At 32.6% G+C, this 72,089-nt stretch overlaps 4 protein-coding genes across 5 annotated transcripts in view; 1 reads left to right on the top strand and 3 right to left on the bottom strand.

Annotated features, from left to right (window-relative positions):
* Positions 1–28,762: 28,762 nt before the first annotated feature.
* Positions 28,763–29,905, bottom strand: LOC132721589 (UDP-galactopyranose mutase-like). Its single transcript, XM_060705909.1, has one exon. The coding sequence runs from the start codon at positions 29,903–29,905 to the stop codon at positions 28,763–28,765; it is 1,143 nt and encodes a 380-aa protein (XP_060561892.1).
* A 7,186-nt stretch (positions 29,906–37,091) lies between these two features.
* On the bottom strand, positions 37,092–41,513 carry LOC132721587 (uncharacterized). The gene is made up of 4 exons (XM_060705906.1): positions 41,405–41,513; positions 39,139–39,283; positions 38,434–38,540; positions 37,092–37,490 (listed from the first exon to the last, which is right to left on the bottom strand). Exons 1-4 carry the CDS (start codon positions 41,448–41,450, stop codon positions 37,480–37,482), a joined length of 309 nt encoding a protein of 102 aa, XP_060561889.1. The 5' UTR covers positions 41,451–41,513; the 3' UTR covers positions 37,092–37,479.
* A 21,599-nt stretch (positions 41,514–63,112) lies between these two features.
* LOC132721586 (uncharacterized) lies at positions 63,113–67,458 on the bottom strand. The gene is made up of 4 exons (XM_060705905.1): positions 67,036–67,458; positions 66,052–66,133; positions 64,585–64,710; positions 63,113–63,981 (listed from the first exon to the last, which is right to left on the bottom strand). The coding sequence occupies exons 1-4, from the start codon at positions 67,351–67,353 to the stop codon at positions 63,815–63,817; spliced, it is 693 nt and encodes a 230-aa protein (XP_060561888.1). The 5' UTR covers positions 67,354–67,458; the 3' UTR covers positions 63,113–63,814.
* A 3,905-nt stretch (positions 67,459–71,363) lies between these two features.
* Positions 71,364–72,089, top strand: part of LOC132721588 (mitochondrial uncoupling protein 4-like) — a 14,087-nt gene continuing 13,361 nt past the window's right edge. Inside the window, exon 1 of one of the 2 annotated variants that reach the window (XM_060705907.1) lies at positions 71,364–71,447. The gene's annotated coding sequence lies outside the window, so the exon portion shown is untranslated. Of the gene's footprint in view, positions 71,479–72,089 lie in introns of both variants that reach the window. The other variant, XM_060705908.1, reaches the window with a different exon arrangement.

Here is a 72,089-nt window from a genome sequence, read left to right as displayed (position 1 = left end):
TTCATTTCAAAGTGAAAAATAAACCTTGATCCAGAGGATGCTCGTTTAAAGAAAAATGCATAAGCTTAAACGAAGAAAGTACCATGTTCCAGGGCCTAACTATGTCTGGCATATCGATGGTTGTGACAAATTCAAACCATTTGGTGTATACATCCACAGAGCGTTGGATGGATACAGTAGAAGAGTCATGTTGTAAGAAGTTGGACGTATTTAAAAATAATCAAAAATAGATAGCAAGTTACCTTGATACAAGAGCAAGTCGTGGTTAGTTCCAAGAATTGTGCGAGCGGACAGTGGAACAGAAAATTCCAAAAAAAGTTTTCTACCGCCGTTCTTCAGGAACGATCATACTGATTTCATGTCTGGATTGAAAGGTTTCGTGTACAGTAAAAGGTCCGCAAATCAGCGTATTGACCGAGGAATGAATTGGTGGATGAATACGTTGACGGATATGAGAGCTCGTGGACGAATTTATACGTCAAACCCTATCCATGCAAAATGCTTGCGATTTTGAACACATTGCTATTTACTAGAATTTACACAATGTGCGATCATAGAAAAATGTAGGCACTTGAAATGGAATACCATAAATGTTGTTAAATGTAACAGAACTATCAGGTTCTACTGATTACGGTATTAATTGTGATTTACAGGATGTTAAAATTTGCCAAAAACTATACGCAATACCTAAGCAAATATTTAGTGATGCTTTTCAGGGGTTGGCTTACAATACATAAGCCTAGTAGTGTTGTTAAAGCATTTCAGTCGAATAAAGCATTACTGGTTGCATATGAAGAAATAAATGTTGATTTCTAAATGTATGCAATTTTTTTGTATACCCAGCATTGTTTCACTTACTAAAATTAGTTTAGACAGTTAATCTTAATTTATTGACAGAGGTATTGTTTAATTTAATAGATCTTAATTTATTGACAGAGGTATTGTTTAAATTTAATAGAAATATATATGTCAGGTAACGTGGAAGTTACTTGCCCTATTAAATTATTCATTGTTCCGTTTTGTAGCTCATAATTTTATTATATATTTTTTAACGCTGGTTCGCGTAAAACAATTTCACATATTTGTTAACGATTTTAAAGCATATGGAACTGACCCAGATTGACACTAGATTGAAATTAGACTATATTTTATATACTTTTTAATGAATAAACATTGTGATTTTATGTTATGTTCATGGTTTTCCGAAGTATGCTCTTTTGTATGTTCAACTGCTTATAAAAATTTAAAGTTGAAATGATGATGCACCTGTCAATATTTTGCCCTACCGGTGGGGGGGGGGGGGCGGCGGGCATACATTGTAGCACGGGGCTTTAGACAGAAGACCATTCCTGACAGGCGGAATTTGACAAACTTATGGAATCCGGGTCCCGGGTAATAGACTTTGGCCGGTTTTTAAATCCCGGGACTCGGGAATTTCGACGCCACAAAATAAAAAAGGGGAGTAACTGCGAAAGGGTCAAAAGACGAACGGCGATATTTTTTATTCGTGTTTTTGAAGTTGCAGACATGAAACTTTTCGATTTTTTTCTACGGTAGAGAAAATTGTTGGATAAGGCGAGAAGGTTGCCCCCAGAATTTGGGATTTATTTGCAAAGGTATACAGGGATTGTATTCTTCATTTGTTTTCTACCCAGACACTATGTGGAGCTTAGCGGATTTTATGTTTGTCATCTGTTTTCGCGTATAGACCCATTTATTTTGCGAGTCTGAAAGGCGTTGGAAATCACATGAAACTGACACATATCTCGTATTAATAATAACAAAAATCAACAAAAAAGAACGTTCACTTTGCCTGTAGAATATAAAACGATTACTGCAGAAAATGTCGTATCGATTGAGATAATCCCTTTAACTGCAGTATGAATGAACTGATCAAGTGACACAAAACGGATGTTGAATACATACACACACAGAATTATGTTATTAATTATTCATTTTATAATTATTTTAACACCTATGCTACCAGTGTAGATCCAGATCAGCTTGCACATCCATGCAAAGGGAGTCAAAATCCAAAGGCTGAAGTCACGGGACTCCAAGTCAGTAGTTCCCGTGAGCCTTGTTAGAATCAGAGACATAGAGATAAGCAGCCCTTATATACTCCATTGAAATATCACTCATGCCTATCAAAAAGTGAAAAATTAGGCATTTTGTAGCAAATAAAACTTAATGGATGTACATTTGATCCTTAAATATTAAATACCCTTTCTTTGAAAGGTAAATCTTTCATCTATGACTGCATGTTAAAATATTGGTAACTTTCCATGCCTTTCCCTTAGAAAAACATGGCAGAAACATACCCACTGAGCCATTTTTTTGTCATATGAATAGTTTTGTAACAAAAAATATCAAGAAGTTTCTCTTTAAAAAATGATGTAACATTTATTTTAATGGGAACTGTAAAATATTTTACCTGCAGGCTGCAGCAATAGACAAATGCATAAGTTTTCAGAAAATGTATTATTTTACTGATTTCGATATCTGGTTAATAAGTTTTACTTGCTACAAGTTTTTAGTTTAGCAGGCACGCGTGATATTTTAACTGGCTAGGAAGAAGCCTATCTCTGTTATCTATGTCTCTGTTAGAATATGATTTTTAATAAAGTAAGAAAATGCATTTAAATACAATGTATGTCAAAACAGATCTAAATCAAATAATATCCTTTTTTCAGATGTATTACCATCATTGTTTTTTATCATTTACTGTTTCAACTGCTTGTCATAACAAGGCTTTGAATATTGGCTATCGGTTTCATCTTCATTAGTCTTGTATTGCTTTACGGTCGTGACTTGCTCTAATAAAAAGTAAATTGAATCTGCAGAAACTATGTTAAGGCTTTGTTCTTATCTGATAAATGTGAATGTATTAAAATGTTGATTTATATTTAAACAGGTGAACATTTGGTTGGACCATTTGACGAGTGTTTCTGCCAACAGAAAAAGGGGCAAGGCAAAGGCGTCCGAGACACGGTCTTTGAAAAAGGTATTCAGGCACAATGACATTATGAGTTGAATTTCATAAATGATTGCTTCAACATTAAATGAGTCTGAGGCCAAAAAAACTCTTTTTCAGAAAGCCATACAAAACATATAAGGGGTACTGCACTTCTGTGGTCTAAATATGTGTATTTTATCATTATCATGGTAGGGAATCATTGATATGGTGACCTGTGACGTAACATGGTATCTTAAAGTCCCATTATGCATTTGTAAACTTTATTTGAAATAAAAGAGTATTCAGTTTCACACCAATGACATCAAGTAGAATTCTGATGTAAAAATTTGCATGTCATTTCTTGAAGACATGAAAGAAAATCTCCAAAAATACGCTGTAAATATATTGCGCTTCATGTAGCGCAAATGTAATAATTGGAGGTATGTTGGATGAAAAAAATAATTTCTGAAGAATAGTAATGCGGAAATGAGCCATTTTCTTCAATAAGAGGATAAGTATGATATGTTTATTCAGTAATTGAAATTTTACTCACAAAAGCATTATGTTCCTTTAAACTTAAAAATTCTCCTGAAAAAGCACAATATTGTTTATAATGTCGCTGGGGGCTACTGCAAGTCCTGTCAGTTACGCATACTCCAAAATATTTTCTGTTAAACAAAGATATTGACAAAAATTCTCACATGGACACCAGAATCTGAAAGATTATCAATTGCTGCAATACCATGTCATGTGGTCTCCATATCACGTGATTCCCCACCATAATTGCAATATTAGTTTGATAGACTTAGTACCAGCAGTATTGTTAGAAAATAATGTGTTTTCCAAAAAAAAAAAAAAAAAAATTCAGTACCATATTTGTTCCAATAGAATTTAAAAACAACCTACTGTTTTATCTATCAAAAATATATGTTGGAAATCTTTGTTAAGTTGTGCTACTAAATTATTAATTTTTAAACAATCCAGGTTCAAGCTTCTATCCAGGCCCAAGCTCCTATCAAGGTTCAAGCTCCTATATATCACGACTCAAGCTCCCATCCAGGCTGAGCAAAGTGCACCAGATTGTAATACACCATGCAACTTAGCTTAAGAAAATTATGTCAGTTCTTTTTGTAGCTTTGTGTTGAGCTATAATTGTCGTTTCTCCATAAAACTTGGTCAAAATGTTTGGCTGAAATCTCGGCAAAGTTCAAGGTTGGGTCATGTGGGGTCAAAGACTTTATGTCACTAGGTCAAATCTTAGAAAAAGAATGCAAACACTTTAGAGGCCACATTTTTGGCCCATTTTTCATTAAAGTTAGTGTAAATGTTCAACTCTATGAAATCCAGAACATGTTCAAAATTAAGTCATGATGGGTCAAAAATTAAGTCACTAGGTCCTAGGTCAAATCTTCGAACATTTTTGGTCTAATTTAAATGAAACTTAATAAATTTGAAACCTTAAAGATTATAAAAATGCCCTCTATTTCAGAAAAACAATGTGGAAGTGTCCAGGTTTGGCCGCAGGAGGAGGAAGAATGTCTTTTTTAATGACTTTTTGTGTTAAATGTTAAAATAAAATAAGAAGTTAAATTGTTGTAAGTTTTTAGCTCATCTGAGCTGTGAGCACGAAGCTATTGTGATCATGACCGGTGAATGTCTTCGCAAATCTGGTGTCCTCAACTTTTAGTGTTTTAACACTCTAAGAGGCCACAGATATGGTTCAATTATAATTAAGCTTGGTCAGCATGCTTACCATCCCTACAGAAACTGGGTCATGTGGAGTCAGAAACTAGGTTAGTAGGTTTATTTTGTAGCTAAACTATAAATGTAAAATATTAAAGAGCTTATACGATCGATTGTGTGTCCGTGTCCGCAATGGTTTAAGTTTTTAAAGTCATACATTCTATTTTATGAAAGATATTTAATTGAAACTAGGTACGGTATTTAGTGGGACTACCACTACCATACTAAGAAGGTCTATAACCATGATGCATTATTTTCAGAATTATGCCCCGTTATTACTTGAAAATACCCATTTTTATTAAAAAATATAAGTATCATCAAAGTCTAATTATTTGAATACTATCAAAGTTATTTAACTACAATTGATACATATATACTCATTGGGAGTGACTATACCTACCTTACTTCTTAGGCCCATTAATCTGGATTCATTATTTTCCTAATGATAAGCCTTTGTACTTATATTTTTCATTGTTTTTCTGATAACAGTTTTATTTATTGATTGATCTATTAGATATTTACCCTCTCCCCTACCCCGGGGCATTTGATGCACCAAGCAGGCTCAAGGGTGGGGATTTAGACAAAATTGGTTGTCTCTAGGGTGGGGATTTAGACTTCAAAGATTTTAAGATGTCAAATTCCCCTGGGTCAGCCCGACGCCCCCCCCCCCCCCCGGCGGGCATAATATTGATAGGTGCATGAGTAAGCACGAAAACCTAAATTCATAAACCATTCATAAGATAATAAGTTTAGATATAATTATACTCTACCCATTCCACAGGTTAAGATAATTTCAAGACTCGGTCGCTCCAGTGGCTTTATGTTATGACCATATTTTATCTTCATAGAAATTTGTCAGTATTATCCTCAATTAATTATAGTCCGATCTCGAGTTCGCGTTAGTAATTGTCATAAAGTCAAACGGTAAAAATGAAATAAAATAACAAAAACACGTGACCTCTCTTGACAAAATCTGATACTACATGTTACATTGATGATTGCATGACAATAATCAAATCTGAGTAAACATTACCAGAAATCTAAGTAAATTGTATGTACGCAAATAGAAGAGAAACCTTGTGAGCTCTTTGTAGGCAGGTCTTCTGCGGAACAAGAAATGTTCTCCAGAAGGGGTCAATTAAAATTTTAGGACCAAAAAGCCCGAGCAATCTGCGGAAGGGGTTGTACGAATCGACGCACCGACTATTAGGTTCCACGCTTGAATTCAAACCTATAGTTCGAACGTTGGTAAACATAATATGTCCTCTTGGTAATATACCGAGAAAACCGTTACATGACACTTTGTTATCTTTTTTAAGGATAATTATAACAAACTTTAAGGATTTGACACCTTGACTGCAAAACAGTACCCAAAAGATAAAGGATGAAACATGACTGTGAAGTTTTGTTTGGACTATAGTTCATTAGGTTATTTTCATTAAGTGTGAGGGGTCCAGGAACAAAGACATCAGGCAGTCACAAGATATCATCTTAAGCATTTGGCTCAGATGAGCTATTAAAAACAACAGGGCCATGCTGGCCCTATTTAGCTCACATGAGAAATACAGGAACCAGACCTGAACCCAATCTTTGGGTCATCAAAGACAAAACATTGTGATCAAGTTTCAAATTGTTCCAGTTGAAAAAAAAAAGTCATCTAGAGCGCTAACAAGGTGTTTGACCTTTGATTTGACCTAGTGTTTGACCTTATATGACCCAGATTCAAATGTGACATACATTCCATCAAGGCAAACATTCTCATTAAGTTTGAGGATGTTCCAATTAAAATATGTCTTCGTGTGTTTACACTTTTTCTTTCTTTTATTGAACTTATGATCTACTTTTTAACCCTACATGACCAAGTTTCGGCCTTGATCTACATATTATCCAGACAAACATTATGATAAAGTTTCAAGTTGTTCTACCTCAAAATAAGACCTATTTTGTTCAAAAAATGATTTTCTTTAATTAAACCCTGACCAAGATTCAAACTTGAACTAAAGATTATTCAGAAAAATATTCACATAATCTTTTAAGTTGTTCAAGTTAAAAAATACAGCGTCTAAATTGTTTTCTATGTTTGTCTTTGCTTTGAATAGTGACCTAGTTATTGACCCAACATAGAAATAATAGATAAACATTCTGAATCATTTTTATAAAACTTTGATACAAAATGTGACCTATAATGTGAGCTCAAAACACATGTTTACAAGCACACCGACGCACCGACAGACGACAAACAGCGAACAATAACAGTAACTCACCTTTGAGCTGAGCTAAAAAGGAATCAAGACATATCAGTTTTTCTCTTTATTGAATTTAACGCAGAGCTCTATTCATTTTTAAACAATTTTCAATGCAAATAGTTATGCATCTACAATGTTGTTTTAAAATAAACTGTCAAACAAACTTTTGTATACTACTGTATGGTCCGCTTAGTCTGTGACAAGCTTTTCAACAAACTATCTGTTGTTTATTTTGCGTTAAGACATTCTGAACGAATCAAACAAATCCGATAGTAAACTTAGTCAAAATATAACAAAAATCTAACTAGTGTAAGCTTAAATGGCTGTTAATAACAATGACAAGAAACCCTATCATTTCCGACATTTTTTTAAGAAATTAAGATCTGGTCACAGGTTCCGCGATAGAAATAGTAGTACAGTACTTTGACATCTTTGTTATCATCCCTTATGTAACAGTTTCCAAAGTTACACAAGTCAACTCTTTCCATCAGATAGAAAATGCTCCTTTCCCTGAGCATTAAGCATTTTCACTGATTTTACAGTGAAGTGAGCAGGTGAACCATTCAGTTATGCACTGCTACTGTTAGACAAATGACGACAAGAAAAAGTACATATGATAATATTGTTTCCTTACGGATGTCGTATAGATAGGCTATAGTTGTTTGTTAAAAACTATAATTACCGTCCACTTTAAAAATAAGGCATCAAAGCCAGTGTAACAACTTTCTCTCTCTAACTAACGTTACTAATCAAAGTACAAAATCAAAGGAATATACACTCATAGGTTGAACTTTCAATTGATAACAATCTGGGGTAACTAGCTCCAGCATACAACAACAATATAACAGGGTATACAATCATAAAACCATTGATGTTTTAGGTCGAGTAAAAAAACATGGTAAGTTTTACCATATGAGTGTGAACTGTAGGTTCAACTAAGCAAACAAAATTATTATCTTTATACACTTAAAAAAACATATGCCACAAACGTGCTTTGGTCATTTAGCAAGTACAAAAAAACTAACATTTTACATTGAAAAAAGAGTTTAAGAAGCAAATATAATAATCTATAACTCTCAATTATTCTGTATGTTTATAATCATATAGCATATATGTCAGTTGCCTACAATTTCAGATGAAAACAGAACAGCATCTTAATACATACACAGGTGCCAAACACTTCGTTTTGTTTTAAAGGAGCATAAATCTAAATTATGAAATAACTCTTGCTCTAACTTTGGGCAATCACTCTGCTTTTACTGCTTTTATTTTGGGATTTTACTGACCGGAACACGACACAAACCTAAACAGTGTCCGACATGCCCAAAATTGAAGAATCAACATTGCTTACAACTGTGGTATGGTAGGTTCCTGGTTCAGTTACTTTAACAACACAACGATTGTTACTACTTCTTATTTATGTAATTATGAGCAATTGTGATTGAACAAAGAGCTAAACAATTGCTTTCATCAACTTCAAAACCAAATATTTGATCTGGCCCATTCAATACAAACTGTTGCTGCGATGAGGCTTCTGGAATAAAATAAACATTGTCACCTATTTTGAGGAAGACTGTGTTATGTACATCTATTCTAGAAACCACCTTTCCATCTTCAAACGGATCATCTTTCTTTCTTTGGACTTCCAGACACATCAAAGAACATTAATAAATATTGATTTGCAAATAACTTTTGATCATTCTTTCTTATATAATGAAGCCTTAATTTTGCTGTACTAAGTCACTCTTTTTCTACAGGAAATCCATTTATGATGCAATTTTTGTTTTGTTTTGTTGGATTTTGGTCTACATCAGCAAAAGTATCAATCACTACTTCTGATGTTAAAGCCAATGGGACTCATAGCCTTCCACACTGTCAATATTTTTTTTCTCCATCCGATACATAGTTACTGAGAGCTTGATTTCTTGTTCTGTTTATACAGCCAGACTTTCACCAAATGTGTAATACATCATTCGGGCTTCTCCATCTTTTGCTTTAGTAACAACTCTGTAAAATCCATCTCGGTAATTCTGCCATCCCAGTTGTATTTTATATGTACTTCTTTGTCCTCTGCCTTTCTTCACAGCAGTTGCCTGAAATATATTTAAGCTTTAATCAATTGACAACCAATTTCATATCATTTTGGCCTAACCCTATAAGGACATACCCTAAAACTGATGTCAAACTAAATTAGCTCCAAACGTAAACAAACAGAATCTTTGGAAGTGTTATAACCTTACAGTTTCAGTTATGCATTCCCAATAATTATCGATAAAATCAGCTGTTGAAATATGCTGCAGTACTGTTAACCAGTTAATAATCTATGTAGAGTTGTTGCTGTAAAATAAATCGGTTGATGCAATTTATTTCAGAATGTCTCTAAATTGATCGAGTGTGGAAAATTAGGCATTTTTCAGCTGTGATTCGTCTTTGACATTTTATTCAAATATCATATTACTTTCATTGAACTTAATGTTTCAAGAATATAATCTGCTAAATGTGAGGAGTGCCCCTTTACCTAAAATAGAGATCAATTATAATCCCTAAAGAATATCTAACACAGCAAGATTGACAATGTTGCAGGCTCGGTTTTATTGAGCCTGTTCATGGATGGTACTGGAAAGTGCAAGTTACTGTCCACACCCGCAGGCTTAAGCAGAATTCAACATTTAAACATAAAAATGATTAAATTTTGAATTTAGAAGATCGGCAGATGTGTTCATACGGCGGTTATCATATAACTTTCAATGTTACACGTTAGTGCCATTCCATGAAAATCGACGTATGGTCCAAAAGTAAAGAATACGTGTGCCCTAAAGGAAAAAACGATGGGCGTAACAAAATAAATGGAATTTTGAAATGAAACCTGAGGTTATGAAGCCTGCATATCACAGATAAGACATCAAAAGACAATTTAAAAAAAACAAAAAAAAAAAACAGGCGATTATAAAGTATTCAAGTAGGAGTTCTAGAACAACTGTCTGAAATATGTCAAATAGAAGAAACTTTAATTACCATATAGCATGTATTCACGACAACAATGTCGTGCTGAACGAATATAACATCTTTGATTAAATGTACGGGGATACTTTATACAGCTGTAACACGACATGTATAACACTTATGTAAGCGTTTTGTTTAACAAACCAGTGGCAAGGTTTTTGCAAACTGCAGGCTATAAAGCACACTACTACAACCTATGATACTGATAAATTAAATGTTAATACCCAATGCAAATCAATGTACCATACCAGAAGGGCCATACCAGTAGGATGGTAGTGGCACCATTAAAACACTTGTTTTCTTATCAAGGCTTTCAATTATAGATTTACAAAAACTATTTTCTCAAGCAAACATTTGTTTAAAAAACAAGAGTTAAATTAATTTAAAAATAAAATTTAAAAGTTTAAATTTTACATATTAAATGTTAAAGTTTAAATTATAGATATTTAATGTCAAAGTACGGAAGCCCTGGAGGGACATTTATTATTTAAATTTTATTGCAAATAACCTATTATCTATAACTTATGACTTATTATTAACATACTATCTCTTATATTCAATTACACCGCGCCATTTTTGGCGTAAGGAAACTGATGTTTATATTGAAGCGATGAACAAAAAAGACGGAGGAGAATATCAGGTACAGATGGTATGTATGATACCTTATTTAGAGATTATTGAATCAATACTTAATTGTAACAGCACACTGTGTATAGTGTTTTCTACTTTATTGAATGAAATACCGTTGCCATATGTGTGGATATATTTGTATTGTTCAAAGAAAATGTAGATTAATTTTATGGAAATCAGAGATGTGACATTTAAACAGGTTCCTAGATAACAGAGCGACAGATAAGCTAAGACAGTACTGCTGCATACGTCCATTATCTTCTATTCTTATTATTTTCATTTGTCTACTTAAAAATCATTTTGCATACCGATATTTCCTATCACCTTTACGTATTTAAACTCATCCTCTTTGAGATTTTTATTCATAAATTGATAATCTGCTGTTGATATTTTCTTTTCTCTTGTGACCTCCTACAAAATTACCTTCGGCGTATATTGCCCCGCCTCGGCGGAGCTCTTGTTAATAGAGCTAATTTGGACCTTTTCTAGCAGCATATCTCTGATGTGAGACCAAGGTCATCATGATCCTCTTAGGGTTTTTTTTTGTTTGTTTTTTTAATAAACAAAGTACAATGTAATGCTTTAAGAACTTTACTTAAATGGTTAATTTCAAAAGAACAGGTGTAGATATAAACATGATAATATGTCAGATATATCTTATTTTGAGTAGCTTAAAAAGTTAGATGAAAAAACTTCATGCAAAGAACACCTTGAAATGATACTTGGAATAAGCAAAAATATCACAAGTCATGTTTTGTGCAATAATCAGTGTGTATAAATTCAGTATAAAATATTAGATTGATAGATGATATGTCAACACAAATATCACATTGCAAAATTTTACCAAGTTTGACCTTTGAGCATTATAATGAACTTTGCGTTACAATGGGGCTAATTTCATAACATGGTGGCAGTGTATAACTCTTATTTAGAATCGGACAGACAGGGTTATGAGTCACCTTTAGCGATAGCTTAAGTATATATGTTCAAATTAGTTATAGTTAGTAAAGTATCTTTAACTCTTGGCAGGATCATACAAAGCACATGAAAGTAGACGGATGTAGTATAAGAACATTATAGCATATGCATATCCATAACAATTGCATTATTGATTGTTTTAGTGTGAATCAATGTTTCACTAAATGATGTCATAGAATGTTTTGATATGAGCTATGTTCAGAATTTTGATTGCTTTGGAAAATAAAATGAAAATCTTTAAGAAATGATATTTGCAGAATCAAAAGGCTCAGAGCTTATTACATCAAATGAACTTCAATCTTCATATTTGTTTTGCCCCAAGGCTGGCTTGGTTACTATTAAGTTGTGTATAAAGCAGATCTCTTGCTTCAAATGACAGTTTGTCTGAGCTCTTACATAGTGGATTATACAAGGTTTAAACTTTGACGACTTCGGTAAAGTCTAGGTTAATCAATTAGCTTTACAAACTACAGACAACAAGTATACAGCTTTATACACCTTAAGTAATAAGTCTTCAGTAATAAGTCTTAAGTAATAGGTTTTAGGTAATAGGTTTTAAGGAAAAGGTCTTAAGTAATACGTTTTAAGTTATAAGTTTAAGTTATAAGTATTTAGTAATAGGTAATAAGTGTTGAGTAATAAATCTAAGGATTGGTTAATTAGTTAATAATAAAGAAGTTTTCAGTGATAAATTTCGAGAAATAAGTTGTCTTATAGAAAACTATTAGATAGTTTCAAAATTAAATGGAAAAAACAGCAGAGAAAATATTATGAAAGCTCAGGAGCCCCTGTGACTAATCTAAGAGTATTCTTCAAAAAAAAAAGATTTAAGGGTCATATAATATGTTTTAAGTCTGTGTGACAATATAATTGTAAGTTAGTCTGTATGCTTACTTTGATAAAAATCATGACATGAGTAGCTGACATGACATAATGATAAGCATGTTCGATCATTTCTTAAGAAATGGCTATAAACTTGTTATTTGTTTTATGCCAATAAAATTAGTTGAGTTGAAACATCTGTTCAGGATAGTTTTGACTAGAGTTATGCTTTAAAAAAAATAAATAATGTAATAAATTACTATATATATTCATATTTTGTAACAAATGATTGGATTGCCATTTAATTTAAAGGGTATTCCAGTAAGCCAAGACTGAATTTGACATTTTTTGTCCACTTAAAAAAGATTGCCTAAATTTGCAATGGCGAAAACATGGTTATTAACAATTATACTGAATGTACTGTTATCATATTTGAAGTAAATGATTTAAACTGAACTTAACCTTAACCAGAAAAAAGACTTGGAGTAATTGATCAGGGAATTGAATTTGCTAAAGTTTACTGAAATGTCTGTTTTGAATAGCAATTCATGATCATTATGACAGGCAAATATTAAATAACCGATGTCAAGCATAATCAAATTTAATCAGACTGGTAATATATTGTTGTCGTATGCTTTTATGAACAATGCGTATATCATATAATTGACTTTTGGTCATATGAATTAAGTTGGGGAAAGTTAATGTTTTTTTTAAGACACTTATACTCAATGATTAATGAAGATATAACAAGGAAGACCAAGTTATTTAATATCATGAATCATCATCATGAATTATGAATATAATGAATCATTTGTAAACAGTTCAAGTGAACATTACACACACTCAAAACCTGACTAAAATAGCAGTTTAAGAATAATGTCTGTTCTTCTTATTTGCCGTTGTTGAAATTTACCAATCTAAAATTTAACGTTTTTCAGATAACAATTAAATAACAATAAATAAAAGCTTCTTTCATTTGTAAACTAACTATTATTCTTTTTTAGCACATCGGTCCATATGCAAGAAGTGGTCGTGGGCGGGTGAGAAGATCTGAATTCAAGGTGCCCATATCCTGGCAGCATGTTAATAAAGATAGAATATATAATGGTGATTCAAAGGCATGGAGGAGGAACAAGATATACATGTATATGCAGAAATTATGAAGAAGAAATAACAGTGGATAAATTATTAAAGGAGTAAGAGCATTTTATTCTTTGAGAATGGCAAAAACAAGTTATAAATCAAGTGTAGAATAAAAAGTTTGCAATTTCCATAAGATACCGTGACAAAACAATCGTTAAACTTTCCTCAAAACATTTGTTAAACTTTGAACAAGAAATTGTACTACTAGCATTGATATTTTTTCTGCTTACTATCAAGTTTTGATAAAAAAAATGGATCTATGCATTCTGATGCTTATAGAAAGATCAATTATTTGTCAATACTTACATATTAAAACGGTAATTAAAAACCCAAAATTCGCTTTTCTTTTCATTACCTGTTTACATTTATACTGACACAAAGGGGTGTCTCTTATTCTTATATAAAATCATACACCTGAATCTTGTACAACTTGAAGCATTACTCGTTTATAAACAGTCAGCACTTCAGTGCAGAGGTACATGTGTAGAGTTTCCTTTGTAATTGTAGAGACCCTGGTTCGAATCCCGGCAAAGTGAAATTTATCATTTATAATATGTTTAACTTAAAATATCGCCTTGTTAAAAGAACCACACGTCCAATTTTAATCCAACTTGTTAGGATTGTTTCTTGTGTGAAGGGCATATAAAATTGTTAAATTTGAGTCCTTGCAGAAGTTCGGTTTACATGGCAACCAAAATGAATTATATGGAAAAAATAAAACCATTCGTCTTCTTAAGGCCACAGGACCTAGATCAAAGATATTTTGCATAAGGCATTGGCTGTCGTCGGAGTTCTACAAATATGTCCCAGGTAAAAGCTTGCCTCGCCTCGGTGGAAATGTCTATTCCATATACGTTAAGAGATTGAAATAGTTATAAAACAATAGCTGCCGGTGGAGACAGACACTAGACGTAGTAAAGCTTCACAAAACTATAAAAGAAATCAAGTATGATATGAAAAAATATATATATTTCTGCATCAATAACAAAAAGCTATCAAGATTTTAAACTTATGCACCACATCAAGAAAATGTATGTGACCAGGTCAGACATTTCTATGCGCTACTGGAAAAGACCAAAAAATTTAAATCTTAAATCAATTGCTCTTCAGTAACAATGATAAGAGCAACATGTATATAGAGTTTGTTTTAAAGTAGAATTATAAGTTCATAAAGGAAAATACTATTGAAATGAATGCTAGACTTATGAACCTCGTCTTGTATGATATGAGTAATGGCAAAGAACAATTGCATGAATTGTATTAAGTCTAAACTGGATATCATTTATAATAAAAAGATGATACTTAAAAAAATAACAATTTTCAAGGAGGGGTGTAATTCTGTAAAAAATGTGTGCTAGAATTATGAATCTTGTCACACATCATGTTGGTTTTAAGAATCGTAAATTTGAAGTTTAAAGTTGATACCTTTAGAAATAAATAAGTAATAATAAAAAAGTAACAGTAAACAATTTTTTAAGGAAACTTTTTTGTTCAAGGGAGATAATTCTGAAAATTAGAGTTTTGAACCTTGTCACATAAGATGTTGTTAATGATAAGGAACACATTTTTGGAATTGATCATTTAAGCAATAAAAATATTTTACTGCACAACAACTTTAATCTGAAATAAGGACGCGGTGCCGGAGTTAGCAGGACTGCGCTCCATATATTTTGTATAGTTGAAATCAAGACATGTATCAATAATTTAGTTTTATATAAATGTATGAAACTGGTGCAGTTTTATCTTTTGGCAGACCTTACTTAAAACAATTTCTAGCTAGATGCTTACGGACCCTTTGAAATTTGGTTCTCTTGATTCCAGTGTCAACAGGCAATTGATCATTATCAGTAGTTGTCTTACAAAGGAACACTTATTAACATACAAAAGAATACTTCATAAATAAAATATTTAATATCATTAGTTCGTTAGTGTACAAAAGTATATTCTTATATATCTCAATTATCATTAAAGCAATTGCAAGCATGTTTGAAAACACAAATGTATTTTAGAGGTTGTATGAAAGTAATAAAAGCAAAAAGCACTGTGTCCATGTAACGCTAAAGATGAGTATTTTTTATTTTTATTTACCAAAACACATAAAGGCATTCATTTCTTTAGTTTTATATAAATAATGTTGAGTATGCTACATTTCATGTGCATATGCTTATCACATTGTTGTTGTCAAGACCTATCAGTTTTTCATATAATTTTAAACAATCATTTGCATTACACGGGATCTGTAGGTTTGGTTAAAGAAGGTATGCCAGTTCATGGAATTCTGCACTCTCTTTTTGTTTTGGGGAAGCAAACATTTCTTGACAAAAAATAATTAAATAACGTCAATACATTTCCTCCTTTCGTATGCATCAAATAATTCTGAAACGAAACCTGTTCGACCAGTCTTCAATTCGTTGGTTCAAAGTACTTCTCCCAAACTTCTCCCAAAGACCCTGGACACAGCCAGTGCGTACAATACGAGGGTTATGTTTTAAAGTCTTTATCGATTCAATATAATAATCAGTAATGCATTTTCGATCGTTATTACTTTTCCAACTTCAAACCAGAAGTTTTGCTGCATGGATGCACAATCCAAATTGTTTTAGTTTGTCGTGTCCGTCAACATGCAAATATAATTTCGGCATTGTGCACAATATTTCCATTCATTTAGCCCGTGGGCCTTTCTCAAACCTACCCGTTCAGGATCTTATTCTCTTAATAACCTCATTATATAATGTCTCTTAACTTGTAATTTTTAGTCGTACATTTAAGGACGCCACATAATTCAACAGCCGATACAATTTATCACTGTACTGAATATTTTTCACTTTCAAATCTTTAACGTCTTCTTGTGCCGAAATAATATCTCCTCGGTGGCGTTAATTATTCGTCGTCAATATTCGCTTCAAGTGCCGGATGCTCATTTTAATATTGTGTTGACAAAATAAAAGAAAACCGATTTCAAAGCACTTAAAACCAGTGTGAAAACAAATTTTCACCAAGTTTAGTCTTCACTGTTTATTTTGATAATATTGTGAGGTAACACAGCTTCTGCATGGCTTATCAGAACTGTTGAGAAAGTACAACCCTTGCACTTCAAAGCATTTTCATCTGCCCTGCAATTTACAATAAAAGTTCCTTTTAATCCTCCGATGAATTTATAAACAAAACTACATATTTAAATTATGCATTTTTTTATATTTTCCCTTACCAGTGTGTTTTTACTGTATCAAGCAAAACTAACATAAAGAAATACTTGCGCCGATTTCTTAGTTTTATTTTTTTTCAACTGATTCTATAAATTCATCTCTATTCATAACTAGCTGAGTGGCGTCATTCTTAGCATGCATAAAGGCGTCAGAATGACGTCACATAAAAGTTGCATGACTGGACAATATTGATTTATCTATCGATGTAAATACCATAAAATCTAGATGATATTTCATAAGAATATTACATCTAAAGTAATGTAGTACCAGCAGTGATCTTATTGCTTTACATGTATATATGGTAACATGAGACTTTATAAGATCGATAGGCACAATTGAATTTAAAATATAAAGAAACATTACATACCCTCTGTAACTGGTCGATTGTCTTGTCCTGCCCAACAATACAACTTTTCACAGAAGTGTACTTTTTGACACCAATTTTGTACCCTATGTTTATTATTTCCCGCCACTGGCAGATGATAATTTATAGATACTAGGTAATAATTAATAAGTAATAAATTATAAATAACGGGGTATATGTGCTAAATAATAATTAATAGCTTTTAATTAACCTATAGCTCTTCAGCGCTTCTTATGTAAAATTCTTCCAAGTATAATTTCCAATAACCGTAAATTATACCATACCCAGACTATGGTATAATTTTCAGTTTTGAAGATCGAAGGAGTAAGTGTTTCTGGGCGGAGCTATAGGTTAAAACAGATACACCATTGGTGCGTTGACGATTTCTGGGTTTGCGTAAATTATACCATAATCACGTGACCTTTCTTATGCAACCTCACTCGACTTCGTCTCGTGAGGTTAAGGCATAAGAAAGGTCACGTGATTATGGTATAATTTACGCAAACCCAGAAATCGTCAACGCAGCAATGGTATATCTATTACATATCTAAATGAAATTGCCTCTGTATTAACCTATAGCTCTTCAGCGCTTCTTATGTAAAATTCTTCCAAGTATAATTTCCAATAACCGTAAATTATACCATACCCAGACTATGGTATAATTTTCAGTTTTGAAGATCGAAGGAGTAAGTGTTTCTGGGCGGAGCTATAGGTTAAAACAGATACACCATTGGTGCGTTGACGATTTCTGGGTTTGCGTAAATTATACCATAATCACGTGACCTTTCTTATGCAACCTCACTCGACTTCGTCTCGTGAGGTTAAGGCATAAGAAAGGTCACGTGATTATGGTATAATTTACGCAAACCCAGAAATCGTCAACGCACCAATGGTATATCTATTACATAATAAGTTATAATTTTTAAATAATAAATGTCCCTCCAGGGCTTCCGTAGTTTTGCCGCATAAAGTCTTGCGTTCTTTTTCAAGACGTCATCATATGACGTCACAGTACCAATGTTGAAGTTTAATTCCGTAAAATTTTTCGAATTTGTTACATTTTCACACAATGTATGCAGTCATTTACTTGCTTCTCCTATAGAAGCAAAATTTACGTACATGACAGAATTTATTCCTGTTGATAATTCAATTTAGTGTTGTTTTTTTATTCATCAGAACAGCTCATGCCTTAGATTGGTAAAATAAGAACCATAAGGAATAGAAAATTGACAATATTTTACAAAATCTTTTAGAAATGTGTAATCATATGAAAAAGAAACATTTTAAGTGTGTGTGTTTTTTGTTTTTTTTTAATTCTTATGTACTAAATAGTTGAAATGATTCTGAAAAATCCTTTAAATAAGTTTTAAAAAAGAATTTTCAGGATAAAATTATGAATTTTGGCCAGTTTTTTTTTCATTTATAATAGACCTAAATTTGGCTATTTGAAAACTATATATAGATGCAAAAAAGTAGGAAGAATGTTAATCTTTTAATAACAAGCCATGGTTAGTAAGTTTTAAGCTCTTGTAGTTTAATTGTCAAAATGCCTCTTTATTGTATCACATACATAAGAGGAGTTCTGAGTTCAAATCTCAGCAAGAGTTCTTATTTGCTGATTCATGGTTTGTAAAATTAAAATAGGGCTATGAATTTTTATGTCTATATTAAAGTTTTTGTTTTTATAAGTCATTGTTTTTATTTGACAGTTATTAAAATCAAGGTTTTTTAAACTTGATTAGAACTCTGACAGTATGATTTAAAAAAAAACTATTCTTATTTAATGAAATTTTCCGAGAATCTATCATAGTATAAAGCGACTTGACGAGTAAAATATCACTTGCCACAATGTCCAAGCGTAAATAGTGTTTGACAAATGGTAAAATGTACTAAATTTTCTGTGCGTTTTCTAACTTTGACATCTGCTTACTCAACTGCCGGCATATAATAGGCCTATGTTAATATCTGCTAATCGTGAAATTCGCACATATCTAACACCCGACCGCGGATCGGCAAACTTGTGAGGAATACTAAATGATCAAGGAGTACTATACGAATGCTAAATGCAAGATTTCAAAATGGCCCAAAACATTTCCCATTTCGAATAAGACCAAGCTTGTCTGTCGATTTTCGTGTTGACCGTGTATTTCATACTGTGCATGTTTTTCACGTATTTGACGTGTCTGTTAATGATATTCAATCAATATTTCAAGTTTGAAATGAATATTTGTGATGGTTTTGGGGAAAAATATAAAAAGGGAGAAATACCTTTCAAGATCATCTTAATTCCTTTAGAAATGCATTTTACTTTTATATAAAATAAGTATTATATGTTTTAAGTGAATATGTTTGAATTTTTGAGCAATAAGCCGTAACCAAAAGGTTAATCAAGGCGAAAACATAATCGAAAACATAACCAAAAAGGTTAACCAACGCCGACACGTTTAGCTTTTCATTAATGAAAAAAAAATCATTTTTCGGGAGTAAATAGTTAGCTGTCATTTGGTCACGGAGGCCCCTCATACCTTTTGTAAAAATGCAAATATTGTGTAAAAGTAATGTCATATGATATACAATCATATCAAACATCAAACACATATCATATACCTAATTCCCTTAAGTATGCAAGTCATAAGTGATTGCATTTGGAAACCCGTTGAACATTTCAAAACAAGGCAATGTCAAAACCCAAGTTAACCATTTTTACATCCCCGCCAGGGGTTTGACATTATCGGAAGATAGATAACAACCGCATGTACATTAATTATTAGAGCAACCAGCTCTAATCAGCTCCTAACTAACGATACGCTACAAGTAAACATAAGATTTGAACTTTTATCACGTTGAATTGTAGTCTATTAAATTTAAATGCATTGGCTGCGGTTGTATTAACAAACATATTAGCGAAACAAAGTAACCACAATTAAATGATATCAAGGGGCAGGACGTGAAGTGGTTGCACACTTGGTTCAAGCGAGCGAATTGGTTGCAAACTTGACATAATGGCGAACACGGCGTGATTTTTTTAAACGGGTGAACGAATTTTTGCCAGGCAAGTGGGTTTCTTTGTTATTTTGAAGTTCATTAGTATGTCTATTCCATAATGCAATATATATGCCACACTCGGTTAAAGGATTCAGCATCTTAGATTCTGTTTTGACGAAGTTATTGAAGATATAAACTGATCATGTAGATATTTTGAAATTTGACATGTGACTGTTCTGGTCGGTTTTTCTCCTAATTTATTCGAATTTGTAAGTTTTGAACTGCATTTAACAATAACAAAATATGTTTCTGTCAATGCTGTACAAATGGTTTAGTTCGAAAGTCCGAAGATAACGTTCAATACACAAAAATATCTTGTTCAAGCACATTTTGGTTACAGACTTATACTTCAAGCATTTTTTGTTGCAAACTTTTGTGCCAATAATGTGGTATGCATATTTAAGCGAGGAATAACTTATCTTTTTTTTTTAAATAATTAGCAATATTAATGCCATTATACCCGTTCATCTAATAAGAAATAATAGATACAATTTGTGCATGCGTGCAGATATATCCTTACACAGGGTCTTTCAAATAGATATATAACTCAATATGCTAAATTGAAGTTCAATTGTGTTTATCTTCATCATTTTTTCTTCTCGATATACTTCTTTTCTTTTTACAAAGTCTTAGGACTTTTTTTATATCTTGGCATGACTAACTGTAAAGGAAAAGAAGAAAAAATAGCAATAAACAACTTTCATTATTGTTCTTTTTTGAGATTTGAAATTAATTTGATTATAAAAACTATATTAACATTGACACACATGTTTCTTTAACTTGTTCTTTATTATTGACCAATCGAAACATCTTCCAAATTCCCTAACTCGAACAATGACTTTAAGTAGTGTTGTCACGTATCAGTCAATGTAAATAACCAATCGTATATCATTTATATTATGATTTGATAATCAAAATCATCTTTAGAAGACCAATTGACATAATTTATGATGTTCATCAAATCCGAAATATTGTGAACAAGCATGTCATTTTAACTTTTGGTTTGTAAAAATATTTAAAGTACATTTACATAATTTATGTCTTAAGGAACTGCTGATCTTTACGTATAGGTTAGTGTTTAATAATATGCATTAACAAAAATAATTGGTCAAGCCTGCCGCAGGCAGGCGACCAATTATTTTTGTTAATGCATATTATTAAACATTAACCTATTTAATGATCAACATTATTTTTTTCAACTAACAACAAGGCATTTCTCTAAATCACCTATTGCTCCGCCCTTTCGCTCTACAAGATGTCTACACTTTGTCAAGTTTCTAACATGTCACATTTAGATAAGCTAAATAAATGGCCCTTTCGACATAAAATCAGGCATGTTTTACTGAAATGTCACAGAATTTATACCTTTATCTACAGTAAGACTATCATGTTTCTATCTGGAAAAAAATAGCGAGGAAAACCAGGTAAAAACAATGGAGTTAATGAAATGTGTACATCCTTTTGAAATAAATGGAAAATGTGAGAAAAAAATACATTAGAGATTATTCATTGATACAAATTCGTTATTAGCTTCAAGTTATTCACTAACATTTAAAATCCCTATTGATTTGTTCATTTGAAAAACAGTTAATTTTTTCTGTGTGAAGGGGGTCCATTTTCAATGAGTTTTCCAGCCAAAAAATGTAATTCTTAATATCAATAATTGTTAATGCAGTTTATTCCTATCAAGTGAAAGAAAATAATGTTTTGGTTACTTTTTCTATAAAATATAAAGTTTAAAACAGTCAGCAATTTATAACAGTCATTTTTCTTAGAGTTCAAAGGATATAAAAAAGTTAATATGCAATCATTTGTCTCTGCGTACCCAACATGTATTATCTATGTAATAAATCAGTTGATTGTACCCTCACATTTAGAAACACCTGACCTCGACTAATTTTTTCTATGTTGGCATTGTTTTGCTAACCTTTACATTTTACAAATCAGAGTGTTAACCATACCTCTAACTCCTCCCTAATATAATGCATCATTAAAATTTGTTAGACTGCGGTTAGACGACAGATTAAGTGAATTTTTTTAGTTAGTACACATTAACCAAAGTTAGACAAAGCAGAAATTTGAAAAATACTACAATGTGATTGGACAAAAAATAATGTTGATCATTAAATACGAAACAAACAAATTAACATTTCTTGTGGTTTTGATAAACTTTGGAAATTTTGCCGAGTAGCATTGTATGTGTGCACATGTCCTTATGTTTATGATGAAAATAATTCACTTACATACAACAGTACTCTCACATACGTTTGTTTTGTATGTAGTTTTCATTTGCATTTTACATATGATGACATATTTTAGAATTGAAGTAACAATAAATATCTTTCTATATGCTATTATTTGTTTGCATGCATTTACTGATAATTATAGTATTGAACTGAGAACCATGTAATTTGAAACATAAAATGCATAATTGTTGTAAAAGAAGAAAGTATAAATAACATTTATAACAAAAAACAAGTAACAAAACATAAATGTCAATAATTGCCATTGAAAATAGGTTAATAAATATAAACTTCTACACCCCTTTTGCAAAGTTTTACTATGGATTTCAATAGAATAAGAATAAGTTTGCAACCAAAAATGCTTGAAGTATAAGTCTGCAACCAAAATGTGATTGAACAAGATATTTTTGTGTATTGAACGTTATCTTTGGACTTGCGAACTAAACCATTTGTACAGCATTGACAGAAACATATTTTGTTATTGTTAAATGCAGTTCAAAACTTACAAATTCGAATAAATTAGGAGAAAAACCGACCAGAACAGTCACATGTCAAATTTTAAAATATCTACATGATCAGTTTATATCTTCAATAACTTCATCAAAACAGAATCTAGGATGCTGAAACCTTTAACCGAGTGTGGCATATATATTGCATTATGGAATAGACATACTAATGAACTTCAAAATAACAAAGAAACCCACTTTCCTTACAAAAACTCGTTCACCCGTTTCAAAAAATCACGCCGTGTTCGCCATTTTGTCAAGTTTGCAACCAATTCGCTCGCTTGAACCAAGTGTGCAACCACTTCACGTCCTGCCCCTTGGATATCATATTCAACATTTAAGTATAATCTTTCATAAGCATCAGCTTAATTGTCATGTCACTGGTTTACTGGATGAAAATTGTTTGGTCTTTGGGCCCCGGATCAGTGGGTTTGAGTGCTATATTTTCCTTGAATACTTAAGTTGTTCAGATGTGTGTTGAGGAACATCAGTCATTGATAAAATAGAGAAAAAAGAACCCCTAAAGAAAGTCCAAAACGGCAAAATTGAAAATGTTGCAGGTTCCGTTTGATAAAACCCAAATTAACACTGTCCCGGTAATGGCCACGATATCGCTACTGTGTCGTAAGCTGGTGAACCGAGGTGTTCCGTGGTGTTTTTCTGAGAAATCAAATTGCGTTTACATCCGCGACAAAGCCCAGGTGTATTCCCGGTTCAGAACCCGATATAGCACCGGATATATACGATAATCGGTGTATTCCCCCTTGATTCCGGTGGACTAGACACGGTTTCATCACGGTCCATCCCGACCATCGCCGTTTTTGCCACGGTAATGCTATTGGGGATGTCGGTACTGTGCCGGTGACGCCCTGGTAATGCACCGATGCTTCCTTTTCAAGTTTATGAGAATAAAACTGACTGACCACGTTGACTTCAGTCAGTTGGTAAAAAGACAGCAGAGATGCCATCCGAAGGAAAGGGGATGGAAGTTAGAAAAAAACTGTGTCTACAACACCTTCAGAGGTTGAGGTATCTGAAGCTGAAAATGCACCAGCTGAAGAATTTTTCCTTCTCTCATTTAACAAATTGTCCATGCTCGTGTTCCTTCTCTAAACAAAATGATCCAAAGTAGCACTTCAAGTTTATATATTCCTGTTCTTTAAATTTCCTGTATCGGCATGAGGTCGTTACACCACCGTCTATCATCGTTGTATAACCGTACTTGTCTGCAATATCCGGGACATTACCGGCTCCAACCGGAGCGTTGTTGCCAGTGACCTCAATGTACCCTGGCTCTACCGTAGCTCTGCCTGTTTTACCGTGGCAACATCGTGTCATCACCGGGACTTTGCCGTTTGGACATTGATTGACACGCATCCCGGTTTACTACGATTTGTCACGGTATGGATGCAGTATAGATACGGTGGTTTCCCGGCAATTCCCTGTTCCAAGCCGATAGAACACGGATTTGGGCTTCCTCTCGGTGAGTGCCGGTGAGCCCCGGTTGTATTAAACATTTGAAGACAACCGTGGTGATCTCTCAGTTTGTTCCGGTTCACCATGGTTTGTCCCTTTACTTCACGGAATTTCAACGACCCAACGCCGGTTTACCACGGTTGATCATGGTTGACTAAACCGTGGCAAACCGGGACACCAAACCGGGACTGTGTAAATGGGGCTTAAACCGCCCTAGTATGACTGTATTACTATTAGTACTAGCAAGGAAAAAAGTCTTCAAATCAATGAAATTACTTAAAACGAATTCTGATCGCGACAATATCATAATACTTTTAAGATGTTGTCAATCAGGGTTATAAATGAAAAAGGGAGACAAAAGAAAAATACTTATCTATTGAGACTTGAATTTCAATTGTATCTTTCTAGAATACGCTTTCTAGCGTCAATATTACATTTTATTATATACCTATAAATTTTCTCCCTAAAATACACGCAAATATTGAAGCGCAAATACGCTTCAACGGATAGAAATTTCCGTATTATGTTAGTGACAAATACGGTACCATATATGGAAGTGCCGGACTATTTTTGACGTTGGCTCCGATCTTAGCTTTGTATAACGTTGCATTTGAAAACGGGAACCAAAATTATTAAAGGCGTGGCCGGTTTGCAAGAATTACGTATTCATCCGTCAGTCATGAATTTATTTCTTGACAACTACATTTCATTTTCTGAATAAAACGAAAAGGTTTATAATAAAAGGAAAATTATGTTATAATAGCTTTCTGAGACTATGTATTTTTTCTACTCGCAACGTTGGAAAATTGATATCCTGCTCGACCTTCGGTCTCGCGAGATATCAATTTTCCACCGCTGCTCGTAGAAAAATACAAAAGCCTCAGAAAGCTACTACAACATAATATTCCGTATATATTTTTTTTTTTTTTTTTATATATTCTTTTTATATTTTTTTTATTATTGTGTTAGACATGAAACCTTACTAAGTGCAGTATCAATAACATTGATAGGATAATTTCTTTCTTTAAAGTATGTACGTAAATTCTGTAAAGAATCGTTTTGAAAACATTATCGTCAGAAATGATACGGCGCGATAACGTTTTCCTTGACTGTACGGAATATCATTTTTTACAAGACACTGGGTGACAGGAAGAGTATTCTAAGTATATATATATATATATATAATATATATATATATATATATATATATATATATATATATATATATATATATATATATATATATATATATATATATATATATATATATATATATATATTTAGCGTTTTAAATTAAAATACTACTACTTTTAAATCATGATTTTAACATGAATTTATATCTTGCGACATTTAACGGTAGTGTTGCGACATTTAACGGTAGCAGAAATTCGTGCGACATTTAACGGCAAATGATTTTGCGACATTTAGCGGCAGTTGCGACATTTAGCGGTATTGGTGCGACATTTAGCGGCGTTGCGACATATAACGGCGCCACACCGATCTAGGAATAAGTTGCTTACACAAGTTTGATACGGAAATGTATGTAGGTATTCCTGTGTCTATCAAATATGATACACAAGATCAACAAGACTGTTATTTTATCCTTTAAGTTTGCTACAACACTCTGTATAAATAGTTTTGAAGAACATTTTTTATCCAGTAAACGTTTACTGTGTTATAGTTATCTACTAGACTATTCTATTTGTTATTTTAATAGATTTTTGAATAAGAGTATAATATCATCATTGCAGATATTAGTTCATCCATATTAGTTCATCCTAATTTATCTTTTTTTTTAATTTACAATATTTCAATGACTAAATATTTAAGGCGCGTTTTAAGTCAGAGATTAGCAAGGATGACATACCTTTTATGATGTTGATGTAAATAGTGTAAGACAAAGCGACACAAATGTATCCTGCTTTAACTTGGAAGATATACTAATGCTGTACAAAACTTCTAAGACAAATGAAACAGAAACCAGTAAGCTTACACAAATGTGATCATATATAACTGTCTTTTGGACACGAAGCAAGCGTTTTGATCACACTTGCATTTCCTAACTTTTACTAAAGTTATATGAAAGTGGCATTGATACATATCTTTCTTTATTCCAAATATTTAAATCGTTCTTCGAAAACTGTTGCAGGTGTGTGAAATCGAACGGATTTGTCTCCGCTTCTGGTTCCTCTTGCTACAAGGGACAAGATTATTTGAGCCGTGTCACGACAAAACCAACATAATGGGTTTGCGACCATCCGCGCAGTCTGATCAGGATCGATGCTGTTCGCTATCAGATTCTCTACTTGTTATAGGGTTTGTAAGCGAACAGCATGGATCCTGATCAGACTGCGCGGATGCGCAGGCTTGTCTGGATCCATGCTGGTCGCAAACCCTTTATGTTGGTTTTGTCATGACGCGGCTCATTTACATGTGCTATATTTTCGTCCTTATTAATTTATGATTTTAAACACTTTTAATTATTCTGGTTTGTTCTGAAACAAAAGACCAGTCCATTTTAACATGTTAACACTATTACTAGTTTTACAGAAGAATTTCCTTCTTTTTGTGGAGCACTCTAAACCCATGTCCCGTTTAAGAGCTTGGTGACTAACCTATCAACTAACTCTTAAACGTTTTCTATGGTTATTTGGTTGAACAAAAAACCTAGACTAAATCAAGTAACAATTTTAATTTAGACTGTTTTTGGCATTCTATAAGGATTCTGTATATCTCTTTTGAACATATTATGATACAAACATTTCCTTAAGTGCTTGTGTTTGACAACATGATGTTTTACGTGCCGCAGTAAAGGGACACATAGAAAACAATTGCAAAATGTATATGAGCCGCGTCACGACAAAACCAACATAATGGGTTTGCGACCAGCATGGATCCAGACCAGCCTGCGCATCCGCGCAGTCTGATCAGGATCCATGCTGTTCGCTTACAAACCCTTTACTGATAGCGAACAGCATGGATCCTGATCAGACTGCGCGGAGGCGCAGGCGGGTCCGGATCCATGCTGGTCGCAAACCATTATGTTGGTTTTGTCGTGACACGGCTCATATCTTTTTACGATTTCTGAAGCTATAGTAAAAAGTGTTGTGACAAGTGTTTAGATTATCAGGCAAATTCTGTAAGTTGAAGAAGATGTTTTTCAGTATCAAATGCATTGCGACCCACAACGTTATCCAGATAGCATTGACTCAATGCATGTGACAATGTCTGTGACAATATCAACGAGTTTGCACCAACCAAATCAACATAAGTAAGTTTCTTTATCAATGCCAGCCATTTTAACATCGATTATAAATGTTTGTTTGATTGGAAAAAAAATTGCACGAAAATGACGTCAAAATATAGCTTAAAGGCCAGATTGATATTTTCTGAAATTTTAATAATTTTAACAGCAATGCCATTAATTTACTTACAATTACATGTGTTTATTATTGATTTTGAAATTTCTTTACCTTCTATTTATTTATTTTTACTTTATACTTCGTAACATAAGTCAATAAGTCATAAAATTGCTAAATAACTTATACAAAAAGTAATTAATTACTTTTATTTATTTATTGATAAACATATGTACGAGATTTTTAAGATTAATAGAGAAAAAATACTGACTGAAAACATCTGATAAAAGCTAATCAATAACGCATTCTATTGACATATGAAACATGACAGCTTCAATGATTAACAGGACCACGTGTTGTAAGGCATATGGAATAAAGAAACAAAAACGATTTTGTATTAATGAATATTTTATAAGAGAGAAGTTGTATTAGATGTGTATGCTAATTGAATATTATTTATACTGTCACAGATTTACACCTCGGCCAGCAATCAGCTCAAGATACGAGACGTAATTGTTAATTAGTATGATTGCGCCTGTTCATTCTGTTTCATTTTTATTAAATTCACCCCATGTGCCCTGTCCTGTATTGTTTGGTGTTCCGCAGGGCTCCTTGCCGGTGGTCATGTATTGCTGGGTCGTATGGGGGTTGCGTTCATTGAACGCTTCCTTACCTTGACGATCTTGTTTTTCTACCACGGGGAGATGAGATGACATGTCATACAAAAGATATCAGTCATATTTAAATTATTAAAATGTTTTGTTTTTTTCTGAACAAATAATTTCTTAAATCTCTTTGTGTTTTAATGATAGGGTATTGAAATAATTAATTTGGCACAAATGTTTATAATGTTGAAACAATATGCTGTCTATAAGAAACTATATGTAATGCTCAAACAGAAAAAAATGTAATGTCCATTCCTTTATTTTATTGTCAAACAGCTCATCTTGATGAATATTATCATTAATCCTTTATTTCTTTAAAAATATTAAAACACCTGGCATAAATATCAATGATTGTATTTCCAGTATATTGTTTTTTTTCAAGTAATTTTATAATTGTTATTAACTGTTTGATTAAAAAGTAGAAGAGCATTCATAATTGTTTCATCCATATTAAAGTATTTATAATTTGCTAAGCGTCCAACAAAATAAATATCAGGATCCGAGTTGGCGAAATTCTTATATCGTTTGTATAAATTTTGGTTTCGCGCATTAGGCACGGGATAATATGGTTCTCCGTCGGCTGTCGATCTCTCATAGAATACAATTGTGTCATTAGATTCAAATTGTTGATTAGGTAGCCATTTATACTCAACAATACGTGTAAAGTTATCTTTTAGACTTGGATGGTTAACAACACTGCCTGGCTGAAAATGATTCATATTCTTAAATACCTTTCGTTCAAATGACAAAGACCTGTATTCTAATGCCGGTAGTCCCTTTTCAGCGTAATATCTATCCACCGGACCGGAGAAATATGTTTTACCACATTTTATTCTTTTGCGAATATCAAAATAATCGGTGTTCAAACGTATGGTTATCTGGGATGACTTGAACATGTTATCTATCAAATTTGTATAACCTCGCTTTGGCAAAGCCTGGTACTGGTCTGAGAAATATCGATTATCCCAATTATTCCGCACCGGAATACGAGCCAAAACCGTCGGTCCTAGCTCGGCAGGCGTTTTATTCCACTGTTTTATTGTATATGGTTTGAACAATACTTCGTAGAGTTTCTTCCCAACACGTGACAATGCTACTTCTTCCGAATTTGTCAGTTTATAATTGTAACGAATTTGTTCTTGTTTTAGCCAAGCATCCATTTCCTCGATAGCTGTAATATTCAGACCAAATAAGATGTTAACTGTGTTGATGTTGACTGGGATAGGAACGTGTTTTCCTCTAACAACAGCTAGAACTTTATGCGAGTATGGAACCCATTCGCTAAATTGTTGCACATAATCCCAGACATATTCATACTTTGTGTGAAAAAGGTGTGCACCGTATTTTGAAACACGAATACGTGTTTCATTATCAATGAAATCGTAACAGTTTCCACCGATGTGTTCACGCTTCTCTACAACTAAAACGGTTTTCTCTGTTGTTGCAGCATATCTTTCCGCTATAACTGCGCCGGACAAACCTGCTCCAACAACACATATATCATAATAATCGTCTGGCATTTTGACTGAAGCCCGCCTGTAAAATGCTATCGTTTTCTTCCAAAAAGCACAATAAACCAGCACATTAAACAAAATTAAAAGATGGAATAATACAATTATAGCAATTAATCCATCTTTACATTTTCCTTTAAAATATTTCATTGTTGTGTATAGAGGTTAAAGAATATTTTATGTGCTATACTTTATATAAAACTGTATACAGTTATTATTGGATACCAACACATTGTATACTTTAATTACTATTTACACTGACATCTGTTTTTATTTTGCATATTAACATTAAATGCTCATCCTGTTTAATATTTGTGCTAAATGGTTTCTAAATCCCTTGAGCATGACAAAGATGTGGGCCAGACAAGATTTTATTACTGCTGACATTTGACTTTTAGGTGAAATTGGACCTTAAACTAGGGATTAGGTTCTTTGCCGATGGACACAATAGTCTCATTCATGCTTTCAAATTGTGACAATTAATTAAATATTTATTTATAATCCAAAATTCCCTTGATACATGGACAGAGTTAAGGGGCCGTTACAAGTTTTTCATCTATTGAACCTTTGACTTCTTAAAGCAACCTTGACCTTGGAACTAGGGGTCTATGCCTTGCACATGACACACCATGTCATTATGCTTCACATTTGTGCCAATTTATTTCATAATCCCTTGATCCATGGCAAAGAAAAAGGCCGGCAAACTTTTCCAACAGCTTACTTTTGACCTCTAACTGTGACCATGACCGTGGAAATATGGGTATAACACACACCGTTCATCATGCTCCACATTTCTGTGGAGTTATTTTGAAATCTCTTGATGCATGACAGAGTTATTGGCCGGAAAGTATTTTTTATGTGCTGACATTTGACCTTTAATTGTGACCTTGACCTTGGAGCTATGTTCTAGGTCATGCGCATGACGCATTGTTTCAACATGCTACACATTTGTGCCGAGTTATGTCCAAATGTATTGATGCATTACAAAGTTATGAGGCGGACAAGATTTTCGAAAACACGCACTCATTCACAGACTCGCGCACGCAAGGACGGAGAGGTACACTATATGCCCCATTGCCATTATCATGGCGGGGAACATAAAAATCGTTGGAATAAGAATAATTTGAATGTGCAAGATAAGCTTTCAACACCACAAAATTTCAGCACAGATGAAAAATTGTACAGAGAATAAAGTTTCCTGTTTTAGCAATATACCACGTAATGCTTGGATCAGTAAACTCTGTTGTACAGCGTTCAAAGGAATAGGTTTTACGTCAAAATATGATAAACAAGATCAACAAGGAAAGGCGGCGTTCAATGAACGCAACCCCCATACGACCCAGCAACAAGAACCAGTGGCAAGGAGCCCAGGCGGACCCCAAACAAAAACAGGACAGGGCACAAGAAAGAGCACGGACAGGTTAATCACTAAATGATAAATAATTTGTGACTGATAAGGAATTCAAAGAAAACCGAAGTTATTTTTTTAAAATTCTTAACTTAATCGATTTTTCCAGTTTCAGTTTCAGTTTTTATTAAACCAAGGCATATAATATGCAACTGATTAAAACAACAAACGAACAGAAAAATAACAGTCAAACATCACTAATATGACAATATAAAGATACAATTATGACTAGCTAAATTATGGAGGGTGATTTATGCCAAAATTACATCTTGTTTCTTACGTTACATCGTGCTTTTTAACTTGTACATCGTGCTTTCTAACTTGTACATTATGCATTCTGACATATATACATCTTGCATTCTGACTTTTACATGTTGCTTTCTTACATGCACATTATGCTTTCTTGCTTAATTTTATGTTGATGTCGTTTTTTAACGATCAATTATTATTCTTTTGTTGATCTGGTATATTAATTCAATAAATTAACCTGCAACTGTTTGTATTTGGGTCTATTTACGCAGCTTGAATGACGAATGTCATAAGGTAGAATGCGCATAGCCGAAAGCCGAATGCAGCAAGCATAATACAACGCGACATCTGGTGTAATAATATGTGACACCCAAATTATGCTAACAGGTGGCGCTACAGTTATATCTCGGTAAAGTCCGTATTGCGGTTCGGATTCAGTTTACCAAGTTACGTCCCTTTGTTTTAAAATTTCCATTTGCACTCATGGAGAAAATATACAAAACGATTTAACCAATATTTATATTTATTAAAGAAACTATGTAGGTCGAATTATATTTCCAGCTGACAATGACAAGTTGCACATTTCCAAATCAATGGTTTTAGAATTATTTTTTTTCATCAACAAAATAATTATAAAATAGAACAGTTGTTCAACATTGTTCAAAGTGCTTGGGCCATAAAAAACTTCTTATTAAAATATTTCATCCTCTTGAAAAGTTCTTAAATTTTGACATGGCTTATTTCCAATACCTGTGACCATCCACAACATTTTTAATGTGTTTTTATTAATAAGGACATTTTCTTGCCTATTTTCAAACTAATTTTGTACACACGTTAGATTTTTTTAAATTCAACTTGTCAAAAAATGTCTTTTTTTTTTCACTAAGTTGCTTTATGAATACGGCCCAGGTTCTTGTTCACAGTGTCAGCTTAAAACTGAAGGAACTGCAGCCAAAATCAGCTGATTCTGAGAAAAAAAAAGGAAAAAAAAAGGCAAAACTGTCTAGTCTGTCAATCTGTGAGAGTTTAGCTTTAGGACGAATGATTTCATAATATTAATTGATGAGTACTTAAAAACAAAACGTACAAAAATGTCCCAAGAAATGGTTATAAAATCAAATGAATTGCTTGTCATAGAAGATATTAATAAACATTTTTTTTCTACATTCTCAGTGGTGTTTGTATTGCAAATACTATTTCCTTAAGGTATAAAACTTTTTTGTTCTAAATGAGTAAGATCTGCTGTACATTTCCAATATCATGAACGCTTTAATTAAAGAAAACTACTAATAAGACATCTTCAGCCAAACATGCAATATTCATTTTATAACCATATTTTCGGACCATTTTTGTACATTTTGTTTTTATGTACTCATCAATTAATATTATGAAATCATTCGTACTAAAGCTACACCACGGTGCATATCTATATCGGTACCCTCTTTGCGAAATCTGCTCAAACGGTACCCTCTTTACACATGCACAGGTCATTCTCTGCTAAAAACAAACCAGCGATGGATAACAAACCAGTAAAATTTCAATGTAATAAGGAAAGGGTGTTTGACACGTACAAAAGATATATACCACGGAACACTAGAATGTTTTATTTATGTGCTGATATGTCATGTGCCCGTTTTTCATGTACTGCAACTTCATAATAAGCTACAAAAAATCGACATGTCTTGTCTCGCCCATCACCTCGACATACTTTTCGGGCTGCAATGAACCGTGGGCTTGATTATATATGCATCATACATATTTAATATGTTCATTTACATATCATCTTCGGACAAATGGCAGTGTATTGTCAAAAATAAATGTAAAATTCATAAAAACACCCTACTTTCGGTTTTGCAGCGTACCCTCATGGCACAACATATGCTTATATTTGCGTTAATCGTTAATAGGTATGTCATATTTCTTACTTTTATGTAAATATTACATACTTAACGATTAACGCAAATAAAAGCATATGTCGTGCCTCGTGGGTACGTATGTGTTAAAAAATGAGAGGGTACCTGTGATATAAAAATTCAAATGAAGAGAGGTAGCCCGTGCCGCTGCAAAAGAAAAAAAAAGGCAAAACTGTCTTAAGTCTGACAGACTCGACAGTTTTGACATTTTTTTTTCTCAGAATCAGCTGATTTTGGCAGAAGTTCCTTCAGTTTTAAGCTGACACTGTGAACAAGAACCTGAGCCGTATTCATAAAGCAACTTAGTGAAAAAAAGACATTTTTTTGACAAGTTAAATTTAAAAAATCTAACGTGTGTACAAAATTAGTTTGAAAATAGGCAAGAAAATGTCCTAATTAATAAAAACTTTTTAAGAGGATGAAATGTTTTAATAAGAAGTTTTTTATGGCCCAAGCACTTTGGACAATGTTGAACAACTGTTCTATTTTATAATTATTTTGTTGATGAAAAAAAAAATTCTAAACCATTGATTTGGAAATGTGCAACTTGTCATTGTCAGCTGGAAATATAATTTGACCTACAGAGTTTCATTAATAAATATAAATATTGGTTAAATCGTTTTGTATATTTTCTCCATGAGCACACAGCAGAAAGCATAATGTGCATGTAAGAAAGCAACATGTAAAAGTCAGAATGCAAGATGTATATGTCAGAATGCATAATGTACAAGTTAGAAAGCACGATGTACAAGTTAGAAAGCACGATGTAACGTAAGAAAGCAAGATGTAATTTTGGCATAAATCACCCTCCATACTAAATAAACAAAAAGGAGATCATATTGTTCATTTCAAGTACTGAATTCAATACAACATGTATTTTATATTGTAACAAATGGGAACGGAGAATGAGAAGTATTAGTTATCTGAAAATACTCATTGTTTTGAAAAATATCTAGATGTACTTCCTTTTGACATAGGCAACTATTTATGTAAATTTAGAACAATGAATCACCTATTACCAATCGAAAAAGGCAGACATTTGGCAATTGATCATAATAATAGGGTCTGTTCCTTATGTCCGTATCAAGCTATTGGTGATGAATTTCACTACTTATTTGAATGTTCGTACTTTAATGACATAAGACGTAAATCTCTTCTTCCCAGGTTTGACATTCATCCCAATATTTTTAAACTTGACACATTAATGAATAGTTGTGATAAAAATATTCTGCTAAAATTATCTTTATTTTGTAAAAACATTATGTTATCAAACTAAACAAGTTTTTGAAGCTTAATATGTTTATAGTATTTGCTTTTGTGCAAATTGATTTTTTTCAAATGAGCTAAATTGTAGAGTATTTGTTAAAATTTGCGAACGGTGTTGATATTTACCACTTACTCAGGTCCAAACTCCGTCTTTTATATAAAACAAAGACTTCCTTCTACTTGTATTTGAGTGGTCATCCATCAACTCGAGCGAGCTGCTTTTAGCAATTTTGCGAAAAACGACCTTGACTTTTATACAGAGTTTAGTACGGTTGGGTACGGGGTGTAAATGGAAAACTGTTAGCGAGTGTACGGTGTGTAGTCTTCAAAAATGCATGTTATGTGGTACTTTAAGTTTCTTCTATTTGGCCTTTTTCAACTGGGGTGGTTCCAGTATTCCTACTTGAATACTGTACAATCACCCTTAGGATATGTTGCCTGCTTTTTTTTAAATTTGTATTTTGACGTCTTGTCTGTAATATTTAGGCTTCATTACCTCAGATCCCCTTTCAAAATTCCATTTTATTTAGTTCCGCCCATTGTTTTTCGCTTATAGGGCACACTCATTCCTTTACTTGTGGACCATACGCCGCTTTTCATGGAATGGCTCTACTGTGTCACATTGAAGGTTCCATGATAATCGCCGTATGAACACATCTGCAAATGTCTCTAAATACAAAATTTCACCATTTTTGTGTTCAAATGTTGAATTCTGCTTAAGCCGGTGCTAAGGGGCGTGGACGGTAACTTGGACTTTCCAGTACCGTCCATGAACAGGCTCAATCAAACCGAGCCTGCAACATTTTCAATTTTGTCGTGTTGGGCTGTCTTTAGGGATTCTGTATTCTCTATTTTAGTACCAGAGCATACACGTACGCTGAACAAGATCTTTAAAAAGAAGCATGGGAGAGGTCTTTTTGCAGCTGCGGAAGATTTGTTTATTTCGAAAGTATTTGGAGATATTTTTGCATAAAAGGCACAATTAATGTATAAATTACAGTTATTTAACAAATTAGAATTTATTACATAATTATTATATACATGTATATTGAATATAGTATCATAATGAAAGTTTGTTTTAAACTAAACTTCGTTTTTAAATGTTTTGAAAGATTATATGCCGGAGAAATGGACATTTTCTTGGTTCATCAGGGATACCTTTTCTACAAAGGGAACACTAGATATATACTAAAAGTAGTATCAAAATAAAAGTTTCTCGTTCAATTCTTTTTTAAATTTTTCAGTTAATGTTTTGGTTAGTATACGGAAACATTTCCTCTGCAACAGAGATTTTGCAAAACAGGCATAAAGTATGTTAATCAAACAATTTTAAGACCCAGATTTACATAAAAAAATATTTATATTATTTGCACAAAACAGAACCTTCGTAAATTTATATGATAATTTGGTATAAAAAGATTTTTCGTTATTTTATAGCGTCAGTCTACGAACTTTCCGATCATATCTTGTTTATATTTTATTACGTTTTAATGACATGCCATGTGCATTGACGTGTACGGTTCGTATGTTATTTGAACTTTTGTTCAAAATGAATAAATTACAAGCGAGATAAATCAAATTTAGGACTTATTCTTACCCTAACCTGCTTAAACCAATAAGATAAAGCTTGTGCTGTCTGTTACCAGAATAGAGCCTGCATGGTCTGTCTGCACTTCCGTGGACTCTGATCAAGCTCTATATGTTAACAATCTTGATATCCCACAATGAAAATATTCTTTTCCGAAGCTGGACAAGTTTATTGTAGAATTCAGCAGTGTCACGTAGTCTATATCACGTGACTGTTTTGGATGTGCGTGGGGCAGAAAACCAAGACAGACGGTCCAGGTTTTATATTCTGCGAATTCTTTTTGAATACTTTTTAAATACTTTATTATCATTATTTATGGGATAAAGTGAACAATCCTCTCATTCTAATGAGGAACCCATACCAAGTAGGGTCTTTCAAATACAGTTCTATTTAAAGACCCTTGTACAAAGCAAATAATGTCTTTTGGAGAAAAAAAATCATTATTTTTGTCGTAAAATGAAACCGCATGAAAATCTTATTGTTCTTGTAAAACGCGCAGTTTCACTTACGTTAAGAAAAAGTATTCCCCTAAAACATTATATATATGTGTTACTAACTAGAATAAGAAGGTTCTACACTTAATCCGTTTAAAAATAATGAAATAATTGAAATGTTATGGAAGGAAATAAAATCTGGACCGTCTATTGTATCTGCACAGATCATAAAAGGTCACGTAATATAGGCACCGTTAGGTTAAGCACTAGGCTTGGTCAGACTATATAAGAAGTAAATTTGTGTTAAATGTTGGAAGAAGGAAAAATAACATGTTCGTTCAACAATCGTATATTCACTTTATTAATTTATCTACAAAAACAAATACTAGAAAATAAATTATCCTTTCAAATTATATGTAGATGAAATTATTCACGAAGAAATAAACATATAAACTCATGAAAACTGTCATTCAAAAAGATAATTGCGCTTCAAGGTTTAACAAATTGCATAAGTCCTACATGCAGCATCAAATAAGATTAAAACACATTGTTTTCTGTGTAATCTTTTAGAACTCTTAATTGTACAAACAGAATAATGATTACTAGATTAATTTCGGAAAATATACTATTTCTTAATCTGGTACAATCAAGCGTCCTAATGAAATGTTTCTTATGTTAATGGAGAAGAATCTTTGTCTGCAAATCTGTTATCTGTTTTATTGGTGTTAAATAACGTCTGAAAACAAATAAAACAAGAATAAACACAAGTCATGTATGACGTTGAGAAAAACAATTATTATATAATTAACCACTGAGTTGAGAAATAAATCATGATCGTATTTGAAAAAAAGACATACAATTTATAACTCCACAATCACAATTAACAGGGGTTTGACTTTCATAAAACAAGTTATCAAGTAACAGTTATTGGCTACTGAAAATGAGCGGCAGTGCCAAACCTATATAACTTCTATATATAGGCATATGTACCCTCGTTCCTCATGGCTGCGTTTCATAGAAATTGTTAAAAGTTAAACAAGTTAAAAGAAATGCATTCGCTTTAAACCACATTGTGTTGATATCCGTCTGCATTTCTGTTTAGAAATTTAAGTAGTCACAAAATAGGAGTCACAAGTTAGAACCGTTTCTTTGAAACACAAAGAATTTGTCTAAGTTTTGGTTTTATGACTGGTTTCAGACTAAAGACTTTCTATGAAACGCAACCCTGGTTACAATGTATATGTAATAAGGCCATGTGAAGCAACATAAATCAACAGAATTTATGAGGAATCAAGTTTGATCTATTCAGCAACCTATGGACTATTATAAATTTATATTTTGTTGATATAATAAACTTTAAAAAAGTTTCTAAATTCAAAATTTCGTGATTTTTATGTTTAAATTTTGAATACTGACAAAACCGGTGCTGGGGGGGGGGTAACTTGCAATTCACAACAGGCTCTTGCCGAAGTTACATTTTTTTCTTTAGGGATTCCGTTTATCTCTATTTTATAATCAAAACAGCGTAGGAGTAATAAATCACTATTCTGAATATAATATGCACAGTGGCCATGAAATGACTGTACACTGTATTAAGATAAAACGATAAGAAAAATATCAAAGTCGCTTCCTCTTTACTATTTGCTAAACATGTTACTTCATGTACTGTGTAAACTTACGAATTATATTGTCACTATGCCTGCAGCAACAATAATAAATGCAGCAGCAACTAAACAAAAACGAAAAGACTCCACCAACTCCTCCCCCTATGTAGATACCCGCATGCCTGCAGTTAAAGATAGAAAATTGTGTATTTATTCGGAACTCTCACATTAACCTTAAACATTCAAAGCATTAATACAATGTTCAAGAATATACAATAAAGTTTTGAAGAATAAGTCAAAGTGTCACTGCATAGAAAAGCTTTTTACTGGTTTACTTTGAGGAATGGTTCAGTGATTCTTTGATATATATTCTAAATAATTATTGCTGGACTGTTTGCTTTATTCGGATACGTTAAGCTATTTGAAAAAAAGTTGTTTCTTTTACAGCATTTACTTCCATATCAGTGTAAAACATGACTTTATTGAACCATAGGGTCTCTGTGGCTTAGTAGTTAAGGTCTTTGGCTGTTGCTCACTCACTCATCGCCGCTGTAGGTTCGATCACCAAGAGAGCTATCGAAATCGCTTACAAAAAGCCAGCGGTTGGTATCAGGTGCCAAGGTGTGCCTAAAATAATGCATTGCAGAGCACCTGATATTGTCTTCCGACAGGAAAGTGAAATTTGAGAAGTCGTCATATGATCGTAACAATGTTTGTTTGACCTCACACAAATAGACATGAAATGTTTTTGTGTGTGTTTTTTTTTTTTAAAATACTTACGATTCCGAGTCAGAGGGTGCGTCACAACAATCTCTGTTGTCGTCATAATAATTACCACAGCAACCATATTCACAATACTTGGTGTAGGTTGACGATGAGTAGTCATTATCTATCGTACAGGTACTCCCTCCATACACTTCGTACACTTAAATATCATAGCAAAATATCAATTTGTATAATGTTATTCTTATCTTATTTTACGATTGTTCTAAATATAAACATCCGATTGTCCGAAATGTATGCATAAAAGGCAAGCCAAAATGCATCAAAAAAGCAAAGTTTTAAAAAGGAATCGTTTTTGTTTTGTCAGGTGCCACTTATTTAAAAAAATAGATAAAACACCGTCCTCGTATCTTTCAAGACAAAGTGGTGAATATCTTGAAGGGTAGAACTAATCTTTTTATATGTTTCAACAAGTTCGTACTTGCTAAAACACGCGTTTCTATGCAAATACGAGGTAATGAATTTAATGTTAAAATTTGTTGAACCTTAACTGTTTTTTCAAAACAAAATCACAATTATGCAACAGGAAGGATCAACTAAGGCACTGTTACAAATCACTGAAAATGTTTATGCTAGTAATGTATAGCAAAACTAGTATTGAGTATCAATATCTTATTTGGCCGTTTTATAGACTTATTTCTACAGAAGGATTTTTGTAGGAGGTGTTTGCAAGGTGTTGATAATCAGTCCGGACACTATTTCATTTTGATTTAACATTTATTGAATGATAAATCAATCTATCCGAAGTTACATCTCACTTTTTTTTCTTTCTTATCTGTTCATTTTATGTATTACCAGGGGTATATTAAAAAGAACGGAATGTTTATTTTTTAATCTCAAATGCTTTAAAGGGTTCTCTTTTGTTCTGTGTAGAAGATAATTTAGATCAAATCAAAGAAACTAATATTCTCTACGTGAATAAGACATTACAAGTGTTACAACAACGCAGGAATTTGCAATGTAATATTTGTCGATTTCAACGCAATAACATTATCAGTATCATTTCGTTTCATTAATTAAAGTTCAGCTTAGGAGATAAAATGTGTGTTTTATCAATTTTATCTTCTCTTCTGTCTTTCTTCTTCTAACTGATATTTTTTATTAATCCTATGCCTGTTGTTTGTATATTTTCAAAAAATTAAATGGAAAATTCAGCATGGTTATCATGATCACATACTATGTATGTCAAATTCATTATAAATCATTTGGCTTTAATCATCTTAACACGATTTTACATATTCAAATATCGGTGCATTATCATGAACATACAGTATATGCTTTTTATGTCACAAACACAAAATAATTAAAGTTTGTGACGAAAATTAATGAATATGGAAACCCTGGCGGCTGAATTGAAAATGTTCAAAGCTCATTTTGATAAAGCATGTCCATAAAAGATAGGGTTTTATGCAAGCTTATGGCCACGGTTTGCAAGAATTAAAGAAAATATGTATAACAATATTTGATGAAATAAAAGCCGAGTAAGCGTTTTTCAACCATTTGTTGATAATTTCATCATCCTTTTCCAGAATTTTGATATAGATGTACAGACGACAGTGATGATAAAATCTTCAATTCCATACCAACAGAACCTTCCATGGTCCATACAAATTAAAGTGGTGTGTGCCATGGACAAAGAACAATTGGAGAAACAAAATAAAATAGAACACTTTGAAAGAGTATTTAAGGTCATGAACCCTGTGTTTCAGAGTCTACTACCAGAAGGCAAAACACATATAATGATTTTTTTCCTCAGTGGGCCATTCATTACCCGATTGAATAAATATCACTCTTACTTATCAAAATTAACATAATTATCCTGATAATTCCAAAGAAAATAAAACAATGTTTAAAGCTGACTCATATATATCTTTTAATCAAAATTAATATATCGGAAGAAGAAGAAAATTAAATTATATATTCAAATATAATAATATAAGTTTTTACAAATTTACAATAATTTTCTTTTTACTTTCCGGTTGAAGTAAATTGATTGGTTATTTAATGAGTTAATTGATTTAAACCGGAGGGGAAAATGAAAGTGAATTTGTAAAACCTGTAATATTAGTTTTTTTTTTTTGTTTTTTTTTATTTGCCTTTTTTTAAATAGTATGACAATCAGTATTTCGGACAATGCATATAACTATAGCAGCAAAATCCCACATAAAAGCATTTTACTAGGAAATCCTATCACTAGGGTTTTATTTTCTGCAGTATTTAGAATTATAGAAAATTGTATCAATGAAAAAGTAAAAAAGGTTACCTGAAATCCAAAAAAGGAAAAGCAGTCCAATGAGTAGACGTGTCATGATAACAGCCGCGCTCGCAGGGTTTTACAAGCATTGGTGCGTTTTATATATACGCATACAAAAGATAATCTTAGCCTTAGACACTCACCTGATACGCCTTAAAGTTATTTCAGTTACTTTAAATGTGAAATGCAAATGAAGGTATAGTGCTTTCACATATGACGTGATTTTTATACCACTAGAAACAGACAAATACCCACCATCCTCTTCCCCAAGCTGGGTCAAGTGAAAAAGCGTGATTTTTTTTTATTTTTAACAAATCAATGGTTGCTATGCACAGAGGATTACAAGAAAAACATACGTGACATTGACCTTTGAGCTAGATAACACATTCTTGTGCACGACATGTCATTATGTTCCGCTAAGTCATTTCAAATCCACCCCGGAAAGAACATAATTTTTATCGGGCATGACCATCAATGCACGTTTATGAAAGTTCATTTCATGACATTTAACGCACAAGTGTGATTTCACTCTCCTTTCGCCGCCATTGTGTCCACTTCCGGTTTTGGTTTGGTGCCTTCTAGGTGCCCTACTTGAATGTGTCGTGGGCTGCGTCCTGTGAACATTGCCTTTGCCTTGTTGATCCTTATTCTTGTTTTTTTGTCATTTAAAAAATAGCTCGAGACCTAATTTTTGTGCGCAACACGTTGTGATTATGTCCAAAACATTAATGGATTGTTAACAGGACACCAACATCAACTGTATTGACCATTTAATCATTTCTTTTACATGTTATATTTTCTTCGATTGATATATCTTTTTTTTTAATTTAGAAGGCTGCATTGTAAATAAGTGTTACAATCTGTATATGTCTTAATGTGCTACCTTCTTTAATAAAGAAATTTTTTTTATTATATTGCAATTCGATGAAAAGTTTCAATCATCACTTTCAACGTACATGACTTGTGTGACTTTAACCTTTGACTAAAGACCGTATTCTTGTGTGTGATTCGACGTCATTATATCTGACACAGAAATGCATAGTTATTTCAAAGTCCATTCAGGAATGACAGAATTGTTGACCGGACATTAACATCAATGAAAATTTATGAAAAGAAATTTAGTCAAGAGTGACCTTGACATTCGAGCTACAGACATTGCTCTTGTGCGCGACTCATTTTCTCAAATATGCTTCACATTTATGCAAAATTATTTCAAAATGCATCCATAAATGAATCGGACACAAAGTATTGACGGATGGAGTGCATAAAAAGAAAAAAAAGTATAGCAATGATTTCATCTATTTTAGTTTTTTTGTGGTTGGAGTGCGTTACCAGTTTCATTTCAATGATTTTGAAAATAAAATTCATTGGTAATGAAGTTCTACCGTTTTAAGTACATTAGCATAATGTACATACCAGCCAAATTTATCATTTTTTTTTTTGTAAATGCACAAAAGAAACATAGCAAGCAAAACTATTAATTTTCAACCCTACACAAGCATGTATCCAGGTGAGCTAACTACCGCCATTCGCAAGTATATGTTCATACATGATAGGAACGCAGGTTCTATTTTACGTTCTTCTTTATATTTAAATCCACGAAACATACATTTTGTGTAAGAAATGGACCTTCCTTAGTGGAATACCAATAACATTTGCTGATAAATTTTCACAAGTTATATATTGTTTACATGAACTCACTTTTTAGTTGTTGAGTTGAATTCAACAATTTTTATAATCTTTATTATCTTGATATTTAAAGATTTTATTAGTAATAAAAGCAATTTATATGCTTTGATGCTAGGATGGGCAAAAATTCAGACGTGTTTGTTTCATTTATTTATGATAATTAATTTATGTTAAAGTACAAGTTAGGTATACATGTGTAGCTATCAACCCTGAAAAATTGATAATAACAGTCACTCTGACAGTGTAGTTTTTAAAAATTCGGATTTTTTACGCCTTTGCTTCCTTTAATATAGATTAACAAAGAATGTTGACACAGATGTGTGAGCCCAACGCTGAGCTATAAACGAGTTTGTTAACTGAGTATACCAGTTTTTTTTTTCGGGTAAATTTATGTCCTAATATAACTTTGAAGCAATTTCTTGTTTTCAATGGTGGTGCAGGTTGTTTCAGATCATTTAAGTTCTATTTTTATAGAACCTTTCCTGTACTTATGTTCTTATTGAGATTATTAATTCCTATGAATATCTTCATGCTTTGTGCATATTAGCTTTTTCTTTGCTTGCTTGTTTATTTTTATGCTTCAGAGAATGTGAAAACTATTTTATAATCATGCAAAAAAACTACTTTATCAATCATATGATATAATTTTAATATTTTCTAAATTACAGTCTTAATAACTGATGTTTTTATAACCTAAAGGTCCAGTATGTCTCCGAAATGATTTCTCGAAAGTTTTTTATTTTGGTGTACTTTTATAGTTTCCAAAACAAAAATGGGCAAATACCTGAATAATTTTTTTTCTTCTGTCTCCTTTTGGGTAATTTATACAGTTATAGTGATTTAGTATTTTGTAAGGAAGTGTAAATACTTATTTGTTTTAATGTTGCATGTAGCGCTGCTTTCTTTAAGCAACTAGCATCAAGCATGCTCTAAACCAGTATTTAAACGTTATAAAATTGTTGCGTGTCTTTTTAATGAAGTAAATATTTATTCATTTCAGCTAATGTGCATTTAACACGATTAAAAAGTATTTTTAATTAATGCTTTATTGACATCATATTGTGAATATTCTGATCTGAGAACATTATAAAATGTATTAAGATTGTTCATAAAGTTAGAAATGATTTTTTAGTCAGTTTAGATATGTTTTAAACAAACAATTTAGGAGAGTTAAGGGCCCTTTAGCGATAACAAGGTTTTGTTTAATATTTGCTTAATAGGATGAACGGTACCATGAATTGTATGTGATTTAATACCGAACTCGAACAATGTACATTTATTATGCAAACGTAATTTTAATTCTCTGTATCTTTAACATTATATTACAGTTATACATCTATGAATTTGAACAATGCATTTACACCATTCAAACATTTATTATATAAAAACACTACATTTTCTGATGGACTAATTTTAAGCATATACCACTTGTTCCTCTTTTCTTGTTATTTGTTAATGGTTATCTGCTTTAAGGGTTTTAAGTATTTTAAACAAACAATTCATGAGAGTTAATGGCCCTTTGGCGATAACATTGTTTTGTTTAATATTTGCTTAATAGGATGAATGGTACTAAAACAAGTTTTCACATATCTTTTACATATTAACATTTTTGGTGACCCTTCCCCACACACGCGCAATCTATTCGAACTGATGACAATGTAAATATATGTATCAATTTAAGTCAATACAACAGATTAAATAATAAAAAGTCCTTTCCCACTTCATAGGCTCTAAACTATTTATAGCATTGCAATGATAGATTAGGAAGTGGAGATACTTATTAATTGCATTATGTATATTTAAGTGTATGGGTTGTTGTTTTGCAACTAAACAAAGCAATCAAATTAATGTAATAATCTTTAAAAAAATGAAACTGAAAACGTAACGAAACAAACATTCAAATTGATGTAACAATCACAAAAAATTAAAATCTATCTAATGAAATAGTAAAAAAGTAGATAACCAGAAAAAATGGTATACATGTACTGTATGCTTAATATTTGACAATCAGAATATAAAGTGTTTTATGTAAGAAATGTTTGATTGGTTTAAATGCATTGTTCATGTTTGAATGGTTTAAATGCATTGTTCAAATTCATCTATGTAATAATGTAATATAATTTTAAAGATATAGATAATTAAAATTACGATTGCATAATAATTGTACAATGTTCCATTTCGGTTACAAATCATATAAAATGTATGGTACACATAAAATTAAAATATCGATTCTCAACTCCATGGAATCTTTAAAGCTTAACCCTTATTGTGGAAATTTTTATGGTGCTAAGAATTGGATTGAACATCAATACGTACCGCAATGTCAAAAGTACAGCATGTTTATTCTGTGTTACTGGTATTGTAACTTTCGACTGTATTTAAATAGTAATATTTAATAATACTTCAACTTTTCTTTTGTCAAATCCACGTGGATTAGAACCCAGTCAGTGGCAAGCCGTTGTTTCTTTCAGCAAGAAACTTAACATTCATTGCTTAGTACTGATTGTTTCCAGGAACGGATTCGAGAGTGTTAAAATAAGCTTATAGCTTCCAAAACAATCCAACTAAATTTAATACGTATAACTAAATATGTCGCTTTCCCTTTCCAAAATAAACAGATTATTTTGGTTTCTAACTATTATTTATTTCACAACTTTGAATGTCTTTTTTCATATATAGCATGAAAGCACTGTTTAAAAGGTTGGTCTTGTCTATGAATATAAAACTGTCTTATCCCTTTTTGATATCAAGTAAAGGATTACCCTTTTTTACTGATCTTAGATTTACGAAATCAAATGTTTGCCAAAGTCGTGGTCTAAGGGTGTCGTTATACCTGTATTCAACAAGCAATTATCATAGTATTGCAGTCCAACCGGTTAGAACCCCAAAAACACTCTGATGGGCCATTGGCAATTCAATTATGCCATTGAATGAATGAATGACATGAATAAACTTAAATCTTTTGACTATATCATAGTAAAATAATGTGTAAATTTCCCTGCCTAGTAAAGAAATTACGTTAATACAAAAGATAATCAAAGGGTCCAATTTTCTCAGCATGAATAAGTATAACTAATGTTTCAACTTTTCTCTATTTTTAGTAAATTTGTTGGAAAAAATCTTTAAAAATGATGTCAGGAAACAGTTTTTATGAACAGACAGACAGACTGAAGGAGACTATAGTAAAGTTTATTTTTTAAACATCCCTGTTACCAAAATATAAATATTTTTTAAGCGAAATTCTTAAAGAGAAAAGCGTAAAAACTAGAATCAGAAATCTTGAAATTCAGTTTATTTGTTGCCAAAGCAACCAGAATTTTCAACGTAGGAAGAAAAGAAAAAGATTTGCATAATCTACAGACTGTCATCTACTCATATTTCAAGTTTAATAAAAAAATATTTTCAGTACATTTTGTGTTTTCACTGGATCCAGTTTATGTGTTAAAATGCCATATTTTCAGTCTCTTTATTGCCATAGGAACCAGAATTTTCAACATAGGAAGAAAAAATAAAGACGTGCATAATCTCGATACTGCCATTTATACATATACAAAGTTTCATAAAAATATTTTCAGTACTTTTCGCGTTATCACTGGATCTAGTTTTGTGGATGAACGGACGGACGGACAGACAGACAGACAGACGGACGGACGGAGGGTTAACCTAAAGTCCCCTCCGGTTAAACCGGTAGGGGACTAAAAAGGGAGATAAATAACGCTGATGTAAATAATTACAAGGTATTACGCTCATTGTTTTGTTATAAATGAAAAATTAAAGAAATGGTCTATTGCGAATAATATTGTTACTGGCGTACATATTTGGTTTAAAGCTAATTATAGTACTCTAGAAGCAATATTTTTGTTGCATGCACTGTTGTTTCTTTGGTCTTCAAACAATTCAATATACAGGAATGACGTTTGGGTTAAACTTATCAAAATAGGGCTTGGTAGTATGTTATGTTACATGGTCACCTAATTAACAAACAGTTGAATCTGATGTGTAAGATTGTGATATAGGATTATTGCAAGGCGATATAATGTTTCACCTGCTCTTTTCTCTAAATCTAAATATGGAGAACTTAATATACAACAAGAGCCAATGCCTGTATTACTCTAGAAAAACTTTCATTTGGGTTAAACTTATCAAAATAGGGCTTGGTAGTATTTTATGTTACATGGTCACCTAATTAACATTTGAATCAGTTAAACAGTTGAATCTGATGTGTAAGATTGTGATATAGGATTACCGGGAGGTAATTATTATAATTTATATACCGTAGGTATTTAGATGATGTAGAGATTTTTTAGAAACTTAAGAGGGCTTACAGAAATATTTAGAAAATGGATGGTACTGCTAAGTGCAAACAACTGTCCACAGCCTGTCATGCGTGAAGTATTTGAGTCGATGATAAACAAGCAATTATCATAGTATTGCAATCAATACATAAGTCCCCTACCGGTTAGAACCCTAGCAACATTCTGAAGGGCCATTGGCAATTCACTAATGTTTCAATTTTTCTCTATTAAAAGTAAATTTGTTGGAAAAGTTCTTTAAAAAGTGATCACAGGAAACAGTTTTATGAACAGACAGACGGACTGAAGGACACTCAAAATTTAATTTTTAAACATCCCTGTTACCAAAATATAACATTTTCAAAAGCAAAATTCTTAAAGAGGAGATATCTCTTGAAAAAAAGATGCAAGACTTATGAACATTGTCATACATGATGTGAGTGTAACAAGAACAATTAGTAATTTAGGTGTTGATAATGAATGTTTATTTTGAATTTGAAGTTAATCCATGAAGAAATAAGAAAGTTAAAACAAGATTGCATTTGTGAAAAATGATATGCCACCGCATTAATACAACACTAAATAGTAATGTAGGAACCGATTTTTTTTCTGTTTCTGTACAATTGAAGATTGCCATAATGCACAGACTACTGATCTATCTAATTCTAATTATCAGATTAGTGGTTAAATCTATTATTATTCAAATAAAGGATCATAGTAGGAATCTTCTCAATGCAGTTGAGTCTAGTGAACTTGGTGGTGAAGGTCATATTTCACATGACCAAAATTCCATGACTGTACATCAAAGGACAACACATTAAGACAATTTGTCAAAATCTAGGCCAGCTGATATCAAAGTACACTTAACATCTTAATCTGTGTACATGGTTCAAATTTCATAGCTGCACATCAAATGACAAGAAAGTAGATCACATTATCAAAATCTAGGTCACCTGATATCAAAGTTCAATTTTACAACTAAAACTATGCACATAGTCAAAATTTCATGGCTGTACATCAAAGGACAAGATAGTAGGTCACTGTCCCCTTGGGCAAGGCAAAATCAATGGGTGGAGCCAATTTTGACCCCAAGGCTATAATTTCGGTATCTTGCTAGAGGTTCACTACACAATGTTTCATGCAAAATATCTAACCTCTAGCCTTTGTAAATTTAGAGAAGATGATTTTTTTTAAAGTTTTTACTATATACATATAAGGTAAACTATGACCCCCGGGGCGGGCTAATTTTGACACTTGAGGTAAAATTTGAACAACTTTGGTAGAGTACCTATAGATGCTAACATATACCAAATATCAAAGCGCTTAGCCTTGTACCTTCAGACAATAAGATTTTTTAATTTTTTATTATATGTACATAGTGAAAATCACTGACCCCCGGGAAGGGTCAATTTTGACCCCAGGGCTATAATTTGAACAATCTTGGTAGAGGTTCACTACACAATGTTTCATGAAAAATATCTTACCTCGAAAAACCTATGAACCCGGGGGCGGCGCTAATTTTGACGCTAGAGGCAAAATTTGAACAACTTTAGTAGAGTCCCTATAGATGATATCATATACAGGTACCAGCTATCAAAGCTCTAAGCCTTGTACCGTCAGACAAGTAAATATTTTAAGTTTTTACTACATGTACATATAGTGAAAATCAATGACCCCCGGGGCGGGGCCAATTTTGACCGCAGGGCTATAATTTGAACAATCTTGGTAGAAGTCTACCAGACAATGCCTTAAGCAAAATATCTATGCTCTAGGCCTTGTGGGTCTTTACAAAAAGATTTATATTTTTTTAATAATTACTTTTGGTTGCCATAGCAACCAGATTTCTGCATGGAATAAAATTCTTTGAACAACTGTGGACGCCCTTTACCCAAGGATCAATCCTGCCAAGTTTGGTTGAAATTGGAATAGTGGTTTTTCACAAGAAGATTTTTTTAAGTTCACTATATAATCTATATAACACACATACATACAAACACACAGGTGAATCGCTATATGCCACCGCATCGCCGGTGCTGCGGTGTCATAAAAATGAATAAGAAAAATTCAAAGATTCAGGAGATATTCTGCAAATATGGATGCTAGGGTTATAAACCTTGTCATATTATTATGATGTGGGAGTTTGAAGTAAATCCTATAAGTAATGAAAAAGTTGGAGTAAAATATACAAATTTCTCGAAAAATATCTAAATTCAAGGGGGACATAATTCTGGTAATAGTCTTGCTAGAGTATTGAACCTTCTCACAATTGATTTGAGTGATAAGGAACATAAGTTCAAGGGAGGTAATTCTGATATTTTTTGTGCTTGAGTTGTGAACCTTGTCACATATGATGCGGTTGATGACCAGAAACTTATATTTGAAGTTTGAAGTAATACCTTAAGAAATAAAACTCTTATAGTGAAAAAGCATAAAAACTAGAGGAGGTTGCCGACGTTTGGTAGGTGTGACAGCTCTCAATATACTCCCTATAGTCAAGATTAAAATGATGTGTGTAATTTCCATACTGTCATCTTTCCATTTTTTAAGTTTCATAAAAAATTTCAGCTCTTTTTGACTAATCATACATACTGTTATATTTGCCATGTTTTAAGCCTATTTGTTGCCATGGCGACCAATTTTTCAACATTTTTTTGAAGCTCCCTATTGAGACAGAATATATATATTTTTTTTTAAAATAAATATCAATAAGTTTATATTAATTTTATATTAATATACACATATACATCTTTATCTAAAATGGTTGACTCAGATTCTTAAATTTAATTTGACATTGGTCAACAAAATCTTACATATAAGACACAGTAACAAGTTCAATAGAATGAAAAATGAAAAACATTAAAGTAAAGACAGAGATAACTATAGATGCAGTGATGTGTCGCGACTAAAAATTGTCATTAAACCCGATTCGTTCAATAGAGATCCAGACAGGGAACTGTACATTTCTCATTTTGAGGACTGTGAAGAGCTTGGAAAGTGGTCTGATAAGAAGATGTCTCTAACACTAGCAGCAAGTTTAAAGGGCAAGGCTAGGATTTTTTAATCATCTAAAGCCTTGGTACTTCCCGTCAGCAAACTTTGTTCTAAATCAAACTATATTCGGAGATGATTCGCGCCTGCTATCCAAAAATGTATATAGTAATTTGGAAACCGAGGTACAGGAGATGTTGGCATTGCAACAATTTTATATCCGTAGGCATGATGTGCTGTTTAATAGACAGATATTGTAAATCTGTAAGAAAGGCGGTGGAGAGATATCATATCAAGAGCTCTTAGATGACACTTGTTCTCAAGACAAAAGACGAAATATGGTCAAACAAGTTGGCGTCAAGTGGGGAAAAAGAAATTTCAGACAAGGGCCAGACATGTGCTGCCTCATAATAGCAAATCGCATGTTGCAGTTTCTGTGTAGCAGGAGACCCAGAAATCATTAACAGGACAAAACACATTTTCATTCAAGGGAAATAACTGAGCTGAAAATCATTCAAGCGAAAAACTTTGTTTTATGCACAAGCACTGGACCTCCTTATCAATCCTGTAAAGTTTCATTGAAATTGCTTTAATGGTATTAGAGGAGTAGTCCGGACAAACTTTATTAACATCCTTTTTATTCAATGGCCATAACTGGGCCAGAAATCACTCAAACGGAAAATCTATGTAATATGCGCAAGTACTTGACCTACTAATCAATTCTGTAAAGTTCATTGAAATTACATTAGCGGTATAAGACAAACTTTAAAAAGTAGAAATAATTAAAGGTCCATAACTCCGACAAAATTCATTGAACCATAAAAAGCCGATGATGTGCACAACTAGACTTGGTACTGATCATTCCTGTAAAGTTTGTATGAAATTACCTCAGTAATTTTTGAGAAGTAGTCCGGACAAGCTTTTGTGTATCTGGCAACACAAAAAAAACACCTTTATTATTAAAAGGTCATAACTCGGACAAAAATCATTGAACCGAAAAATGCTGACGATATGCTCAACTAGACACTTGGTACTGATCATTCCTGTAAAGTTTGGATGAAATTGAACAAGTAGTTTATGAGTAGTCTGGAAAACAATTTGTGACGGACGGACATACAGATGAAAAGCCGTAAAGAAAAATATGTAAAAAAATGTGAGAAAAACGTGAATGAAGGAAATAATGTAAGAATTACAAAATATTAAACCCGAATTTTATGAAGCAACAGTGATGATGATTTAGTTAATAGTTCTGAAAATTTTATGGAGAAAAAGAAGAAAAGTACATTGTAGTACTGAAAGTTATATGGACAAAGTTAAGATAAATAGAAGTTTAGAAAGATGTAAATAGAACGAGATAATAGGTAAGATTATGAAGGACTCTTAAGACAAAGGAAGATAAAAAACGAAAGATTAGAAAATATTATATTAAGTCAGAATCTTCGTAGAGCTGATGATGATGATGTTATCATGAAGGAAAATAGCTTATATTAGTGTGGAAAAGGGAGTTGAAGAGGATGCAAAAAGCGAAGAGAAAAAGAAGGCTGAGTTTGACGATAACGTTAAGGAATTGTGAAGTTTGTGAAAAAATAGAGAAAATAAAGAATTCCTAAAGAAAGCCCAACACTGCAAAATTGAAAATGATTTGATTGAGCCTGTTTATGGACGGTACTGTAACGTGCAAACTAACGTCCACGCCCGCAAGCACCGGCTTAAGCGGAATTCAACATTTAAGATGAACTGGTACAATTTGGAATTTTAAAACATTCGCAGATGTGTTCATATGGCGGTTATCATGGAACCTCCATGTGACACGTAAGTGCCATTCCATGAAAAGCGGTATATGGTCCCCAAGTAAAGAAATGCGTGTGCCCTAACCGAGAAATCAATGAGCGAAACTAAATAAAATGGAATTTTGAAAGGGATCAGAGGTTATGAAGCCTGCATATCACAGATAAGATGTCAAAAGACAAATTTTAAAAAGCAGGCGACATATCCTAAGTGTGATTCAGCAGTATTCAAGTGAGAAATACTGGAACCAGCCAACAAGAAAATAGCCGAATAGAAAGAACTCAATTACCACAAGCACAACAATAACGTCGTGCTGAACGATCCTTAAGGATCGGAAATATAACATCTCTGATGAATGTACGGGGCGACATTTTACAGCCTCCACACGACACAAACAACGCTGATGTGGCGATAAAATAGAGAAAAAAAAAGAATCCCCGAACACAGCAAATTGCAATACTTTTTGCTACATGTCATTTCTGATTAGATTATGTAGTCTAAAATAGAATATTTTGTTTCCAAAACTTGCACTTAAAGAAAACAAGTGCCCGTTGAACAGGGTGATGCTTCCAGACTAGGTTTTGGACACAGAAAAGTATATATTTTGTAGTTTCAGAGTTTTGTCCCAGACAAAGTTCAAAGTGTGATCATTCCAAACTTAGGCAAGGCAGAGTTACTGTTCTTTGCACTGCACTTCTACTCAATGAGATCTATCTACCGACTTGCGCGTAACCTAAAGAACATTTTTAGGACATTTTTTCCAAATTCGCTATTGACATTGGTCTAACTAGGTTAGCAGCTGTTTCTAAATTCAACTATGAAAATGTAAATAAGCATGGAAAAAGAAAGGTAACACTGCAGTGCGTATTGGAAGTTCTTGCAGTATGGGCAGATGAGTTGAATCCCTTTCAATATAGTAGTAGTTTCTTATAATTCTGAACAGAATAATCATACTGGCAATTTTATGTTTTATAATTTGTAATTGACATGTTGCATATGCTGTTGTGTATGGATAAGACGTTAATTTAAAAATAAAATGGTCGTTCATAAAGAGACATCAAAGACAATATTGAATATTAAATCTTTTGCACTCGTTTGAATAACACCAAAAGAGGGTAAATTAAGTAAATGAATTTAAACAAAGCCAACTGGTTGGATTTTTTTTGTCTTTTTTTGTCTTTTTTTAAAAGAAGGGGTGTTTTTTTTTTTTTTTTTTTTTTTTTAAATTATTTTAAGGTAACGGTAATGCAATTATTTTTACAACAATAAAAAACAAACATAAAAACCCCCCGTTATGAATTGATTCTTCTTATACCGAAAGTCACTGACCAGGTAACCTCCGGTCTCACTTTTATTGGCGTATTAACTGAAAATTTTGATATCCCCTGTATTGATAAATAGTAATCGGCATCTTGACAGCAGAAAAGTATTGTCGCGAGTTTCCTGACGTACATGTCTGACCACATGCAGGTACAATGGGTCCAGATTTTATTCTAATGCTGGACAATATGCTTGCCTACAAAATGCCCGCCTCACTACCCAAAAGCTTGCACGTAAAACATCAAGCTTTTGTCTTGCCCTGAAAGATTCCCGGACCTCAATTTGATTTTACATGTGGGGACATGTTTCAAAGGGCATTTCTTGTCGCCCTACAGAACTTACTTCATGCTGCCTTACAAGATTATTTGAACATAATTCCACAAGGGCTCATTTACCATATGCCCAGGTGCTATCAATCTGTTATTAATGCCAATAGACAACAAACAAGATATTGAAACTTATTTCATACAGCCTTTAGATTTTACAAATTTTCGAATATACTAGTTTGTCTGCACAGGTAATTATACACTCAGTTCTATAATTCAACCCAGAAGAATGATTCATCGGTGAGGGATGTTGCACTTTTTCATTACCCCTTATGTACAGACTCAATCAAACCGAGTCTGCAATTTTCATGTAATTTTGCTTTTTAACTCTTCCTATGTATCGCTTTTTCCAGATATTTATCAATTAAACAAAATTTAATGTATCATAATTCCTTTATGAAATTAATTGCATGAAAACCAATTTGTACACATTATCTCAACAGCTCAATCAATGTTCAACATTAAAACATGAAAATGGTAAAATTTTTGATTAAGAAACATCCGAAGATTTCAATACATAGTTCAATGAAGTCACCACCGTCGTTCGAAAATATTTAAAAATAAAAATTAAAAGGAGATCAACAAGGCAAAGGCAACGTTTACAGGAATCTGTCCCCAACACAATCTAGCCACAACAGCAGGGCACCCAAAAGGCACCGAACCAACACCGGGACAGGATACAATATCGGCGAAAGGAAAGGAGGGACAGTTAATTAGTGAAATGTTGAGAACTAAAAGGGGCCAATACGGAATTAAAGGGACAAACGTTGTAAAGGAAAAAGGGGGAAAATTGGCAGGGCACAAAAAAAAATGATGAGATGGGAATGGAAAGAAAAATACTTACCGTTAAAGACAAATTTTTAACCCAAAATTTGGGAAAACACCAACGTGAAAATTCCCAAAAATTAAGTTTATTTTTCCCATTTTTTTTTTATCCATGAACAGTGGGCAATGTTTGAAAAAATTTCTATTTAAAAATTTGTGGTTTTGGGTTTTAAATGGTGACACTTTCTTTCAGAATTTTGTTTTCCTTGCCTTTCGAAAAAAGGCTTACTTACAGGGATCAAAGCGAAATCAGAGATGCAGCATCCTCGGTCTTTATTAAACTTGCTGCCACAACATCCATATTCACAGAAAGATGTTGTTATATACTCTGTATTGTCTGTTGTATCAACGACACAAAACTCCCCATTAAAAACTCCGGTGACTTAAATTTGACACGAAAAAAGCAAAACATAAATTTTAAGCACATTGTAAACTAACATTATTAAATATCGGAAAAATACTTTCTTTTTTTTTTCTATCTGTTAATTTAATTAAATATCTGAAGCTGTAAATAAGTGCTTAAAGAAATCAACGTGTCGGTAAGAGATATAAAATTGTAAATATATTTTTTAATATCCATAAGTTGTAAAATGTTATAATTGTAAGTACATTATCAAACAAAAAGTAAATATTTTTAAAAACTATTAAATTTATACTGTAAAAAAATAACCTATATATCCACCGAGAAATAAATGGAAAGCAAGTGTTAACAGCGACATTTCTACGCTTTCACGAGTGGCTGACATAAATATCCGTTCAGACAGCAAACGTCATACAACGCTCGTCAGATATTTAACGGTTCACTACTCTTCGTAGAATTGTTAATTGATTTGTTAAGTTGAAATTACGAATTTCATTCTGAACAGTGTTATTTGCAGAGTACTTTACCAAAATAAGATATAACGAAGCTATTCTAGCTGAAGTGGAACGCTATTTCAATTTCATACGGTTCAATAATAATGATATTTCAAAGAATCAGAATTTGACAATAACAGTATAAATGATTGAATAGTATCCAAACAATTCACTATAAAGCAGTAAAGACGCATCATGACAAATGCAAATAGTAATAAGAGAAGAAAATGATAGAAAGCATTATAGTGAACACTGATGATAAAAAGTGTTTTCGCCTTGACTTGATGATTTATGTCATCATTTTTCTTCTCTTGTTTTTTTCTTAATCAAAGTACAGAATTGATATTCAGCTTGTGTTCCTTATAATTTAACTTTCACAATTTTGTCATCTTGTTGATAATGATGCACCAGAATTGTACATGTTGTATTTGTACAATAAAATTCATGGATATTATGACTATCGCGAAAGAATCGATTTCAAAATTGGAAAAGAGGAATTCATAGACCAATAGGTAAAATTGCTGTTATAAAATCTCTTTTTATCTCTCAATCATTTATTCATTTCACTACCAAACCCATCTGAAGATATAATCAGAGTATTAAATAAAATGTTTTGTGATTTTATATTTCAAGGAAATGTAAGTTTTCTGTCATTGTAAAGAACTATGCTGAAAGTGGTTTGCAGATTATGAATATTTCTGCCTTTATTGTGGCATTAAAATAACATGTTTTAAAGAATAAGCTTAAATACTAGTTGGAAAAGTCTTCTTTACAACAAAATAGATACGCAAAAACTGTTTTCATTGTGGAAACCAGTACTTTGATAAACTTGCAAAGGGAACAAAACTTTATTTGGAAGGACATCTTCCTGGGCTTGCTGGGCTTCATGCCGGTCGTCCTATGTTGCTGGGTCGTGTGGGGGTTGCGTTTATTGAACGCCGCCTTTTCTTGTTGATCTTGTTTTTCATATTTTACAACTGTATCAAGGTATATAGAAATGATTCCAATTGAAAAACATTCTTTCTGAAAACTTCCTTTATTTTATAACATTAACCTTTTACCCCATGAGCATATTGTGAAAAATGGCCGTTTTAATTGAAAAGCCTCCTGTTACAAGTTCTAACAGCTATAAAACTATGAAAAATGCTTCAATATTGATGAAACTTGGCACATATGTTTTCTGAACCATAACCTCTGTTACAACATGCTCAATCTTAAATTTCCTGTTACCATGGCAACGGGGGGGGGGGGGGCGTCTCAAAATGGCGAAAATCACTATTTTGCATTGTTTTTTTCTCATCAAAACTGATTTCAAAGTGCTGCAACTTTTCAATACAACCTCTAACATCCCACAGAAAAGAATTGGCCCAAACATACCGCCAAGTTTCAGCAATATTGAAGCATTTTTCAACTTGTAGGCCCATAAAAGGGTGTCTGGAGGCTAAGCCCACAGAAGCCAAAAATAAGTTCAGATTAAAAAGAGCTAATTGCGCGTTCTAGAGTATTTTCAAGAACAATAATTTTTAACTATGCATGTGAGTAGATGCCAACTTTTTTTGAGGACATCAGCCTAAAAGACACATTATTCGACCATACGGCTTGAACACACTACCAATTCCGCCCATGCCTGTTTTTATTGTATTTTTGGGACTTTTGAAAATGTCAATTTCTTGACCAACTTGTAGGCCTGGGCCTACATGGCCTAATAGTAGCTACGCCTTTTCTTAAAAAATATTGTACAAGAAAAGCATTGATGCAAAGCATCGAAGGGCGTCCAAGCAAGAAATGCAGCAAGTGAAGATGAACAAGTAGACGTCTGATGACCAGCTATTCTAATAAACTTTTCAATGGTTAATTAGTTTTTACCAGAATTGTATATCATTTATGAATGGGCAGACAAAAGACATTGTTCATCATGAACTTTGGTAGGCATGCTAGAGATTAGAATATTGAATGTTTTTTCCACAGGAACTTGAAAGTCTATCAATATTAACGATAATATCCAAAACATACAGGTCTATAATATCCAAAATATACCCTCCTATATATATGGTATAAGTTTATTTATATTATAAAGAGGGTATTTTGGTTATTGTTTATTTGTTAGAATTTCAAGTTCATGTGGTATTTTCTTTGGAACATGAAAAATAGTAGTCAAAATGAACAAAGTCTGTTAATTGACTTATTGGAAGGTAAATCTACTATTTTAATGAATTACTTCAAAAATCTCGTCTGACCCACCTGAGTGTTTACATTCCTATCAATAACCCATAACAACCCATGTTAAAATTGCAGACGAAAGTTTCTGTTGTTAAAATTTCACAATATTCGGCCAATGAATATTCTACCTATACTACCCTTCACTGTTACCTAAAGAGACTTGAACAGCGAATAGGTTTTATAGTATACTACTGCTAGACCTGTTAACCAAAATAAAAGCGACATTTAAAGTTATGAACTAGGTCTATTTAAATATTCATAGTGCAATCAGGGCCGTAAAAAAAGAAAACCGAAGAGACCTACGGAAAAGACAATTTCTATGATACAACAATTCGTAAAAATGGCCTAGTACTTAATCTTTTACTATAGATTTATAAAGAGTGCAATTAATTAATTGTTTGAATATGTTTCTGCAAAATTCTCCAGTCACAACGCAACACGAATGACCGTTTCGTTAAACTAGAACTACTTCTAAAAATAGATTTTAGGACTTTCACAATATTAAGGTCATCATTCTATTTATAGGTACAGCAGTAACATACATAATAACCCACATGATTAATAAAGAAACACGAAGAGCGTGATTAATTGATGGATAAGATAATTTAAATATGTTTGCATTGCGAAATTCTCCAGTTCGCTATTCATTAAACATATCGCGACATTTCATTTTTCATCATACCAAACGGAATGATCGGCTATTATGACAGACGAAAACGCCCGAGAAGTTGCAATTGCCCTTTTTCATTCCATAAGGGGCGTCGCGCTTCGGCGCGGACGCCAATAAGATATTGATTAAGCAAAACCATTTTATAATTTATTAAATAGAAACAAATCAAAGCCCTAAAGTATCGAAAAATGGACAAAAAAAACTTAACTTAGTTTTTATTGAAAATGAATGGAAAATTATTTTTAATTGCCTTTTAGAAATAAAAAATATGCCAAGTTACAATGTTTCCAAACACGATTTTTACACAGAATTATTGGGACCATTCATCTTTTATACAAAATTAAGTACAAAGAAAGTTTTTTATGCTCTCTTTTTTGATACATACGGAATTTTGCATGACTAGAGTTGCAACAAAAAATCATTTATGTTCATTTTTTATGACAACCACACTTTATCCTTGCATATCGTGGCTACTACATAAAACAGACACTTAAAACTAATAGTTGCCATGACTGGGATTTGAACCCCAGACCTCTCACACCCTAAACGAGCGCGTTACCCCTGCACCACGGGGGAGTTATACGAAGAAATCTGAATAAAATCAAATGATACTAAATTTAGAATTTCCATTTCGGGTTTGTAATCCTTATTAATTTCGAGGTATTTTGTTTACGATAAACCTATTGTTTAACGCGGATGTAAATAATTTAGCGAAAATCTTCCGACAAAACAGTCCGACATGTATTCGACAGTCAGATTTATTTGTGTAGTACGATATGAAGTATTCAGTAATCGACATCGCTAAAAAGTAGCATTTTCATTGATTAAAATGATATTCATCCACGTAATTTGTGATTGTGCATTTATTGACAATTCTATAAGCCAACGCTACTTTCAAACTTTGAATGCGTTGTAATTTGTTGGATACTTGTAACAAAATAAAAATATTTATTTCTTTTACATCGCTAGTTTTAAGCTGTTTTGAGAACTACTTGTTGTTAGGTTTGTCCTGAAATTTTGTGCCAGAGATGTCACCATTGTATTTCCTGATCTGCGATCAGAAAATACAAAATGATGTTTGGTTAAATGCAAAATGTGATATATCCAATGCAAAAAAAAAACACAACTATTTTTAGTAAACTTTAAAATGTATGTATATCAGTGTATAATGCTTGATTGGAGCCACAAACTTTATAGACGGATAAAGAGTTAGGCAGCAATCATAAAGAACATGTTACCAATTAGATGAGGGATGTTGCACTTATTCATAATCCCTCATGTACAGACTCAATAAAACCGAGTCTGCAATTTTCATGTAATTTTGTTGTGATTAATGCTTCCGAGGGATCACTTTGTTTTAAGATTTTTATACTTCACAACAGCAGGTGTCAAGTGCCGTGTGGCAGCTGTAAAAAAATGCCCCGTACTTCACTTCCGTGTTGTTATATTTTTTCTGGTTCTTCATTGATGCCAACACATTAAGGGTTGAGATTTGACAACCGCTCAAGCCGGTGCTAGAGGGCGTGAGGGATGTTGCACTTATTCATAATCCCTCATGTACAGACTCAATCAAACTGAGTCTGCAATTTTCATGTAATTTTGTTGTGATTAATGCTTCCGATGGATCACTTTATTTCCAGATTTTTATTAGCCCTTTAGCTGTAATTGTACAGCCTCACCTACTATTCGTGTAATAAAGAGGAAACTATATCTAAGCATGTATGCATTAATTCTTTCTAAATCAAATCATATTGTGCTAAAAACATGAAGTAAAAAATAAATAAGTCAAGTTAAGATCAGTACAATGCATTATGTAATACTAGTATATATTCGAAAAGATAAAATTTTCATATACGATTTCAAGAATCAAATGTTAAACTAGAAGGGGTTTTGTCACAAAAACATACGTCTACTACAACTAGGTATTCAATCCTGAGTATGAAGCTCTAAGGGTCAGTTTGTGCAGTGAAGCAGAACTGCCGACGATATGCATAAGTAAGCATGGTGCTGAGCACTCCTTTGAAGTTTTATTGAAATCCCACCAGCTGTTTGACTTGTAAGCCGAGCAAGATTTTTCTTTTTAAGCTCTGGCGACCATTTTGCACAAGCAAAGCTGAACATCTTTGCGATTTCCACATCTAGGGATGGCACTGATCACTCCTGTAATGTTTTATTGAAATACCATCAGCATTTTGACCTGTGAAAGCCGGACATGGTTTTATTTATAGCTCTTACAAATGTATAAAGAACATTTGGCAGTATTCGAACAACCGCGGATATTTCCTTGTTCAGCCTTATTTAAAATTTTACCAGTTCATGTTAAATGTTTCATTCTGCTTAAAAACCGGTAATAGAGGACGTGGACGGTAGCTTGCAAATCCATGAACAGACTCAATCAAACCGAGTCTGCAACATATTCCATTTTGCCTTGTTGGGCTTTCTTTAGGGATTCCTTTTTTCTCTACTTTATTATAAATGACAATATAGAATATTGTTTTGTTCATGTAAAATGTGTTACCAAGAACAATAAAATTAGACGAAATGGAATTAACGTAGTTTCACAATTTATGTAACATCCCGGTCGATCAATTGATCTGCATTTGTATTAACTTACTTTATTGTTGTGAAATGATTTGCAAAGAACAGATGGCGAACTGTTCAGTGCAATGGAAGAAAAGCAACTATAAATCAATGCATTGTTCATATTGATATTTTTGTGCTATTAAAAAGACAATAGTGCACAAGCCTAATACATATTGTGCTCAGATTGCCTAAATTATGCACACTTTTTTCATGTTTTCTGATATAATGTGTGGCTTGCCTGTAGTATTTACTTTGAGTGTGGTACAAGAGGCCCTAGCTGCAAAAATCTTTTTATGCCCCCGTACGTATTGAAGGCTTTGATGGTATATTTTATGTCTGCCATTCTGTCTGTCAGTAATTCTGTATGTCTTTCAGGCATTCTGTTTCTCCCAAAAACTTCATCCTTGCTCGAGAAATTATGCCCGACTGTGTTGTGGAAAGGGCTACTAATTTTCTCATAAAAGGATACATGTATACACTTTTGGTTACAATCGACTTGAATTGACTTCCGAAATTATACAAATTTCTTAATTTAAGGTAATATCTTAAGTTTCTATCTAATTGCCTAACAATTAAACCTATATAAAAATAATCAGATCACCAATAACTTCTATATGTAAGGTGATATGGAGTCACTAGACTGCGTTCGTTGAAATTTCTTCAAAAACACCACTATCTTGTCAGTTATCTAATATGTCGATTTATTTTGCGAAAGTGTGTGCGCTGAATATTAGTTTTTAGATGTCATGTTCGACGACGTCTTTTTTACCATGACCGACCATTTATAGATATATTATTTGACCACAGTCTTACCAGTTTCTGACTACAATCTAACCAGTTTCTGACCGCAATCTATACATGAAGCTGAAGCTTAATTCTAACCAAAATTTGTTTATTTCTGTCTTTATTTCATTATTGTTTTAGATTGGCCAGGTTTCAGACAGGTTTTGTGGCGATTTACTACTAAATCATATTGAAATAAATTACATGTAAAAGTGAATTTCAGAAATCAAATTTTGGCAACCTATATACTCAAGTGTTATTTCGTGTTAAAATAACTTTAATCACAAGTAGTTTTGATTGCTCTAAAACTTTTTATAGCAAAGACAGAAATTTTATAATGATTAGTGATATTTTATTTTTTAATAATTGCTGTCTGTATAAATAGATTATTACATCGAAAAGCTATTATTTTGCATTCACACAAGTAAGCTTTTTCTGTTTTGATGTTACAAGTACTCTATAATTACAGAATTAATTTACAAAATTTCCTGAAAAAAATCATGCAATTAGTATAATTTTCATACTAATATCTATTTTAAGCAAAGAACAATAACAAGAAAAAATTGCATGTATTTGTTATGCATATTGCATATAAAAATTACAGAATGGCAAACATCTATTTTATTAACATTAATTCAAAAAAATGAGAGTAGAACTTTAAATTTTAAGACGTGTCTACATAAATCCAGTAGTGCCGTGCACAGAAGTGGTTAAATCCAAACACTTTAAGTTTATCAAAATTCATTGATTTTATCTTTTTTGTTGCTTTTCCCTCCCCGATACCTTTGTCCGTTAGTGTCGTTTAAAGCAAAAGGCCATGACATTTGTGGCGTCTTGTTCTCTATGAACAGCTTTCCGCAAACGTTTTATGCGTTAAGAAACACGTGCTGCATGAAATGTAAATCACGCAATCGATGTAATCAATGTAAATATAAAATGTCTGTCTCTTAAAAATTCACATCTCAAGTTCCTTTTCTGCCTTTGTTGATGTACTAAGATAAATAGAGTAATCTAACTCTCGTCCACTAATCTAATGACTAAGTTTGTCGCCATTTTCTTTCACATTTGCTACCGTTCAAACGGCCTCTTAGGGCAATTTGGTGGGTTTGACAAAACAGTTCAAAACAATTGGTTCAAACCTTTTCCAGTTTCAAACTAGTTTTACAAAATAAATGAAGAGTTTAAGAAACCGGTCTGAAACCCAATTTAGTCTGATGTACACAAACGCACCCTTTCTGTTAGGTAATCAAATACATATTTTGCAAGCATTCAACAGAGCGTGAAATAGCGTTACATTCGTTACGGTAACATTGGGTAACAAAATGACCGCGCCCATCACTTTAAAGCATTTGCTATTTTTAATATGTAAGATAAATACCCTTCAACACTTTCTGTCCTTTTTGATTTCTTTATTTATGTATGCATGTTCATAAATATATAATACCCGTTTCTACAATGGATAAGACTTTATATGGCTACATCAAACTAGGAATACATGTACAATACAAATAAATGTACAATGTACTATTATTCGATTGTTCGTCATATTAACCAGCGCTCAATTTTCTTTTGTAATTATTGCCAGTTATTGAATAATAGGAAAAATGATATTTACGTGATCCAAATAATGTGAGCAACAACAACAGAAATAAAAAGACTATGTTTTCCTATTTTCAAAGATGTATATAGTAAGAACTATTATGCCAAATTGAACTTGCTTCAGAGCCCATTTAGCCCCAAAAAGTTTTTTAAGAAAACATTTTAATTATCATGTCCAAAATGATGCTAATTACAATGACCATCATTCGCTCCTTTTAGGTTTTGACCATTAGTTAAGGTAAAATGTTTTGGAATTTTATTTACATGTCAAAATTTTCTTGTATACATCTCGCTTCTTTTGCGATATATAGATATTTTCATATTCAGTGTCATTTAACATACATATTTTAAAACCATAGTTATAAAAAAATATAACATATTTTTTGTCTTTTCTTGAGAAGGAAAAATTGTAGTTATTTCTGGTATTTAATATGGCTTTCACTTATATCTTGCATTTTCCTTTTCAATCATCACTCTCGTTTTATAATTTCAGACATGGCTCGGGAATGTCAAATATTTTCTCTGATTTTATAGGTCCAATATCCATGAACTGTAACCCGTACATTGTTCCGCTGTCCGGGTTCCCCGAGGGGGTAAAGTAGTTCACATAAAATGGCTCACACACTTTTGGATGTACTGGCGTCAAATCTGAAATAAATGCCCATAAATTTTAAAGAAGAAGAATAATTCATCCACGTCATAACATGACAAAATTGTCTTCAGTAGACCGTATGTCCAAAAATGTATGCAAGCTACAAAGGGATAGGATAATACAAATTGAAGCTATTCTCATAATCAATGGGTTCATCTATGTTTTGATAACTTATTATTTGAAATAGATCAGTCGCCATAAAAAAAAGATTTCTTAGGATATATGTGCCGATTACCTTGTTCATGCCATCGCACAGACATCTTAATACATAACAGTAAAATGCCTTATGGGCGATTACTTAAACATATAGAACAATTAAACATATGCTGAATGTCACTTTTCGTCGACACACGCTTCACCAAAGCTGGTCATTTAGAATATAATGAAAACATTCTGAACACCGAACATGGCAACCTTGGATTAAGCCTGTCCGAAGGTAACTCTGGTAAATGCAAAGAGCCGGCTCGACCCTTAATTCACATGAACTTAAGCATACCGCCACACTTAAATATGAAATGGAGGTTAGTACCATCCACTGATATATTAAAACCATCATTTGTCATAATAGAAAATATAACATGAAAATATTAAAGGCCTGCCATTTTTAAAAATTGTTGCCCTGATGTCGTAAGGTACATCATTGTCGGTCGAGAACTGATATGTATGTAACAATCTAGTTGTATTGCCTGAACCAAACACTCCTGTCGCAGTCTCCTTTGCACCATCTGTTAATAATAAGAAATATATAGCGTAACTATGGAGGCATATTTCTGCCACCAGATAACCATATAACTAACTAGTTAATTAAGAGGTTAACTAGTTACGTAACTAGTTAACCTCTTAACATTAAGCTGGTAAAATGATAAAAGGATGGCAGTTGTAGGCACTAACATGCATTTATTTCCCGTTATGATCTTTTATTTATTGAAAAAAATAAAATAGTTACGTAACTAGTTAACCACATAACTAACTAGTTAATTAAGAGGTCAACAAGTTACGTAACTAGTTAACCTCTTAATTAACTAGTTAGTTATGTGGTTATCTGGTGGCAGAAATATGCCACCTTATCTGGTGGCAGAAATATGCCACCATACGTATCTTTTTGTTCTATTCTAAACTCAAACTATGTTGAAGCCAACCTCATATTAAATTATACATGTGATTGTTTGCTTGTGCCTAGCAGATCTCATTAACACAGTAGTGTAAATGTGATATAATTATTTAGGCAGAAAGATATATTTCAAATCATCTAAGAAAAAAAAAACAACGTTGAGTCGCCATTTTTAAAAGGGGTGTGACGTCTCGGAACTTTAAACTGAATATACATAAATACGGATGTATACTTTTGAAATAACAAACTGTATGTTTTGTATTAAATAGTCTATTAATTTGAAACATCTCTACATTATTATCGTATTTATAAAATTCATTTATCACACATTATGTCTCAGAAACGAATATATGAGCCGCGTCATGACAAAACCAAGATAATGCGTTTGCGACCAGCATGGATCCAGACCAGCCTGCGCTTCCGCGCAGTCTGATCAGGATCCATGCTGTTCGGTTATGAACCGTATAAGAAGAGGTAAACCGATAGGGAACAGTATGGATCCTGATCAGACTGCGCGGATGCGCAGGTTGGTCTGGATCCATGCTGGTCGCAAACACATTACGTTGGTTTTGTCATGGCGCGGCTCATATATTTCTTACTTCAGGAAGACAAACATGAATTTTATAACGTGTAAATGCTGGTTTCTGAGCAAGTTAGTCTTTTGTCAGTTGTCACCTGATGAAAATAGCGCTAATGATAAATTATTTGTCATAAAAATAGCAGAAAGTAATATTTTGACTTCCATACAAAGTACTTGATCACTACAATGTTAAAATTGCAAAAAAGCAATAGAAAAAAATGGCTAGGATAACTGTTCATTAAGTAAGTTTTTGGAATTCATAATAGTAAGACTAAAATAGATACTAAAGCATTTCTGGGACATAATGTGTCTTTGTCTCGTGAATTTGGTACATAAAGGTCTGCACAGCATATATAAATGTGTAAATTTACGCACGTGGCACACAAGCGCGTTCCATTTTACTATCTAAACTGGATTTGGTGCATCCTCCTTGAGCCGGGACCATATACATGGTCATCTGTAATAAAATAAGTTATGCTTCAGACAATTATTAATTAAGTTAAACTTTGGTAAAATATATACTAATTTTCATACATTGTTATAATATATTATTTTTAAAAATGGATTAAAAGATATTAAAATTGCCTTGCAAAAAACATTTACCTTTTTCACGTAGCAGACCCTGTTAGTCTGACTCTCAATAAATGCCATATGTATATACCAGTCTGTATTTGAGCTATCACTCATTAGATTAATAAATAAACATCACGTTTCATCTTTTTATATTCAATGAGATAAATGATACATATAATTTACTAGTACTTGACAATGTGTAAAAATGGTACTAGAAACTTACATATACAAATCTGCTGTATTAAGAATGTCCGTCGTAGTACTGTCGTATATTCAACATAGCTTAGTATTTTTTAGGAAAGAATTGTCAAATCTAAATGTGTTTAATCACGATGATTGGCGATGGAATGATATACAAACCTAGAAATATGGGCTAGTTTTAATTCATACATTTGCAAAAACTTACATATTTAGTTATAATAAAAGCAGATCATATCGCATTCAGCAGGAATGTTATTGGCCTCATATTTACATGTATTGTGTGAATAATAAAATCTTGAAATCTTGAAATCTTGGCTTCAAGCAAAACGTTTTAGTAAAATAACTTATAACTTAACTTATTATAAATTATTTCTCTCTTATACCTTCTGAGCTTACTTGAACATAAAGAATAAATTGTACACAATGCAAATATACCTTTTAAAGACATAAAAATATGCAGTCGAAAACATTTACAAATTGATTGCATTATAAATTATAACATGTTAAACTGTCACAAGTGTCGATTTTGGGGAACATTTCAAATTTTAATGTGAACAATAGGCCAATAAGTTTGCTACATTTTACCTTTTCAAAGTCATATAGTAACAGCGTGCTGTCTGGTATTGGTTTAGGTATCAATGGACTCATCTCCAGGCCCGAAATATTGAAAAACACTTTTTTGCTCGAAAAACTATAAGCAGCGTGTACAGTCCCATTAAAATATGAATATGCTGTGTTCTGGTCTATAAATACAATACCCATATCCAAGTACAATAAGCCCTCCCAGTTATCAGCTATACAACATATATTCTCATCTTTGTCACTGTCGACGGCAGAAGTTGATTTGCAATTGATGTCAGCGATACCTGCTGCAAAAAGTAATAAAATCCATAACTTATTCATTTTACAAGCCAGTCTTGATGTGAATTTAATGAACTTGGTCTGATTTTAGTGAACTTGACTTGTATATGCTGAATTTGTATTCGCTTTGTATGAATATAATAGATGATAACACTGTATCAGCACTGTATCAGTATATAGCATATGATTAGTATGATTGTTTAGTTGAAGGCTATATAAGATAACAAAAATGACCTGCTTAAAAGTCCCCGTCAAAACAGTCAAAGTACACTTTTAAAGGTGTAAATATATGTTAAAACATCAAAATCAAAATAAATTAAATTTTATGAACAGCATACACTTATGGTTATGTTTGAGACTAGAAAAAAAATGTTTTAAAAAGAATAAATGCCTATTGAAAAGAAAACACAACTTCTTTGTTTAATTCGTTCAACTTTTCAATTTTATCAGGTAAACAAGATGATCTTAAATAATTAAAAATTAAAGTTTTGACCAAGTAGAAAAATCAGGCAAAATTGAGAACACACCCGGCGAGTCGTTTATGTGTTATTTCAGAATGGTATTTGTGAACATTATGACGCATATTGCTGAAAAGCTAAGGGTCGTAGCCTTCCAAAGAATTCACAAAGAGACACTTGCTTTGTCGTGTCGTTAGAAATGGCTTTTAGTCATTTAAGAAAGGTTTGTCAACAGTATTTAAAACATAATTGTAGATATTCCAGGCGGAACGTTTCAGAGCTAACGGTCAACATGCCCGGGAAACCCTATCACGAGGTCAACCTCGATGATTCTTACCGCCTTAGAGCTGAACCCTGTAACATTCCAAATGATCCTCCAATATATGACAAGTTTGCTTTTTGAAAAGGGGTTAAACCAAATACGAAACACCTGCCTAAAACGTATCATTGCGTTTCATCCTTCCAGCTTAATAGGTTTTGAAGAATGGTGTAACTGAGCTGGAACCTAGTGAATATTGCCAAAAATATAGTCTTACTATAGCTCACAAATAAATTGTTCATTTCCTCGTAAAATGCTTTATTCTCAGTTTGTTTTGTTAAAATGATAATTTATGTTCTAGCTAGCTCTAAATACAAGCAAATTATTACATTTCTAATACAATAATTACATTTGAACTTTGAGTGTTCTTTTTTAAAAAAACAATCAATCTAATAAGCGTATATATTTTAATTTTACAGCAAGTTCGGTCCCATCAGCAAGTACCATTTCTTCATTTTTTTTTATTTTCGTTCTTTCTTTCTTTCTTTCTTTCATTTATTCATTCATTCATATTAACATCACGATATGTTTTATATTTTTCTTTAAAACATTTAAGATTATTAACATTGCGAATATTTAAAGGTATGCTGTTCCAAATGTGCATGCCATGATAAGAAAAAATGTCTTTAATATAACTTGTTTTAGGTCTTGTCCATAATACAATAATCTTTTCGTGAGCTAGATCTTGAATTGTACATTTTGTTGTCTGCTAAAGTCATTAATTTTGTCATATAACTTGGTGTCATGTCATTTAAAGTTTTAAAAACAAGAACCGTCGTGTTATATTTACATCTGCATCACAAGGAATGGTAACCAGCTTCGAATAGCTCCACTGACGGAGATCTTTATGTTTGCTTTAAAATGATTATAGCAATTCGTTTTTGTAATTTACAAACATTATTTATGTAGTTTGTGTTTTCTTTACCCCACATAATGCAACAATAGTCCATAATGGGCAATATATATGCATTGTAAAACATTTATTTCATATCTAAGTGCAAAAAAACACGATATTTTTTTTCAGCAAAGCAATTTAATTTTTCCCTTGTGTTTTTTACAAACATGGTAAATTTGAAAGTGCCATTTTAAGGTGTAATCTATTCAAATATCCAGGGCTTTTTTATCAGTTACATTTTCCAGAACTATTTCATTTATCTTAAGATACAATTTTCTCATCATTTTTAGTTTTGGTCTTGCTCTTATCACCATACAATTTGATTTTTCTGGGTTTAAGGCCATATTATTGATTTTGCACCATTTCTCAAAGTCATTTGCTGTGTCACTTTGATTATTCTTCATCTTCTTGGTACGAAGGACTGAGTAAGTCACTGAAGCACAAACTTAAAGTAGCTCAAAATAAGGTTGTGCGCTTGATAAAAGACTACACTCCTAGGACTTCAGTGACAAATAAGGTTCTGTTAAATGTCAATGATAGAGTTAGACAGTTAAGACTCAACCACATTCATAAAGTTTATTACAACAAAAGCCCTTCTTATTTAAAGGAATTGTTTAAGGTTTGTAGAATATCCAATTTAAGATCTTGTAATTTTAATTTTGTTTTGCCTCAAAATGATTCTTATGTTAAAAATACATTTTTCTACAATGCCATAAAAGACTGGAATTCTTTACCAGACAACATCAGATCAATTGACAATATCCAAACATTTAAAACGAAAGAAAAACTTTTTTTAAGTAATGAAAATGATAAACAAGTGAATAATATGTTTATTTATTATTAAATTGATGTGTAACTTATGATAAGGTTTTGTAACATGATTTTGTATCATAGTTTGGGGACCTTTCTGTTGAAAAAGTGTCACAGTTAAATCGTATACATATACATGCACAGTGCGGTAACTGAAGTGCGGGTATCAGTTACCCGCACTCCAGATAATGCCCGTTGATTGGTTCATTTTTGCTGGGGTTTACATATTGTGACGGCAGAGAAAGGGAAGGGGGCAGAAATATCATATTCAAATGCTCGTTCATTGGTTAATTTTTTCTGGGGTTTCATATTATGACAACAGGGAACGTGCTGTCATGTTTGACTATGATACAAAAGAGAAAGAACACCAAAAACACTCGGCAATCTGATTTATACTCGGGGGCTACGCCCCCTCGTACAAATCAGATAGCCTCGTGTTTCGGTGCTCTTTCTATTACATGTTGTACCTGATATGTTTTAGTTTAAATGAAATTTATTGCATTTTGTTTGTGTACAATGTACTTGTCTTATTATATTGAAAAATGTGTCTTGATTGTTGAAAATTGTCATTTATTTTAACTTCTTTATAACTCATTTATTATTATGTAATTTAGTGTAATAATTTTACAGAAAATGGACCCCATTGGAAATAAGCTTTTAGCTTACTTAATGGGCAATCCACATACTCATTAATTAATCTTATAATTACTTTTGTTGCATTTATGTGTGTGTTTATATATATATGCAAGTTGATATCTGTGATAAAATTGTATGTGTATATGTCTTTTCCCTGAATAAATCGATACGATACGATTTAAATGATGTTGGAGTTTTACTTCTACTTTTGATATATTTTCTCCAACTCATAAAGAGTACAATCGTCTGCGTATAGATCAATTTTTATATCATCACCAATTAAAGCTGTCATTTATGAATGTTAGCTAGAAACAATAATTAAAGGTCCTAATATTGAACATTTTTGAACACCGGAAATCATTTTCATTGTCTGAGATTGAAGATTACCTATCTTAACCAGTTGTATTCTGTTAAGATACGGCATTTTCAGAAAAATTATAAAGCTTAAGTTTATGCCGAACTATTTCATGATCAACCATATCAAAGGCTTTCTTTAAATCTAAGAATACAGCCCCAACAATTTTTCCATAGTCCACATCTATTAACCATGTATCTATTAAACTAATGAGTGTTACAAGAATAATTTTGCGAAATCCTGATTGTTAATTATTATGAATTATGTTGGTTTCCAAAGAATGATTGTATTTGTTTGGAAAAACGGCGTTCAAATATGTTGGTTATAGTTGACAAAATTGATATCAATCGATAGTTATTTGGTTTATTCTTATCCCCCGATTTAAAAATAGGTATAACTTTAGCCCTTTTTAAATCATCTGGGAATAATTGATGCTATCATTGAATGTTTGATTATGTTTGGCCCAAATCCATCTAATCTTATAAATTTCTAATATTCAGTTGTTTTTTTTTCTTCAATAATACCGGTAAGTTTTACTTATATATATAGTGTAGTGATACCTAAGTATCATAAATTCTACAACAGTATTTTCACACGTGCACCCTGACGTCATAAATTTCATGTACACAGAGAACGACCAAGAACATTCTCTTTAGTAACACGGTACGCATCCTTTGATTGTCAGCTTGTCATAGTTTGTATTGAATCATGATTATTTGTTTCAGCACTTCTATCAAAGATTCTTTGTATTGCTTGCACATATGATAACATGAGACTGTGAAATGTCAAATTACTGATCAGCTGATCTCAAATTATAAAATTCCTGACAATGACCTGATGACCAGATGACTCTATTACAATAATGTTCATGAATGTCATGCTCGAAGACCATTCAGGCATTAGTTACAATACTACTTATGTCATGTTTTGGTTACTTAATCTATTTTTCAAATAAAACAATTGTCCGAAAGCTATCGCACTTGAAACGTGGAGGAAGATTGCTGTTTGTTTGTTTGTTTCATTTTACGCCTTTTTCCAACAGTATTTCAGTCATATAGGCGGGTAGTTTCCTTACCATCGTTCCTGGAGAGATACACCAGTACTAGACTACCTTCCTCCGTGCTAAACTACCAAAGCATCTCCAGGGGATCGAACCAATGCCAGAGAGGTAACTGGATTAGAAGTCATCGACTCTAACCCTTTGACAACGGAGGCAGTCGAAGAGTGGTGTAGAGCATCATGGGGTTCAAATTCTGCAAGCTCTTCAAAATAGAGCTTAGACGTTGCTCAGTGATATTGTTCAGG

Source organism: Ruditapes philippinarum, unplaced genomic scaffold (assembly GCF_026571515.1).
Source record: "Ruditapes philippinarum isolate M1 unplaced genomic scaffold, ASM2657151v2 ctg6372_1_1_1_1, whole genome shotgun sequence".
In the NCBI taxonomy this organism is placed as follows: domain Eukaryota; kingdom Metazoa; phylum Mollusca; class Bivalvia; order Venerida; family Veneridae; genus Ruditapes; species Ruditapes philippinarum.
Note: the sequence above shows the minus strand (reverse complement) of the source record. Positions and strands in the feature narration are given on the sequence as shown.

Coding starts and splice junctions, on each gene's coding strand:
- LOC132721586 (XM_060705905.1), bottom strand. CDS start 67,353: ATGAATAAGTTATGGATTTTATTACTTTTTGCAGCAGGTATCGCTGAC. Junction 66,134..67,035: donor TACTATATGACTTTGAAAAG/GTAAAATGTAGC, acceptor ATTTTATTACAG/ATGACCATGTATATGGTCCC. Junction 63,982..64,584: donor GGCAACAATTTTTAAAAATG/GCAGGCCTTTAA, acceptor CATTTATTTCAG/ATTTGACGCCAGTACATCCA.
- LOC132721589 (XM_060705909.1), bottom strand. CDS start 29,905: ATGCCAGACGATTATTATGATATATGTGTTGTTGGAGCAGGTTTGTCC.
- LOC132721587 (XM_060705906.1), bottom strand. CDS start 41,450: ATGACACGTCTACTCATTGGACTGCTTTTCCTTTTTTGGATTTCAG. Junction 39,284..41,404: donor TTTCCTTTTTTGGATTTCAG/GTAACCTTTTTT, acceptor ATGATATTTAAG/TGTACGAAGTGTATGGAGGG. Junction 38,541..39,138: donor GCACCCTCTGACTCGGAATC/GTAAGTATTTTA, acceptor CTTTAACTGCAG/GCATGCGGGTATCTACATAG.